This window comes from Mytilus trossulus, chromosome 9 (assembly GCF_036588685.1).
Source record: "Mytilus trossulus isolate FHL-02 chromosome 9, PNRI_Mtr1.1.1.hap1, whole genome shotgun sequence".
Classification (NCBI taxonomy): domain Eukaryota; kingdom Metazoa; phylum Mollusca; class Bivalvia; order Mytilida; family Mytilidae; genus Mytilus; species Mytilus trossulus.
The window spans coordinates 32965953-33038041 of record NC_086381.1 but is presented as its reverse complement, the minus strand read 5'-3'; the positions used below and the strand labels follow the sequence as shown (position 1 = coordinate 33038041).

Sequence of the window (72089 nt, the reverse complement as noted above, 5' to 3'; positions counted from 1 at the left end):
TTATCTCTGCCTTATCAACTAAAGGTTCATTTGTCCTTGAAAATATGTAAACTATACTCGTTTGAATTCATATATAACCACAATATTAACCTACCGACAAATATGTTGACAAGGAATACTAGATACATTTTTATATTTCGAAACAAACACACGTCTGAAATTGAAAAAAAATTAAATTTAAAAATACATTAACAATAACATGTATTTGATGACTAATGCACCCTTAATATTGTGTCATCAAGCTGTCAATCAAACTTTTTATCATGATATTTCTTATAATTTCTTAACCATGTTAATATAATTTCAATTTACCAGGTATATTGTCAATAGGTGTCCAAAGGTGTTATTTCTATAACAACTCCCACAAAAAATGTTTGTTTAGCAGGAAAAATGAATATTCAAAACAGTCAAACTCATAAATCGAAAAAAAGAAGACAACGTCACGGCAAAAAATGAAAAAGACAAACAGACAAACAATAGAACACACGACACAACATAGAAAACTAATGAATAATCATTATGAACCCCAACAAAATCTCGGGGTGATATCAGGTGCTCCGGAAGGGAAAGCATATCCTGCTCCACTTGTTGCATCTGCGTATTGCTCATGTTATAACAAATCCGGAAAATAGTCTAACTCGGTATGTTACATTTTAGAAAAGGTAGTGGATTGCAGTTACAACGGTAGGAACATATCCGATATTATTTGTAAAACGATAATTCCATAACGGTAAACAAACTCGTGATGGCGTTCGTAAAATTTACGATTGACTTCAACTTCAACATTTGGGACTCTTGATCCAAAAGCTTCCTTGCGCTGAGAAGTAACCCTCTATAAATGAATTCCAACTGTTCAACAGCGAGATTTCAAATCTTCAAAATGCACGGAAAAGACATTTTGAAAGATGCATACTTATGGTTGCTGTTTTATCATTTTATCATATTTTTTTATAATTCTGAAAATCACGTTTGACTTAAAATTTTGCATATTCTCACACAGAGCATAAAATCACAATCCCTGTTCTTTTTTGAACCAAACTACAGTGAGATGGAATTGTTATTTGTCAGATTTGAAAGCTATCTAATTTTATACAAGTTACAATTTTAATTTATGCTATTATCTATTTTCATCTATTTATTGTCTATCAAACGGCGAAGTAGGTTATTGGCTTCGGGAATCTGTTAGCTAGTAGTTACTACGGTCAGATTCTTGTTATTACACAATATAACAATCAGAGTTATCTGTTATATCGACTCTCAATGTATGGTACTGGTTGGCGGTAACAAGTTCCAAAACATTCTTTGTGAAATGAGTGTTTTTGAACTTGTTTAGTGGCGGACTTTATAGGCTGCACCAGTACCGATGAACTTGATTTATCACTGTATTATTATTTCATTTAGAACATTAATCCATGTTATCTTTATTTTCACCTCAAACGAAATTTCTCATGTTGATTTTGGACATCTGTTGCCAGGGTTCAATTCAGCACCCCATTATTTCAAAATGTTCATTTCATTTTAGTTTTTATTTGAATTTTAAATTTTATTTATCTATTTTATTTGCATTTTATTTACGGTTGCCCAAAGACCCTTTGTTTGTGGGTTGGTAACCGACAGAAGCCATGATCTTACTTCGCCAATAAAATATATTTTGACTTTAATAACGTCTTCTCTCTTATAACTAAGAAATGAATTTATATTCTAGTTTAATTTGGAACACATATGTTATATGTTACATATGTTTTTGAATTATGAAAGCTTAAAATTTTACATAAAACTTAACACGGCTTTTAATTTGTTTCAGAAAATGCATATTTTAAGGTTTTCCTTGTCGTTTAACACACCGTGGGGCGCAAGGATTGATTTAATGAAAGGCCGATCATACAAAATACTTCTATGGATACTTCTGAAACCCCCTGGTGTGTAATACGACAAGACAAACCTTTTGATATACATTGTCTGACTGATATATGGCCAAAAACATTCATTCATCGCAGGATTTCTATACTGTTTCACCGATCATTCCGAAGGCGGATATTATTTCTGACTAAATATGCTCTATAGCTTATTTGTAATATGAAATAAAACTCATCAATTAATCTAGATTTATCAATTAGTGTTCAGTTCAGTATGACTGTAATAACAAGATAGCAAGACACACACAAATTATTCCGGTGTATATAAAGTACAAGCCACGTTGTCTCATCTTAGCAACTTAGTTTATGAAAGGGGGATGCTATGTGTTTTCTTCGTTTATATTTTCTTGACAATTTTAGCGCAGAAAAGCACTTCGGAACGGCAATACATTTACATAAACAGAGAACTTAGATAGCATTAAATAGTATATCAGCCCCCACTCCCTTATCATTAAGAACGTGGCTGTAAATATTTAATCAATTCATCATTGTATCAAATAAAAAGTATCTGTATTTATAGACGTAATGAATTAAGAACTGACACGATCAGAGCACAACATTGTGATACATGAACATGAGATGATTGATTGTTTCTCATCCACATCAGTGCATGCAATATATCAAACGAATTAAATGTTTTAACTTAATTTGAGTTTGTATATAATTACACAGTCAGGTCATTATGTTATGCCTTGAAGCAAATTTAACTGAAACTTGGTATCCTCCGGGTTAATTCTTCAAAAGAAAGACCAGTTGTTTTAAAAGGAAAATAACCCCACATAGGAACTAGTATATATTAGTTGCCTATATTTGTTGCAGTCTTCTGTGTAATCTGTAGGAAAATTTGTTTATAAAATATTAAATCCAACAACTAAAATTAGATAAATCTTAAATGTTCTTGTTAATCAAAGCAGTCAAAACATCTGTCTTTATATAATATAATTGTAAAATAGAAAAACAACAACGTTTAAGACGACTTTTTTTTTTGAATAAAAGAATACAATAATTATAAATCAACAAACCTGAATTGAAATGGTCGTCGTTATATCACCCTCTTCTGTTATGATGAAATGATCTGAACAGCCAGGTTTATAAACATCTATACACATGATACATCTACGTAGTGCGTGGTATGTTGTTGAAGCTGTTACATCTTGTTTTGAACATAAAATGTCAGCACGTCGATAACAATTTACCAATTGACATTGGTTACGAAAACTAGAATAAATATATCTTTAAGGTAACACTTATGTGAGTTAATGAAGCAGCAATACAAAAAGGAACAATCCACCAGTTAAAGGAAAACAAACAGACCAATACCAATAAACAAAACGAAAAGGTTTCCGCATTAAATCAGTATATAACAAAAACATGAGTTAGCAGAAACCAACCATATAACAGGGATAAACTCTGGTACTCCGACATGGTGGGGTGTTCCTGTTTCACTGCTTGCATCAACCATGATATTATAAACTAAACTGAGGTAGCATTCGGTGATATCAACAGCAAAGAAACAAAAAAGATATTATAGCAACGGGAAGTGTAATATTGGGTTTGCTTAATACCCATATTTGTTAACAAACCGACATACTTGAAACTAGTTTACATAACATTATGTTGTATAACAATCCAAATTGAAAACAGTCATTTGAAAGAAAGAAAATATAGAAAAAATCTAATATGGATTCAAATAATATATCTATTCTTTACAAATATCATAAACTATGTAGACTTTAGTAATAATGTTTAGGATAACGAGAAGTGCCAAATGCCGAACAAAGATTTAGGGAGAAGACGTTCTTGTTCTAGACGTTCAATATATTATCGATAAACATATATGTGAATTAAAACGAAAAAGTCAATATTGAAAATAACTACTGGTCTAAACATGCATCGGGACAAGAATTCTGAAAAATTTATCGTGCGAGAAACAAATGAACTTACTGTTAATAACAGGTATCATTACGAATACATATATAAACGTTAGGGTATGCAAGTAATAATTCAACTTCTAATGAATAGATAAAGTACAGAGCATTTGAATTTGTTTTATGGCAACACAAAAAAGTCGGCTAACTGGGATAGTGATAACCTTTTTGACAAATAATTGAACCGAACCAGGGGTTGTAAAATCTATGTCAAAATACCAGAAATATATTATTAAAAAATCAAGTTTTGCATGCACATGATATTGCAGTCTCGGGCTAACTATTTCTTTTTCCATTGGAAACTAAAATCAATAATGGATATATGGTAGTAGGAGCGTTTTCACTTAAAAAAATATATAACATGACAGCCAGAAAATAAGCCTAGATTTGATATGGTCCTTATTAAACCCCACTTGAAGCTTTGCATCAGTATGCTTAAATGCATTCTTTTTATTATGCTTTCTATGAATCGCACTGACATTTTAATCGTGATTACTATACATGAGCCACGATTAAATAGATTGTCCATCTTTTACAATATTAAGGCATCAAAAATGCTCAATTGTTTGGTCGATTATTACTTAACAATGAAGTAGTTTTTATTTTATAATAATTTAGATAATTATTTATTATCTGCTGCAAAAGTCACGTTTGCAATAACATGTATATTAAAACACTTTTTAGAATTTGAACATGTATATTTTTGAAATATTTGTATATGAAATATTATAAACTAAATGCGACATCTTGTATGTCAAGAAAAATACAATAGGTAAGCATTTTCGCAGTTAATTATATATTTACATAAGGATACATAAATTAACTTATGCATTCAAAATAATATAATCTTACTCTTAAAAATACAATAATTTCATCTTTAAGTTGAAATATATAAAAATGTTCAAGACATACTGCTATATCAATATAGTTTTAGCTTTAAAAAAAAACATCCGTGTCTATATTTTTTGGCGCTTGTTTTTGTTGCAGTTCAGTGTTTCTAATGTTCAGATGCTTTCCTGTAATAGTTGATATGTGTCCCCTCGGGTTTAGATTTAATGTCGCTGAATCGATTTATTACGACAAATGAACAACGGTATTCTACTGTTGCCTTTATTTACCTTATATGCAGGTTTGAGAACAGAAACCCAGAATAGTAAATTTCTACTGCTACTCATTATTATTTTTAAAGTTTTTCAACATATATATATAATCAAAATGATTAATTTATAGGCCCCTTTGTTTATTTTTTAAAGTAAAATTAGTTTGTATTCGACCTTGGTAAGATATCACTCGAAAAAATCACAAAGACAGATATCAGTAGCTAATGAATGGTTTTGATGGCTTTTCTATAAAGGATTCAAAACAAACGAAATCCATCAAACGCTATTATTATTTGTGTTTATATCAAATTCCGTTTATATTGTTTGATTAAAGTAGTGTTAATGTTGTGATATTCACGTATTATACAACATCACATAACTTTTCAAAACTGTTACCTATAAAAAAAGAAACTCCTATACACTTTAATAACAAATGTAATTGCTTAAATAGCTGTTATATTGATGTTGATAACTGTCATGGTACAGTATATGACCTAAAGTGAAATTGTTAATTATTTCTAAATTGTGAAATACTGGATTTCCAAATGAGAAAAACAATAAAGTTTTAAAATTATGTATAATCAATTGTCTTGCATTTATTTTATTTATAGCTCCAGGTGTTTTGTTTCCCATCACTAGGCGTCCGTCGTCGTCGTCGTAAACTTGTACAAAAATCTTCTCCTCTGAAACTACTGGGCCAAATTGAACCAAACTTCGACACACTCATCATTAAGGTATCACGATTAAAAAATGTGTGGCGTGACCCGGGCAACCAACTAAGATGGTCACAAGGGCTAAAAATAGAACATAGGGGTAAAATGCAGTTTTTGGCGTATTACTCAAAAACCGAAGCATTCAGAGCAAATCTGACATGTGTACAATTGTTTATCAGATCTATCTGCCCTGAAATTTTCAGATGAATCGGACAACCAGTTGTTAGGTTGCTGCTCCTGAATCGGTAATTTTAAGGAAATTTTGCTGTTTTTGGTTATTATCTTGAATATTATTATAGATAAAGATAAACTGTACACAGCAATAATGTTCAGCAATGTAAGATTTACAAATAGGTCAACATGACCGAAATGGTCAATTTACCTACTAAGGATTATTGTCCTTTATAGTCAATTTTTAACAATTTTTTGATTTCGAAAATTGTTATTTCCACATTTCCACTGAAACTACTTGGCCAAGTTCATTAAAGATAGAGATAATTGTAAGCAGCAAGACTGTTTAGTAAAGTAAGATGTACAAACACATCACCATCACCAAAACACAGTTGTGTCATGAATCCAACTGCTTCCTTTGTTCACTATTCACATAGACCAATGTGAGCGACACAGGCTCTGTACAGCCTCTAGTTTTTAATATCTTGGTATCGGGTCTTGCATCTGACGTAATTCGCTTGATTTTGTGTTTTCCCTTTATTGCTATTCTTTCTTCAAAAATGTTATCAATTGGTAGTTTATTATAAAGATGAAATAAAAATACTTTATATGACGGGAAAGCATTTGTCAAGACCGGTAACGACCTTTAGTTTTGTAACCTTCGGTATAACAAAGTTAATCCCTAAAGCCTAGTCGACACACACGTGTGCTTGTAAACAACAACATTGAAATACTTTAACAATGCTGAAAACACATGTGGGGTTCATTTGCAGATTATTTGATGAGTATTAATTTATAGAAAAGTAACACTCAGCGGCCTAAAGTTTTATCAAATAATTATATGGTCATATTCCAATTTCTCTTTTACGCTTTTCAAATCCGTTAATATATCATATATAAATTGTTTATCTTAACAACCGTTGATATTGCATGTTCAATTGCTTAGTGTATATAACATTGTCAAGATCAGTTTAGATCAGAAGTTAGATGGTACTAAAAATGTGAATTCTGAAAAAATTGAAAAATAGTAATATGAATGAAAGGTTTGGAAACTTTTATTTACATAGTGCAAATCACAAATCTCAAAATATGTTAATGATGACTCGTAGTAAAGGTCAACTTATTGTTGTCGATCTATCGTTACGAAAGTACATTCGGATACACTCTTCGGGAATACTTGTTATATATTACCAAAGAAATGACCAACTTTGTTTTTTTTAACAGTTATCTTACTAAACTGCATCTACGGTTAAATTTTCTTGCAATTAAACAAATATTCATCATTGTACACGTTCGTTAACCCGTGAATTACATGTTTGTACTCTAATGTTTCAGTTAATGTAAATTTATAGTTTTTAACTGTTAATTATAACTGTTTTTCCTGGTGTAATTTCCTACACACAAGATGTCACACAGAATATTATTATAGAAATATTATGTAAAATAATGATGTAAATTTACTGGCAAAATGCATTTAGTTAATTTGTCTGTATTTTTGTGTCCAAAGAGAAAAGATTTTATGTATATTGAGTCTTTAATCACAAGAGGCATAGCTCCATTTTTTGCATGAAACAAATAATGTATTATGGATTGCGTCGGTGAGATTTTAAAACTCTAGAACCTTGGAAAGAAGGACAATGTTCCAATTTTTGTACTTATACAATGTTTTTACTTTCGGCGTAATTAAATTATGAATATCTCAAAATTATACTTGGATACAAATTCAAAATATTAACCTGTCAAGGTCGTTGTTCCTATCTTTAAACTTTATAACATGTTCTTGTAACTGTAATAGAATACGGTATTCAAATTGTATTTAGACTATAAAAAAAGAACAATCATTCCATGTCATTATTCAATCTGCTGGGCTTCATAAATTGCAATTATCTGTTATTCTGTTATTGCGAAATAACTTATTTTTTTGTTGTTGTCATATCTCATTTCACTTTATTCCAAACTTTTGAAACTTGATATTTTGCTATTTCGTTATACTTTAAACTACTCAGGCCACCGAATTCTTTCATACACTTACATGCAAATGACTCAACTATGACTGATAAATCTAAGTTAGAATACATTTTAAGGATGCTAGTTTTTTTTTACCGTATTTCAAATAAGAACACAGATTTGATTTTCGCTTTTTGTTTGCTATCTGGTTTCACTTTATTAAATACTGAGCCGTCTACTCGTTTTAAAACTTATTGCCTACATGGTTTAAATTATTTTCCTCCCGTGACTTCAGTCTATTGATAATGTTAGCCATTTAAAAGTTGCCTGTTAATTTATATTCCAATTTTTGTTTTGGTTATCAGTTTATTGTACAATGTAATAAACGTATTTTGATATCCAATTACTGATTAAAATAGTTCAGAGATAATTTATAAATGCATGTATGTCAAAATTTGTATTGCCTTGCTTGTTGTGTTTGTATATATTTCCCCTACAAAATTGCAATTATTGCCTCTTCATTAAGACATGTTTATAAATATGAAAAAGAAATAATACATATGATGTTAATAAAGATATGTGGAAAGTCACCTCATTGTAGTCGTACCACATCTCCAAATGTATTTATGATTAGCATGCCACTAAAATTTTATGTTTTTCTAAAGATTTAGAAATGGGGAATATGTCAAAGCGACAACAACCCGACCAAAGAGCATATAACAGCCGAAAGCCACCAATGGTATTCAACGCAGCGAAAAAATCTCACAACCGGATGTGGGTCTAAGCTGACCCCGAAATTAAAATGTGTAAATGATCAGTGAAAATGAACGTCACACTAAACTCCAAAACATATAAATGAACTAAAATAAGAAAACAAACAAGACTAACAAAAGCCAGAGTCACATGATCATGGACAGGCGCAAACATGCGACGGGGATAAACATTTTTTTGTGACATATCATTCCTCCCCCTATAAATCTAGTCTATGCAGAATAAAGAAACACACAACAATACACACAGTAAATCTAAGCTTTAAAGATATCCGACTCTGATGGCAAAATTTGTAACAAAATAAACTTACCAAAATGACAATGATACATTCACAAATAAAGGACTACAAGCAGTTACTGACATATCAGCTCCAGACCCGAATTAAACTGATTGAGAGATAATCTCCATATGATAATCAAGCACAACCTTGTCCGTAAGGATTTTACTGTTAACTATCATACCGCCATAAAATATAGGAGGAGAGCACACTAGTTTTAGTATGAAAGAGTTTATTTCCGATGTTTAGTGTACTTTTATTTAATTTCGTAAATACATTGTTAGACAGAATATAACAATCAGAAAATACCCATGGTGTGTTGACTTTGTCAGTTTATTTTAGATCTATAGATTGACTATACCACTGGTATCTTCCGCGAATCTTTTACAGTTGGTTATTCCCCATTGCAACCTCAAGTATAAAGTTCAATAACAATGCAGGTTTATATACAGAGATTTTCCTACGCTTTCAAAAGAATAGAAAGTTGACTTGTAATAATTGCTATTATTACTCAGTGACGATTGGAATCGATTGAAACACAATAAGATCTATAGACAAGTTTGATAATATGAATTAGCAATACGATCCTATCAGAAGTTACTTCTCTTCGGCAACGTACATTTTTGTTATTCATCATCAGTTTTGAAATTCTTTCTTAAAAGAAGCAGGTAGTGGAGAATTGTAATAACACGAGCAGATCTTCAAATTAGTCATTTTAACCAAAAACGTAAGTCGACATCCTATAAGAGTTATTGTCCTTTTTTAACACCTCCCCAAATTTAGCATTTTGACTTTCACATTAGTTGTAATATACAGAGAGAAACTGTATGACTGTGAAAACATGGAATACAAATAAGTAGCATTGCTGAAACTGTCAATCATCTTCATTGACGATGAATACTATTTTAATTTTCTTTTGGGGGAAAACAATTGAAGATAGAGAGAAACAGCAAAAACTTCCGTAAAATAAGATACTGATACAGGTAATACAGTAAAATCGTCAGTTGATGACTAATCTTAAATTTTGCTTATAAATGAAAAAGGTAACTATCGTTGCATTTATGAAAACGATAATAGATAAAGATAATTTTGAAGCGACAAATATTTCTAATAAAAACGTGTGGTACTTCGAAATTTATTTAGCAGTGAAAAATGGTTTAGCTGTTTACGTCATCTATCAAATGTTTCGGTTCAAATATAAGGTTGACACACTGAGTAAAAAGCTAGTAGAAATAAATAAGACGAATGAGTAGTGAAAGGCTTAAGTTAACATTTTAGGGGGTACAGACCACGATCGCACCATGCTCACCGCGATCTAAAATGAATTCAGATCGTGGTGAGATCGCAGTATGAGCGGCATTAAAATATTAATCTTTGTTTCTTTTACCTCGCTACTACGTCCTAATTATGCCCCTAGCGACCCCTCTAAGATTAAACCAAGTTCTAACCACGCTTATTCTGCGACCTCACTTCGATTATCCCGATCTTTCTACGCTCATCCATCCTCACTACGACAATATCACAAGTTATCCGATTGCAACACGATCCTACCTCGCTTCTACTGCGATTATGGCACGCTCTTACCACGACCATACTACGATCATACCACGTTCATACTGAGATATTACTGCGCTTCAAGCAATAACGTCAACATCGTGCTCTATATGAATACTGTATCATTCCTTCTATTTCTCATTGTTTCTTGAAAACAACGCAGTCATGCAACCAAAACTACCAGAATTTGTGGGCGTGGTGGTAGGGTTAGAGTAAGAGGCAGAGTGAGATATGATAGTAACGATGCATGATCCAGTAGATATATTTCGGACCGACCAATCCAACCTGAATCACACTTTATTGCTGGTTCATCAAGAGCAAATGACGATGCTTAAGTGAACGATAGTAGAGATGACACAGATGTGTCTAGCATAGTTGAGCCTTTGGAGATTAAGGACAAGAGGTCCAAAAACAGACAAAGAAAAGCTATATATATTTTGGCCTTTGTTAGTCTTGTATTATTTTTATATTAGTTTCTTGTGTACAATTTGGAAATTAGTATGGCGTTCATTATCACTGAACTAGTATATATTTGTTTAGGGGCCAGCTGAAGGACGCCTCCGGGTGCGGGATTTCTCGCTACATTGAAGACCTGTTGGTGACCTTCTGCTGTTATTTTTTATTTGGTCGGGTTGTTGTCTCTTTGACACATTCCCCATTTCCATTCTCAATTTTATTTATATTTCATTGACGGTGAGCATGATGGTCGAAGTATGAACGAAGTCAGGTCGTAAAAACAGTGTGATGAGGACGGCATGGGTGTACTAAAATCGTACTTTGGTCTTGAACAGCGTGGTATAAACGTAATATAGTCGTAGTGGAAGCATGATTCAGTCGCGGTAATAGCTTGATGGTCGTAGTGAGATCGTAGCACAGTCTCTCGAATATAATCGCGCTTTCGCAACGCAGTCGCTACGATCGTACAGCGACCTTTGTGATCTTACCATGAACTTACTGCGCTCCCACTACGCTACTACTACGACCTGATTTTGACAGGACCACACCACGACTGTTTTGAACATGTTCAAAGTTGACCACGCTCATCGTGATAATTAAGACTTCAACATGACCATACTAAGACTATACTGCGATCCGCACGATCGTCAAAATTTTATTTTTTTGTGTAGATGAAACACACGTCTGGTGTACTAAATTATTATACTGTTACTTTTGAAAAATATTTACACTACTGGGTTGATGCCACAGCTAGTTGACATTTCGTTCCAAAGGACACCTTCAGTCCAGTAGCAAGCACTTCGATGTTCACATGAATATCAATTATATGGTCTTCTTATAGGAGATTTTCGAAATACTAATGATTTTCTCATCCTAGGCATAGAGAACCATAGCCGTATTTGGCACAACTTTTGAAAATTTTCGGTTCTCAATGCTCTTCATTTTTGTACTTGTTTGGCGTTATAACTATTTTGATCTGAGAGTCACTGATGAGGCAAATGAAGTCGAAACGCGCACGTTGTGTACCGGGTTGGCATTAACATGAGCAACACGACGGGTGCCACATGTGGAGCAGGATCTTATTACCCTTCCGGAGGACCTGAGAACACCCAACGTTTTTGGTTGGGTATGTGTTGGACAGTCATTAGTTCTCTATGTTATTACTTGTGTACTATTACTTGTATGTGTGTCTTTTTTCATTTGTAGCCATGGCATTGTCAGTTTATTTTCAATTTATGAGTTGGAATGTTCCTCTGGTATCTTTCGTCCCTCTTTTCGGATGATGAATTTAGTATGACGTCCATTATAATTGAACAAGTACAAAATTTTGTTAAGAGGCCAGTTGATGCACGCCTACGGGTGCTATATTTTATCGGTGTGTTGAAGACCTATTGGTGGCTGTTTTCTGCTCTTTTGTCGGGTTATTGTCTCTTTGAAACCTTTCCAGTTTCCATTTTAAATCATATATCATAATCGTCCTCTAAATGTGAACTAGATATAAATTATTCTGTTGATTTATGACTTTTTTTTACTCTTACAAATCATTTAGGCAGTGGCTAACAAAACAGAAATAATCATAGACATGAAAAATAAAATTTTAATCATATATATAAAGTTGAATAGTGTTAATAAATACGTTCAAAACTAAGTAGAGACTTCTCCACAGTATTGTGTGATCGTATTTTTAATTTAAATGATGCCACCTCATTCTTTAATTTACTTCTTGAAACAAGTCAACAGCAACATAATGAATTACTTATATTCTTTATTTAACTTTATTGTTATTTGTTTTGGTTTTTCTTTCCCTTTCTCTTTCCCTCTGACTTTCCCTTCCTCTTTCCCTCTGAATTTCCCTTATTATTATTATTCTTTTTCTTGTCCTTTTGATTCTTGTTATTTTTTGTATTAATTTTGTCTTTAATCCAGTCTAAGTAAGGAGAAATTTTGGTATGCACACTTGGTAATTTTCCATTGCAGGGGTAAGCACCAACTGATAGTGCGCCTACAAGTTTATTACTGCATACCACGGGTCCACCACTATCACCCTAAATGAATAAATATATTAACATTAAAAATAATAGAAAACATAGACACAATCTTAAATGATTGTGCATTAAACCAGTCGCGACTGAAACGTGACAAGAACTTCATCGATATCTATTTTGATTGAAAAGTTATTTGCCAAAATAAAAATCATTTTAATGATTGATCTTATTAGGCTTAAGCTTTAGGTTTCAGACTTTTGATAGAGCATGACACGGTATATCAACTTTTGTTTCAAAACATTCTGATCTAGTAATGAATCTGGTTTTGTTATTGTTACTGTTGCACAAACGTAACACAGACATCAGGCTTTGCATCTTTTGTGTATTTTCATCTAGAATAAAATTGAAGACAACCATTTATTATTGACTACTGTTAGTTGTCTTTGATTTTTTACGGATTGTTTTATAAACACACCATTCATGTACGGTTATAAGAAAAGATAAGTGTTGGCATTTTATATCTATAACGTTTTTGATAGATATATATATGTAAATAAAAAAAATGTCCAAAAGTGCATATACTATTTAATAGTCATAAGTACTTTCATATTTTATAACAATCTTCAGGTGGAAGGCAAATAATTGTACCTATGAGACGGTAGTTAAGTACGTAACGTCATAAATCGATTACAAAATGGAAATAAAAATGAAAACGTTCTACAGTAAAATATCGAAAGCCAATCGTAACGCTATTGAACACCTAATGCACATTTAGTTCTGGGTTGAATTTGTTTATAAATATTTTTTCTTTATGGATCTTCTAATGTCACATTCTACATTAATTTTGTAAAACGGGAAAATTTTAAAAAGCCCTCTACCGCAACGATCTAAATGTTCGCTAAGAGGGATTTTCCTATTTTGCGGCTGTCGGATGTGTTGTCGATGAATGCATGTTCTTACCAATAAACTATTACCGGTTTGTCGGATGTAAGTTTTTTGCAGCCGCAGCATTTAATGCAGTAAATCCAATTTTCACTTTTACACGTCATGTTGGTATTGGCATATATCGTTTGTTTGCATTTTATCTTAAGGTCGCTTCCGATATATATGTATGCATATGTACCACAACGAGAATCTGTGCATTTCGACACCTTGAATTGTTTCTCTTTCCTTTCGGTTGGGTCGAACTTGGCACGGGTCAATATACGTTTTAAGTTGTTAGGTTGCCGTTTGCCACGTTTCACGGTTTATAAGGATACTTAATTTTGAATCTTGTTCAAGTATTTCTCCTCGCTACAGAAATATAGTCTGGTTATGAGTATTATGTGTGACAACAAACGGTATCTTATCGTATTTGTAGATTTGTCAATTATTGCCAATCGGGATTTGTTTAGCTATTGCAATACCGTTTTCTTTGTGCAATCGTTCATCCCTTAATACTTCATTCTCAACTACTGTGCATATTTTCTTGGCTAGACAGTAGGGTATGTTTCTTTTTTTATGCGCTTGATAGCAGGAATGGAAGTTAAATATTGGTGTGGGTCAGTGTCTTTATAATAAATATCCGTTTTAAGATCAGTGCCTTCTTTAATTAGCATAATATCCAGGAATGATAGTTTGTGAGAGTTTACTTCCATGTGAAATTTATAAATTTATGAAGACTGCTTAGAATATCAGAAAACATTTCAAGCTCTTCATCGGATTGTGTCCAAATGATAAAGCAGTCGTCAAGATATCTTTATCAGAAGGTTTCAAATTGCTTGGCCATTTCTATACCAAATGTACTTCAATCTCCTCAAAAAGCAACAATTATAAGACCAAATCATAATAGTTTTAAAAAAAATGGCCGAATATTTTATTCTTTCCATTATTTGAGTCTATATACTTTCATCTAGATGTATTTTTGTTATATTTGGTTTTTTGTTGTTGGTTGTCTCATTGTTGTACAATGTATTACCATATTGATGTGTGTGGATGAACTAGTAAGGAAAACGAAAACAAATGTCGAGAACATGAAAGTCTTTAACAAAATATCAAAATATGTATATTCATGTAACAGTAATATGAAGTCGGTGATTGTCTTATAATCTTATTAATACCAATATAACAACACAGTTATTATAGTTTCAGTAAGCTACTTTACATTTAAAAAACGATACAGATAAGATAATTCAAAATCACTTTAGAAATAACTAGTTCAGTGACATCGCGATTAGAGGAGTCATACATGCGTCAAATGAAATGTACCTACCTTACAAGAATCCTTATCCTTGTCTTGAAGACAAATAAAGTTGGAATAGGCCCCTTCAAACAACGGACGCTTATCCACCAAAAAGTAACTACTATTACAGTATGCATTAGTAACAGCAGGCATATTTAGTACTTGTAGACGATCAGTGGAATTCCATCCTGCAATCAGATAAAGTTGTAAAATCAAAATATATAATAAATAACAAAATAAATGGTTGCAAAATTCACTTATTGTATGTACGAATTTTCCACAGTATGTATTAAAATACCACTATCCGCGATTTTCCATATTCTGTCAGTTAATTACATTGTTGAAAAATTAAGAGATTACTTTTTTGTATAAACTGTTTCACAATTTTTATGTCAGGGCCTTTTACTTCTGACCATATGGAATTGCTTTTTTTCCATTCTTCAAGATTATATGGTGGCCTATCTTTGCTAACTGTTAGCCGTTTAACATTGGTAGATAGTTTGAAGTTTGGCACAAACACGGGTTTGATGAACAGTGTCCTGTCCAATGGTAATTACTTGGAAAACACCGGTTTAATTAGTTTTATCCGGAAAAACTAGGTTAAATGAAATACTTGCCGAAATTTAAAAAAAAGAATTCGGTAATCAATAGCAAATGCAATACATTAACGCTACCTTTGAAGAATAAGACATAGTAATTTGATCAATTAAAAATTGACCGTTTTGAAAGTCTTATAATACAAGTGAATGAATCTCAGAAAGAATCTTCTTGCAACTATGAGATAAGTGTTCATGAAGACACATTAGATACATATAAATAGCTTTTCTTAATATTCTTTCAAAACTTTATCATAAAGCCTACGAATTTATTTGTTTGTCTGCCAAATATATATATATATATATATACAACTCGTCTAAACATCAACCCAACAATATTAGATCTGTAAATTTGCTTTCGCAAATTTTGTATGCTTCCCTCGCCGGGATTCGAACCCATGCTACTGAGATATCGTGACACCAAATTGCCTGCACTGTAGACATCCCGCTAGACCACACGACCACCTGGGCTTCATAAGAAATGAAGCTTTCGGTGGCCCAGTGTCCTTTCCACGTCAGTTTCAATCTAGCCTCGTACTACAGTACATGATATATAAGGCATGGAGATTTAATTTTTACAGATCAGCTAAATTATCTATAGTAAAGGATCCTACAAATTAATCTGTTGTTGAGTTGTTACTGGCTCAGATGTACTTATATATATATATATATATATAAGAAAATTATAAAAAGATAATAACGGTTTCAATGCATCACTTTTTTACTAGTACTTTCACTGCTCTCGCAGATCTTCAGGTAATGTGACTTGTATATATATAAAATGATTGATTGACGTTAACAATGGTATGACGTTAACAAATACAAGAGAGACTACTAATGTCATTTTAAGTCTTTCAAATGTTACGTAAAAATTAGAATATCATTTATCATTGAATCCCGAGTTGAGAATGTTCATGAATAATTCTTCTTTCTTCCTCCGGAGAAAATCATTTTGACGATTGACCATATACAATGGAAATATTTTGAACCGTCCATTAGAACAACGATGGAAATGGTAGTTTGCCCTGATGAGTGTTAATCTTCATGGTTGTTTTGCTGTCTATGTAAAGGTATATATATATATATATTTAAACGAGTCTAAATTGAAAACTACGTTCAAACCTATGATTGCGTTGGATAAAAACCGCAATTTTTATACGTGTGCATGTCAAACAAATTTCGTTGTAGAAGGGTCTAAAAACAGCACAAACAACATTTTCCAAAAGACCAAAAATGTGACAAAGTATTTTTAAACAAAACGCTTTTGACTAACAGGTCGAACAACTGATGTTCTTAAACCCTGCTGACTGCCATTGACGATTGCCAAATAAAATTGATCACAAGATGTAACAAAATGGATCTGATTATAAATTTAATACGTCACAGAAAAAAAAAAATATTAACTTGTGGCTACGATGTAGCGCCACAAACATTCGGTGTCAATATTTCTTTAGTACACCAGATCTAGATTTCGACAATAAAAAATTGTTAACTTGTGGCTACGATGTTGCGCCACAAACATTCGGTGTCAATATTTCTTTAGTACACCAGATCTAGATTTCGACAATAAAAAATTGTTAACTTGTGGCTACGATGTTGCGCCACAAACATTCGGTGTCAATATTTCTTTAGTTAACTTGTGGCTACGATGTTGCGCCACAAACATTCGGTGTCAATATTTCTTTAGTTAACTTGTGGCTACGATGTTGCGCCACAAACATTCGGTGTCAATATTTCTTTAGTTGACTTGTGGCTACGATGTTGCGCCACAAACATTCGGTGTCAATATTTCTTGAGTTGACTTGTGGCTACGATGTTGCGCCACAAACATTCGGTGTCAATATTTCTTTAGTTAACTTGTGGCTACGATGTTGCGCCACAAACATTCGGTGTCAATATTTCTTGAGTTGACTTGTGGCTACGATGTTGCGCCACAAACATTCGGTGTCAATATTTCTTTAGTTAACTTGTGGCTACGATGTTGCGCCACAAACATTCGGTGTCAATATTTCTTTAGTTAACTTGTGGCTACGATGTTGCGCCACAAACATTCGGTGTCAATATTTCTTTAGTTATATATATAAATATATATATTTAACTAATAAAATGAATATATTAAATTACCAGTCTATGTACATTTACGAAAATATTATTTAAGCAAAAAAATGTCCGTTGCTTAAAATGTTAAGTTATACTAAGTTTTTTTGTAAATTTGTTTGTACATTTTCTGTAATTTGATAAATAATCATTCAGATTAGAACGCAGATTTGTTTATTTAACTTATACAAATACAGAGTCAAAAGAGTTGGCGTATATCGACCTGCTCTGTATTTTTTCTACAGTTCTTTGTCTTTTAATCGTTTATATTTTCTTACTATGGCATTGTCAGTTTGTTTTAATTAAATAAATCCATTTTGGTGCAATTTTGTACAAGATATATAAATATGAGTTTTAATGTTCATTTCTTATTTTTCGCCTTTTCCTTTTCAAGGTTCAAGCTTTGAGAAAACATACCCTTTGTATCTGTCTTTCCCCATCCCGTTATTGTGCACACCTGTCCTGTATAATTGTGGCCTACATTGCTATCCAGGTCGATTTATTTTATGGTAGACCCAAATTTAAGCGGTTTCTGAAGCTGCAGTAGCATAAGGTCATTTTGAAGACCAGTGACCAAAGTTGGTTTAAATTTGTCGTGCTTAAAAAAAAATATTGAATAAAAATCAGTTAATCAGTATATGCAAACAGGGTAATACACATGTTTACAATTAAAAAAAAACTATTTTGTCCATTTCGTCTACCGGTAAACCTTGTTTAAACTGCACAGTGTTGAGTCGTATTTCAAATTTACATGCATTAAGATGTTTCTTGTTAATCATGCAAAACGTTTTATCATTATACTTGAAAGCTGATTTTCTCATACAAAATATTCTGGAATTCTTTCACGTAGAAAAAAAGATTCTAGGTATACTCAATCTTGTGCAAAATTGAACCAAATAGATTTATTAAAATTGCCCTGTAACTATTATCAAATCATATCTGTAAATAATAGAACCTGCTGTATGGTCACCGCGAAAACATCGTCACATATACACGTTGATGAACCAACGTACATCAAAGTAAAAAAATTTGAATACTAATGTAAATTATAAACGCTAACCGATAACATCTTATTTGAATTAATGACTTAAAGTTCAAATGTTGAAATCATCCACCTTCAAAGTACAGGAAATGCTTAAATATTGAAACTTGAAGAATGTCCAAAAAGTAAAAACACAAAAATACTAAACTCAGAGGAAAATTCAAAAAGGAAAATCAAAAATCAAAAGGCAAAATCAAAAGTCCAAACACATAAAACGAATGGATAACAACTGTCATATTTCTGACATCCAAGATAGAACTACAGTCTTGAATACGAAAATAAGTTCTGTTCGTTTTAGGTGTTACATAACACTACAGGGAAATCAATCTGAAAAAATATGTTAGACGTTTGTCTCACGTTCTATTAGGTAGGTAATATTATGCATTTTCAATGATAAAACTTTTTTGTTTGTCAAACTGCTATAAAAACAATTTATTTTTTCGGATGAAGAGTGTCTTTTAAGTTTGTTTTTTTAGAAATTTTGATATTATTGTATAAGTGTCACAATTAATATTTTATTAATATTCTATAAAAATTAAAAGAGTCAATTTATTTTTAGTCAGGGAATTTGGTACAACCATTAAAGGGCATAAAAGGGCAAAAAAAGTATAAAGGAATAATAAGAATTTGTAAGTCTATTTGAAACAGACAATAAGATGGCAGAAACAAATTCGATGATTTCAACGTTACCGCATGGAACTCTTTGTTTGTTAGATTCTTTGTAAGCAAAAAGTAAAATCATAAAAATTTCTATATAAAGTGGGATATGATATATACTACTAAAAACTTAAACAACAAAACTACTAGTGGAAAATTCAAAACGGAAAGTCCCTAATCAATTTGCAAAATCAAAGCTAAAACATAAAAGTGCATACCATATGGAACTTTTTCACTGGTATAAATTCTGTCATCTGACTTAAGAACGAGCTTCCAGCAGCAATTCGCATATCCTTTGCCCTAATATGAAAAAAAGAGATATATAAAAAACAGCTTCTTTACAAGCGGCATTATAAGGTTATAATTTTTATACATGTTTTGATATATTTCAATCATTTTAATTTCCATATTGCAAAAACAAACTTGGCATCAAATGACTAAACTAAAACAATTCCAGTATAGCGATAGTACAATTTTTATAATAAAAGTTCTTTAAAGATAGTTATTCATTTGCAACAATACAACTGTCATCATCATTTCATCTAGTTTATAAGTTTAATTACATCTTCAATTCAGAAAGGTCAAAATAGATCCTTAAAAATTAAACTACAATTGGAATCGCGAAACTACCAAGTAAATAACATTGAAGATAATGTTGACCTACACATAACTAGGACTGATCCATATGTGGTACCCGTAGTATTTGAATGCAAGATAATATATCAACATTAAATAAGAAAGCTCACTCATATTCGAACAGATTACAATGTGCGGCTGTAAGAACCCAGCTCTTGTCAATTATTGCGCCTCCACATTCATGGGTATAATTTACTCCACCTTTTCTTATCTGAAAAGTGACCATCCATGGATGATCTTCAATGTCGGCATCATCACCATTTACAATCTTCACACTTGCAGCCGTAGAAACCTAAATAATTATATCAAATTAATTTAAAAAAAACTTTCGATATATTATTTATCGAACTCGAAAAAAAAAGACATTTGTACGTTAGAAGTGTGGTATAAAATTGAAGATGATTTCTACCTTTACATAACTAAATCATTTTATATTTTTTGTCTGTTCGATTCGATTTTTTGTGATAAAATTTGTATAATTAAGGCTGACGGTTTGAATTACTTTGTGGGCGGTCCGACTTTCTTGATCAATATAAACGGACCGGCACGAAATATCTAATAGTGCCGGAAGTGGCTTGAACAAACATCTATGTATAAAACAATTAATCATATCGAATACATTGATGTTCATTGATAAGGAACCATGGTAATAACCGTTGGAATTATTTTTTATTATCATCAAATATTGGAAAAATATTCATATACTCACTGTGGCCATGCATAACACTACAAACACATCATAATGTTGAGTATACGTTATTATTATGATTATTACAATTTATTAGTGTACATGTAAACAATAATTTCAGAATGCGTTTAAATAATATTAGTATTGTTAATTATTCCTTCATTATACTGACTGCTTGTGAATGGTGTGAACATAATTGAATTTACGCATTGGATATGTCTCAACATTAACAAAAATTAAACATACCTTTTATCGTGTTGTTTTCTATGTTGTGATGTTATGCTTTTGTTTCAGAAAAAGGGAGAATGTTTAGTATCATTTAAACGTTTAATTCCGCTGCAAATGTTTGCACCTGTCCTAAGTCAGGAATCTGATGTTTAGTAGTTGTCGTTTGTTTATGTAATTTATACGTGTTTCTCGTTTCTCGTTTTTTATATGGATTAGACCGTTGATTTTCCCGTTTGAATGGTTTCACACTAGTAATTTGGGGGCCTTTTATAGCTTTTTTTTCGGTGTGAGCTAAAGCTCCGTGTTGAAGGCCGTACATTGATCTATAATGGTTTACTTTTATCAATTATTATTTGGATGGAGAGTTGTCTCATTTGCACTATCACCTCATCTTCCTATATCTACTTAATACTTTTCGATTAATATGTTAAGATCAGAATTATTTTAAGATTAAAAAACATCATTTTATGATTCATGCTTACTATTTGACGCTAACTCTATCGATGGTTCGGTTTCTTTTGAATTCATTTGATTGCCTCGGTTAATTTGTTACCTTGACTTATCTTTTCTTAATCAATTAACGATACATTTGTCTTTGGAAATATGTAAACTATTGTCGTTTGAATTCACGAATAATCACATCATTAACTTACCGACAAATATTCCTACAAGGAACACTAGATACATCTTAATGAGCCTTAAAAACCACACGTCTGAAATTGAAAAGAAACGAAAACTTACAGTTAATTACCTTATCTGATGACAAATGGACCTAAACACGATGTCTTCAAGCCGTCAGTCAATCAATCAATCAGTAACTTTTACAACCTATCACACCCTTATTGTGATATTGCTCACAATAATTTCAATTAACCTGTTTTATTACATTGGTTGCAATAAATAACATTGATTTCCCGGTTAGATAAAAACCGATAATTTCACATGTGAAATAAACGTGGTTATTTCACTCTATGACGTCAAACAACAAAAGGCGTTGTCACGACGTTGATAACGTCGGATCAAAACAAATTGTGTATGCGTTGGAAAAACATATAGTTCCTAACATTTTCTACATTAATTTCATAAAAAGAAGCCATTAGCCAATGTAATAAAAAGTATAACAAATCGCCGTATTTGAATATAATATATGCGCACTCGTTTAATCCATGCGTCGTTCGGTCACGCATTGTCTTATTTTTCATATTCAAATACGGCGATTAGTTATACTATAAATATTGCCAATAGATGTAAGAAGGTTTTATGTCTATAATAACACTCCATATAAATGTTTGCATAACAGGGGGGAAAATTTTCAAAACAATAATATAATTCCTACTGTATAACAGCAGATTAAAAAGACATTTTGAAAGGTGCATCTCTGATGGTTACTGCTTTTTCATTTTCTTTATTTTTCTATTCCAGCAATCACTTTTGACTTACACACTTGCATATTTCCACACAGGAAATAAAATCACAATCCACTGTTAATGGAGATAACCACTAATTGTTAATTGAAGTTGACATTTTGATAACCTCAGACGATGCTATAAATTTGTTCATCTTTTGGTTTTATTGACACAATAAAAAATACAATGTACATATACCACGAACAATAGATAGTTATAGGTCAATGTATGATTTTAAAATAAATATTAAGAGTTTTGTATTTTCAAATTTATCTCAAATATTGTCCCTCCATTGGAGCGATACATTTCCAAAATTTTACATTATTTGTTTCGAAAGTTACAATGCACATCCACGACTTTTATTTCGTGATTCATTCTGAAAAAAGATGACACGATTATTTATCCCTTATCGATAGCAGCACATGATAACTATTAAGCGAATCAAATACCTTAAATAAGTAAATTAGAGTAGCATTTAATTACACAGCCAGGTCATTATGTTATGCCTTAAAGCAAATTTAATTAAAACTGGGTATCGTCCGGGTTCATTCTTCAAAAGAGAGACCTTTTGTTCGTAAAGGAAAAAAACCTACATAGGTACTAGTATGTATTAGTTGCATATATCTGTTGCAATCTATAGGAAAATTAGTTTATAAAATATTAAAGCTAACAGCTAACATTAAATAAATCTTAAATTTTCTCGTTCATAAAAGCAGTCAAAACCCCATTCTTTATATAATATAATTGTAAAATAGAAAAATACATTGTTTGAGGCGATTTTTTTAAGAATACAAAATATAATAATTATGAATTAACAAACCTGAATTGATATTTCAAAGTTGTATCTACTTCTCCTATTTTGAAATAATGATCTGAACATCCACGTAATGCGTGGTATGTAGTTAAAGCTGTTACATCTTGTTTTGAACATAAAATTTCACACGTCGATAACAATTTACCAATTGACATTGGTAACGAAAATTAAAATAAATAAATCTTTAAGGTACTACCTAATATGTGATTTAATGAAGCAGCAATACAAAAAAGAAAAGGTTTCCGCATTAAATCAGCAGACAACAAACACTGAATTAAAAGAAACCAAACATATACCAGGGATAAACTCTTGTACTCCGAAAGGGTGGGGTGTTCCTGTTTCACTGCTTGCATCAACCATAGCATTTGAAATTAAAGTAAGGCCGCATTCGGAGATCTCAGCAGCAATGAAACAAGAAAGATATTATGGCAACGGGACGTGTAATATTGGTATTTAAGAAATAATTCTATCCTGCCATGCTCTATGCTCATTTTAACATGGGTAGGCATTATATTTGTTAATATCTTAATACCGAGCGTTAGCGAGGTATTAAATGTTTACAAATATAATGCCTACCCATGTTAAAATGAGCATAGAGCATGGCAGGATAGAATTATTTCGATTCTAATAGGAATATTTGAACTTTTTCACTTCGAAGCGGACCTATAGTAGACGCTCGGAATGTCGCCATTTTGATTTTATGAACCAAAAACGTTATAGAAAATCAGCAGTTTATCAATAAAAAAAGAACAGAAGCATTTAAACTTACTTTTAGAATGTTTTTATTTAATTTCCTAGCGAGCAACACCAACAAAAATGTCCATTTTGATCTCTGGCGTTGTTCAAAATTCATCTGATGTTCCAATTTCAATTGTGACGTCAATCACGTGCAGCCCATGTTCTATTTGAATTAGAACATGGCTTTGTACCCAAAGCTTAAGAAGAACGTCATATTAGAATGCCTAATATTCCATGTTTGCCAACAAACAGACATACTTGAAACTTATTTACATAACATTACGTTGTATAATACTCCAAATAGAAATACATCATCATCTAAAGAAACAAAAATATTGGTAAAATCTAAAATGGATTGAAATCATAGATCTATTTTTCACAAATATCATAAACTATGTGGATTTCAGTAATATTGTTCAGGATAACGAGGAGTGCTACATGTCGAACAAAAATTTTGGAAGAAGACGTTCCTAGAAGTTCAATCTTATATTAATAAACATATACGTAAATCAAAACGGAATAGTCAATATTAAAAAAAATAATTATTGGTCTAAAAAGGCATCCGGACAAGAACTCTGAAAAATATATCGTGCGAGAAACAAATGAGCTAACTGTTCAGGTACCATTACATATACATATAGAAACGTTAGGGTATGCAGGTATTATTTCAACATCTGACGAATAGCTAAAGTACAGAATAAGAGCATTAGGTTTTTTTATGGCAACTCCAAAAAGTCGGCTAACTGGGCTAGTGATAACCTTTTCGACAAATACTGGCATTGAACCAGGGTTTGTAAAAACTACGTAAAAATACCGGAAATATATTATTAAAAAATCAAGTTGTGCATCCACGTGATATTGCAGTCTCGGGGCTAACTATTTCTGCAAAGTAATGTTATCAAAAATATAGATATACTAACCTTTCAAAACGCATTGAAGCTTTCCATTTACCATGTATATCTTAGTACGACGCAGAGTTTAAATGAAATTTATAAAGGAAGCTTCTGATCAAAATATCTCATTATCATTATGTCTTTTATATTTCATTCTCTTTTCTTAGCACATTTCGATTGCCATTTATTTAGTGACTTTGAATAGACATTATACAAATGTTGAAGGGATAATACTGTTAGGTTGCAGACTCATTGACGAATACTCAAATAATTTTAGGCTAATATTAACGGCCCGAAGTTTCATCAAGTTGAACCTTGTTATAACTAGCATAGCATCTCAATGTTTTGGCAGTTGAATTCTGCTATGTTGAAAACATAATGTGAGCAGAATAACTTAATATGTCTGTTTGATGTGACAATTATTGGGTTTCATCAGCAAAAACTGTAAACATTATAGTTATCATATTCCGGTCTGTGTTTAGGCACTTTACAACTAGAATGATACGTTATGTCACCATTCATATGTCTAAGCCATGTTTAACACCTATTCAATATGATGTTTTCAGTTACGATTTATCGTCACAATGTCAAACTGATATTCAATAGGTACAGACATGTACAATTACAGATAACTATGAATCTATCAACAGATCATTCATGAACAAACAATTTTAAAATCAAGGATGTATTTTTTCTAAAAGCTCACCCTACTTCAAAACAGATTGTATGTCAACATATTAAGATCAATGTAATTCAAGTAATTTAATAATGAAAATGTCAATCCTGCAAAAAATATCTATAATAGCAGACATATGTCTACAACAAAATTAACGTCAGGATTAAAATCAAACAGTTTTATCAAAACCTATATGAATATGTGAATCTAGGTTATTTTCTTTGAGAAATCTTATAGATTTTAATCTTATTCTGTGCAAACAATTGTTTTGTTTTATATAAGTCTATTATGAAATTAAATAATGATGATATTTTCATTGGAAACGTAAATGAATAATGCATATATGGTAGTAGGAGCGTTTTCACTTTGAAAAATAAGACATATGACATGACAACCAGAAAATAAGCCTCGATTTGATCTGGTCCTTATTGAACCTCCACTTTAAGCTTTGTTTAAGTTTGCCTAAATGCATTCTTTTTATTATGGTTTTCTATGAATCGCACTTTAGTTTAATCGTCGTTAATTTAAATTAGCCGATATTAGATAGATTGTTTTTCTTTTACAATAGTGTGGCATTAAAAATGTTCAGTTGTTTAGTCAATTTGTGTAATTAACAATGTAGTAGATTGTTTCTTATAACAATTTAGATGATGATGTATTCCCTGCTTGATAAATCACGTTTGCAATATAACATGTATCTATAATACTAAAAAGACGAGGTCCAATTTGTCAGCCGTCATCACGTAAAATCGACGAATCAAAGAATTCAACTTTATATACAACTAATATAGTACAAAGGTGTAGATTAAAAATTACATCACTCCAGGTCCTTTTGTTTTCCACGTAATTAACATTGCCAATAATTAAGAAGTTCCGGGTCGAGTCCGATACCGATACCAATAGTATATTCACCTGTTACCTTATCTGTACGTTCTGCATCTGACAGGCGCACCACCAAACGGTGTATTCAGGATTAATATGCTATATACACGGGTCATAATCACAGGGTTGACACTACTAAATTGTCAAATTGTTACCTATTGTAGTATTTTAATCAGTAAAACTTTCTAAGAGGTAAACAATACGAATACTAAAAATCTGGACTAAAAATAAGGCGTATAGGTACAGTTTTCAATTTGTCAGCGGGTATGACGTTAAACAACGAATCAAAGAATTCAACTTTATTTATAACTAATATAGGACAAATCTGTTGATTAAAAAATACCCCATTCCAGGACATTTTGTCACGTTTCCAAATAATCAATATTACCAATAATTGATAAGTTCCAGTTCGACGGGTTCAAACAGAAAGATTTGAAAGCAGAGAAAACTGTGTATCTTAAAATCGGCATGACTTTATCAGATGACAATACTAATACTAAAATAAGGCTTGCGAATAGTTATATACTTTAATTCAGTCGCGGACCGGCTATATCACGGGTGTGCTCTAGTATTAATAAAACTTGTACATTTATATTTTTTAAATATTTGTATACGAAATATAACTAAATACGACATCTTGCATGTCAAGAAAATATAAAAGGTATGCATTTTCGCATTTAATTATATATTTACCTAATGATACATAAATTAACGTATATATGCAAAATGATGTAATCTCATTCTTGAAAATACAATAATTCGTCTTTCAGCTAAAATGTTTACATGATTGTTTGAGACATACTGCTATATCAATATAGTTTTAGGTTTCACAACTGCCGTTCCTATATTTGTTGGCGTTTGTATTTGTTGCAGTTTAGTGTTTCTTTACTTCCGATTGTTTTTCTCTAAAGTTGATGTGTTTTCCTCGGTTTAAGATTTGCTACCGCTTAATCGACATATGACGACAAGTGAACAGCGGTATTCTACTGTTGCTTTTACATACCTTTTATGCATGTTTGAGATCAGAAACCCGTTATAGTAAATTTCTACTGCTTCTCATAATTTGTTTCAAACTTTTGTCATCATATGGTTAAATCAATCATTTCATATGGCCACTATGGTTTTTTTTTCTAAACTAATTTTTTTTTCTATACGAATTTGGTTATATATCACTTAATGAAATCACAAAAACAAATATCCATAGTTGACGAATGGATTTAAATGCTATTCTATAAAGAATTGAGTAAAAAAGAAATCCACCAAATGCTATTTGTGTTCAAATCGAAGTCTGTTTATATTGTTTATTTCAAGTAGTGCCTTTGTTGTGATATTTATATATTATATAAAAAGTAAAATCACAAAAATAACGAACTAACAGAAAAACAAATTCGGAAAGTCCATTATCACATGGCAAAATCATATATCATAACGCATGCAAAACGAATGGACAAGAACTGTCATATTCCTGACTTAACTGGTACAGGCATTTTCAAATTTGCAAAACCTAAATTACATCATTTGTCCAAAATGTTTCCTATATACGAATTTACCCGTACAAATATGTAATTGGTTAAATAGTTGTTATATTGAGGTTGCTAACTATCATTGTATATGACCTTAAGTGAAGTTGTTAATTGTTTATAAATGTTGAAATTCTTGAATCTTTAGTGAGAAAAAAATGGTTTTAAAATCTGACAAAAATTGATAGTCCAATGATGAAATCCACATTTTGAGCATTCAAATTGTTGCTGTCAACACATTATCACATTGTATTCTACTCTTCAGTGTACAACCTTTAGAAAGATAAAAACACGTCTTGAAATTATGTATAATCAATCGTTTTGCAACCCAAATTTATGATTCATAGCCCAAGTTGTTTTTTTTTATCTTGCATCTGACGCAGTTAGCTGTTTTCCCTTTATTTCTATTATTTCTTCTAAAATGATATTAATTGTTAGGTCAATATAAATATGAAAAAAAAATACTAAAAATGACGGGAATGCATAAGGTGATATATTTGTCAAGACCGGAAACGACCTCACATTTTGTAACCTCCAGTATAAAAAAAAGTTAATTCCAAAAGCCTTATCGACATACGCGTGTTCTTGTAAAAAAAAACTATTGAAATACCATTATAATGCTGATAACACATGTGGGGTTCATTTGCAGAATCTTTGATGAATAATTTATATGAAAGTAACAATCAGGCGCCAAACGTTTTATCAAATGGGCTGCGTCGGATAGAAATTGACCATGTACAAATCAACATCAATACAATTGTAAACCTATTTCTGTTTTGAAAATGAATTCAACTGATGGTCTGGGAGTGTTTACAAGATTTTTTTTAAAATTATTCAGAGTCTCATAAAGATAAATGTTTACCTACATTTGCATAAGGTCAATTTCTATCCGATGCAGCTAGTTTAATTATTAAGATGGTCATATTTCAGTTTCTCTTCAAGTGATTTGTGATTTGTGATTTAGGATAGACAGTATGATCATGTAAAAGACAATTTTTGTTTACTTGCAACTTCTTTCGAATATTGATCTATATATAAGCAACACTTAGGAGTCAAATTCTCTTCAAATTATTATGTTATGTTATGATCTGTGTAAACACTTTACAAATGGAACAATACTATATAGCACCATACACCTTATCGCTATTCCCGGCCGATCCAATAATCTCTCCTGCTTGAACTATTGGCGTTATACAACAATTCCTTTTTCATTCTGGCGTCAGATATTTTGTATTATGATATAAACATTTTACGGGAACCTGTGTGATGTCCAGTAATGGCGGAAAAAATAAAGGATAAGGTGTATTTATAAGCCAAACCAAATATGCAAACAATATGACATTCACTTAATTTAAGTCATAATTGTTTTTCAAATCGTTGACAATAGGCCCATACAATAAAAAAAAATTGTTTAAATCCATAAACATATCATATGTAAACTGTTTATCTTGAAAACCGTTGACATTGCATTTTCTATTGCTCAGCTTAGTGTATTCAATAATGTCAAGATCAGTGTAAAAACGAAGTTAGATGGTAAGGAAAATGTAAAAAAAAAGTCAAGGTTGAAATAGTAATATAAATGCAAGGTTTGAAAACTTTTATTTACGTAGTGCTGATCGAAAATCTCAAAATCTTTTAATGAGGACTCGTTTTAAAGGTCAACTAATTTTTGTTGATCTATCGTGACAAAAGTACATTCGGAAACCACTTTTCAGGTTTTACCAAAGAAATTACAAACTTTGTTTTTTTTAACATTTATCTTACAAAACTGTACGTACTGTTAAAATATTAAATGCGTGTCCGTAATATTTTATTAACTATGCATTTGCATTCAGATATTGCAGATCAAATCTATTTGTTTATAGTGTATTAATTTACGTTTTTGGATTTAGTTAAGCCTGTCAATTCATTTTTGCTCGTGTGTTTTTCTATGTAGTGATGTTATGCTATTGTTTCAGAAAAAAGGGAGAAGGTTTGGTACCATTTAAATGTTTAATCCCGCTGCAAAAGTTTGCACCTTTCTTAAGTCAGGAATCTGATCTACAATAGTTGTCGTTTGTTTATGTAATTATACGTGTTTCCCGTTTCTCGTTTTTTTTTTAGATTAGATTGTTGGTTTTTCCCGTTGGAATGGGTTTACACTAGTTATTTTGGAGCCGTTTATAGCTTGTCGTCGGTGTGAGCCAATGCTCCGTGTTGAAGGCCGTACATTGACCTATAATGGTTTACTTTTTTTTTTAATTGTTATTTTGATAGAGAGTTGTCTCATTGGCACTTCCTATATTTATGGCGTTGTCAGTTAATTATCGATTTATGAGTTTGACTGTCCCTCTGGTATCTTTCGTCCCTCTTTTAAGGCTGCTAGTTTTGTTTTTTACCATATTTCAAATAAGAACACAGATTTGATTTTCGCTTCTAGTTTGCATGTACCTATCTGATTTCACCTTATTAAATACTGAGCTGTCTACTCGGTTTAAAACTGGTTACGTACATGGTTTGATTTATTTTTCTCCATTGACTTCAGCCTTTTGATTATTTTAGCCATTCCAAATTTGCTTTTAAAGTTATATTCGATTTTGTTTTAGTTATCAGTATATGGTACAATGTAGTTAAGATGTGTTGGATATCAGGTAAATGAAAAGAATATATAAGAAATACGTTAACTTTTTGATGCGTATAGATAAACATTTTGATTTACTTGCTCGTTTTTTGTATAGATTTTCCTAAAAAATTGCAATTTCGATTGACATAGATAAATACAAGATTGGCAGACTTTTATATCGTGAAAAGTTTTTTAAAAAAATGAGACATTTAATATTTACGTAAGTGAGAAACTTCACCTTAAAAAAGGTCCCAATAAAAAATTCTGTGGGGAATAAATGCGGGGAAACAATTTCCACTACATGTGAACATGATTATAACTATAAAAACAATGATACAAATGATGGAAATAAACATATGCAGTACGGCACAGAATAGGAAAAGTCCATTATTAAAACAGTTTAAGTTCACTTCATGGTACACGGCTAAAAATAAGCACCGTCCTAGAAAAATGATTTTACCTGAATTTGTGATTGATCGGCAAAACGTCGTATGGAGCTCTCCTTTTTTAATTTGAGCTTTTAGTAAGCATAGGAGTAGGTCCGGTAAGGACCGATTTTGGCCACAAATTTCAGGTTCATCTGACGAAAGATTTTTACCACTTTTTAAATACTTAGGTGTCTATTTTATTTGAATCAATTAGTTTATGTGAAAGATTTTAACTGATTTAGTCATCAAAAACGATCCGATTCAAGCTCAAATGTGAGAAATCTACAAAGCATACCAAAAAATGTCAATTTTCAGATGCTTTTTTTTCAAAAATGAATGTGGCCGCATCCGTGTTCATCCTCAACCTTTGTGTATGTTATGTATTACCATAAAATACAACTTTAATTTTAATATTAAGGATGAACACGAATGCGACCACTTTCGTACGTTTTACACGAAAACTGTATAAAATTTAACTAAAATGGTAGAATTGTGAAGATTTCAGTAATTCAAGCATGACTTAATGGCGCTTGTACCCGATATATGTGCATTGTATTGTCAAAACCAGCCCATAATTATGTAGAGGAAGCATTCTACTATCCAATAAAGAACTAAATGTTTACATTTTAACAATTTTGTAAAACTGCTATATTTTGGAATCAAAAAGAGGTCTTACTGTATCTACTTCTTTGACTTCAAATGCTGATCATACGGGTATGCAGTGAGTGTTCTTTTTTAATATACAACATGTATAAAGCTTCCATCGAATATTCTTCTTTTTGTTTAATTCAAACATCAGACATAATGATTTACGCATTTGGCGAAAAAGATGAAAAAATGATGAAAAATTATTAAGGAAAAACTACTAATAACTTGAACATTTTGTATTTTCTTTCTGATTCCGAAATCATACAATAAAGCGCTGATGAATAGAATATATCGTTTCTTTGATAACTATGTACCCAACTGGGTCGATGCCACTGCTGGTGGATGTTTCGTCCCCGAGGGTATCACCAGCCCAGTAGTCAACACTTCGATGTTGACATGAATACCAAAAATGTGGTTGTTTTATAAATTTCCTGTTGACAAAACTTTAGCTTTTTCGGAAAACTAAGGTTTTTCTTATCCCAGGCATAGATTAAAATAGCTGTATTTAGCACTACTTTTTGGAATTTTAGATCTTCAATGCTCTTCAACTTTATACTTGTCTGGCTTTATAAATATTTTGATTTGAGCATCACTGACGAGTCTTATGTAGACAGTAGACAAAACGCGCGTCTGGTGTACTTAATTATAATACTGGTACCTTTGATAACTATTTACACCCCTGGTTCGATACCACTGCTGGTGGACGTTTCGTCCTCGAGGGTATCACCAGCCCAGTAGTTAACACTTCGGTGGTGACATGAATATCAATAATGTGGTCATTTTATAAATTTCCTGTTTACAAAACTTTTAAATTTTCGAAACACTAAGCATTTTCTTACCCAAGACATAGATTACCTTAGCCGTATTTGGCACTACTGTTTGGATATTTGGATCCTCAATGCCCTTCAACTTTGTACTTGTTTGGCTTTAAAAATGTTTTGATTTGAGCGTCACTGATGAGTCTCATATAGACGAAACGCGCGCCTGGCGTACTATATTATAATCCTGGTACCCTTGACAACTATTTAAAACACTGGGTCGATGCCACTGCTGGTGGACGTTTTGTCCCCGAGGGTACCACCAGCCTAGTAGTCAACACTTCGGTGGTGATATGAATATCAATAATGTGGTCATTTTTATAAATTTCCTGTTTACAAAAAATGATATATGATATAGCCGTGCACCTTTTTTGACGATTAAAATTTCATAATTTCGACTATGGTCACCGGCCTAATGTGGATATTTACCTCATTGTAGTCATTAGATCTAAAGATTGATTTTTTAATGAAAGTTTGAAATATTTAAGATTTTCTTATCCGAGGCATAACGCACCTCAGCGTATTTTGGCATAACTTTTAAGAACTTTGAGTCCTCAATGCTCTTCATTTTATACTTGTTTGGCTGTATTTATCTTGAGTTTTGGGTTAAAAAATTTCTAGTTGTTTTGTTATAGAACTATTTGAGATGAGTGTCATTTGTAGATGAAACGCACGTCTGGTGTATTGAATAATAATCCTGGTACTTTTGACAAACATTTATTCCACTGGGTCGATGTCATTGCTGGTGGACTTTCCGTTCCCGACGGTATCATCAGTCCATTAGCCAGCAATTGGATGAAAGTTTCGAAATACTAATGACTTTCTTATTCTAGGCCTGGAGAACCATAGCCGTATTTGGCACAACTTTTTACAATTCTGGACCCTCAATGCTCTTCATGTTTGTACTTGTTTGGCTTTATAAATATTTTGATTTGAGCGTCACTGATGAGTCTAATGGAGTCGAAACGCGTATCTGGTGTTCTAAACTATAAGCATGATCCTTTGATAACTTACTATTGAGTTTTAGTAACCAAGTTGCCATTTTTATGATGTTAATCTGGAGATGATCAATCGAATATTCGTTTAAATAATAGATAATGGTATTTTTGATGCTTTTCGGTACTTTTCTACCGCGATTTTAATGTGAGAATATGATTTAAAACATATTCACACCTACACCTTGGTAATAGGTAAGAGGTAAGAGGTACAATAAGTACAGAAAAACTCCTCTTTATGAAATTATATCATTCCATGTATCTTTTCGTTGAATTACAATAAAAACTGCACAAACATTTTTTTTAATTATAGCACATTCATTAATTATCTATTTGTAGTGGCTTTAGTTGAAGGGATAATACAAGTAATACATGTTAGTGGTCTAGCTTGTATTTAAATGGAGAGAAAAATCTGAGTCATATTCGTTTGGTGTTTTTCAGGCGACATTGTTACAGAAAAAAAGGGGTGAATTTCTTTACTTCCAGTGATGGTTAATATAAAACAAGCGATGCAATAAATGTATGTTTAATTTTCACTGAAGTGTAAAACAGGATAATGTTTTACTCAAACGAAGTATTTATCTCTTTGACCAGAAGATGAATCTGGCATATTTGGTTTTCAAAAGTGACAATTTACCAAAGACTTATAGTTGAAAATCAATAGTGGTATTACTCCTTAATGCAGTCGCTTACAAAACATATTTATCAAATTCAATTTCCCTTATTGCATACTATCACATAAGGATCTTAATGCCAAACCACTTATGAAAACACAAAAGCGTACCTTCTTAGCATTGGTCTGTCTTATGTTTGTTATGTTTTTTTTTAAACTTTTATAGTTTGTGTCCTTATCCTTTAATTCACCTTTTGATATAAATTCAAAAGAATAAACCAGGTGGGAAACAAAAACATACTGAATTTCTAAAATTCTTTATTTAACTCATTCAAGTGTCAAATTCAATTTTTGTTATTTTTGTTATTTTTGTTATTTTTCTTTTCTTTTCTTTTATTCTTTCTTTTCTTTTCTCTTTTATTCTTCTTATTTTTCGTATTCATTTTTTCTTTAATCCAATCTAAGTAAGAAGAAACTCTCGAATGAACACTTGGTCTACTTCCATCGCAATAGGGAGCACCAAACGATAAAACTCCTACTAGCTTTTTATTGCAAACCATTGGTCCACCACTATCCCTCTGAAATAAAACAACACAACTTGAAATAAATACATATAATAGAATGTAAAGCCACAATAGTCGGTAAATCAATGAAACCAGCTTCAACCCTAAATTTTATCGCTGACAGGTAGAAAACAATTTGCCATATTATTTGTACAACTCTTGTGATCCATTTAATTATAACTTAGCGTACTATCTTTATCATATTGTAACGTAATTTGAACCACACGAACCTCGAAAGGAAGTTAGATTTGTTTTTGGTTACCTTGGCACAGGCATATGTTAGTCCATTATGTTATTGTTTCTATTTCGATTAGCTAGGTACTTGTTAAGAGGCACTTCATTTCAATATCCTTTAAACAGATGAAATAAATAAAAAAATATCATAACACTAGAGGCTCTTAAGACCATATCTCGCTCACTTTGGTCTATGTGCATATTAAACAATTGACAAACATTGATTCCTTACAACATTATTGTGTTTTGGTGATGTGTTTGTAGATCGTATTTTACTGAATATTCTTACTACTTACAATTATATGTATCTCAAGGATGTACTTAAGTGAGGTTTTAGAATTTGTGTCAAATGTTCGGACTCCTTGGTTTTTTTCCATACAATACGATGTTAAATATTTTGCCCCATAACACCCATTTATTTTTTCATATAAGACTAAATAGCTCATGAAAGGTCATTTACCAAAACAATTTTGAAAGATTCTTAATTTTCTTTCTATGTTTTGAGACCCAATAATACCAATGCAAATATAAGGTAAAAGTCCCGATACAGCCTTTTCCCGCAATTTTTTAATTCTCAAATATCTGGAAATGGAGGTCCATGACCTATCAACATTTTTAGCTTATTTTTATCATTAATTGATGCTCTACCAGCTTATATTATCAATTTTTACTTCTCAATTTATTAATTTTCACCTAACCTCACCCAAGTACATCCTTAAATGAATTTTACCCAATCGTTTCAGAGGACTATTACTTACTATAAAGTGCAATAACTCCCAAAGGCGTCAATTGACCACGTTGGTCATATTGGTCATTTTTTTTTAATTTGTATTATAAGAAATAATTTTTTGATTTCACCATTAATTTAAATATGAGAAATGGAAATAGTTTATTGATGGTCATTCAAATAATTTTAATTGTTCAATGATATTGTTTTGCTCTGATCAAGTATGTTCATATAGATCACGACTTCAGATAAACTTATCATTTAAATTTATTCCCGTGATTGCCTTTTATATCATAACTGTCTTGGTAGAGGGAAAGTGTTCATAAAAAAATCCAAGAAATCGAAGTGTTAAAGAAATTTAAATTTTCCCCTCGATTTTTTCGGACACTGCAACGAGTTGGATGCCAATAACGGAAAATATGTTTAAAAAATAACGACTGATATGTCTCAAACGTCTTCAGCGTAATGCGGAACTTCCGCATACCGAGTAAGACTTATCTTCATTTTAATATTTCCATGAGCAACACGACTAGTGCAACATTTGGAGCAGGATCTGAATACCTTTCTTAAGCAGCTGAAATCATCCCAGATTTATTTTTGGTGGGTTTATGTTGCTCTGTCTTAAGTTATCTAAAATGTGTTTTCTAATCATTTAGTTTTATTTTTGGTCTTTGTTTTCATTTTTGCCATGGTGCTCTCTGTCTAATTTCGACTGATGATTTTGGAAATATCTTTGATTTATTTCGTCCCTCTGTTATCTTAATAAAACAAAAATTAAAATGAAAATAGCATGGTCGACATGCTACGATGTAATGAGTCATTGAAATTGCGTTAACAAACACGAGTTTATAATTTGAGTAAATGTAAATATAGTTACAGTACAAGAATCCTTTTCTCCCTCTTGAAGACATATCATGTTTTTCAGACCAGCATACCAAGAAGCTCGACAGTATTCATTAGTGACAACTGGCATTGACACTACTTGCAGACGATCAGGAAAATTCGCCACTATAGGTTGCATTTCTGTAAATATTGACAATGCAATTTCCCATAGGAACTCCTTTTACGGATAAAACTGTACCACTTTAACTATGAAATTTTGAAAAGAATCTAATCCTAGAATTGAAAGTTCATTTGCAACACAATTTTTTTCAAAGGTCAAATTATAGGGCTGTGCGGCATATTTTAAACGTTTATATGCCCTGAACTTCTCAGAGTTTAAACTTACACTAAATTTCTTAACTACCCCTACCTCGAATGAGAGGTTACCACAGATTTCAATGTAAACAATATGCACGTGCTTATTTACTGGTAACATTCCAAAGTTCTGTCATTGCGATATGGAACACAGAGAGTATAACTGGGAACCAGTACGTAAACAAAATTAATTTTCTATGAATATCCAATTTCTCCCCAAAAGAGGCGTGTTTTCAGAAACAGCTGTATTTACAAAGTTCAACCTATACAGACATTTATTCAAATAGAAAACTCTCTAAAATTTGTTTTTCTCACATTTATACTCATTTATCAGAATTAAAGAAATCACTGTGTATACTCTACGTTTTTCTTTACTATACATTTTATACCGCCACCTCTGTTTCAATTATTTATAGAATTTGAAAACAAGACTTTAATTATTGCCAGCTTACTCTGTTTGCATATTTTCTTGATAAAAAAAAATGCCTAGAACCTGTTAAATACTGTTTTGATAGCATATTGAAAGCATATTCAGAATATTATAAATGTAATGTTTAGCAGTCAATCATTACAACATTCAAGATTATATAAAGTATCCAATCCAGTCTCTGTCTCCAGTCCACATCTTACTGTATGCTTATTTGTCAATTAAAGAACACAATTTCTGCCTCGAATGGTCAATTTAGAATTTTTGTCATAACAGTATCTGTAACCATATGTCTGACACAATTTAGCTACTATATATACTAGAAGTGTTTAAACAAAGCCATATTTGCAATAGTTGTATGTATGCAGATACCAGTCTGAGATATATTTTCATTTAGAATGTTGTAGAGAGGACTGCTAACATTTCATTTTTGCATTACTTTCAAGCATCGTTATTGTTTTCTAAATCAAGAACTTCAAATTAAAAAATCATAGCATTTACAAGTTAAATTATTTGTTTTATGACACAGGGGGTAGGCAATTTTCTATGTTTATGCCCCTGGGGCCTGAAATTTCCTTAATCATTCTGCTGTTTCTAGCAATTTGGAATAATAAGTACATATTCAGGAAAAAACACACTATTGTAAGTTTTCTTGCAATCTTTTTGTTTTTCTGGCTTGTATCTATTATGCCGTGGTGTCAAAAAAGCAGATTTAGGTGTTGCGGCTTAATTTTTTTGGCTATCGAAAGGAAACAAATACTTCATAAATGATATTCAGGAAGGATCTATGAGTTTCAATAACTGCGAAGAGTAAATATAAGCACTTCTTAACAATTTAACTTACAAATATGCAAATATTATAAATTAATTTTGTATCCAGGACTTTAAGTAAACTATGCATACTATAAACTGTGAATTTGTGCTGAGTCATCATATCTAAGGCCCATGATTCTGTCAATCTTCATTAAATATTTATAAAACTTCATATTTGAGTTAATTTCTTTAAAATCTGTGAAATAAAGCAAATTTGGTTAAATTCTGAATGTTCCCCTTTTTCACCCTATATAGGTTGAGTTTCTGTAAATATTAACAATGCAATTTCCCATAGAAACTCCTTTTACGGATAAAACTGTACCACTTTTACTATGAAGTTTTGAAAAAAATCTCATCCTTGAATTGAAAGTTCATTTGCAACACAATTTTTTTCAAAGGTCAAAATATAGTGCTGAACGGCATATTTTCAACGTTTATATGCCCTGAACTTCTCAGAGTTTAAACTTACACCAATTGTTTTAACTACCCCTACCTTGAATGAAAGGTTACCACCGATTTCAATGTAAACAATATGCACGTGTTTATTTACTGGTAACATTCCCAAGTTCTGTCTCTGCGATATGGAACACAGATAGTATAACTGGGAACCAGTACGTAAACAAAATTAATTTTATATGAATATTCAATTTCTCCCCAAAAGAGGCGTGTTTTCAGAAACAGCTGTATTTACAAAGTGCAACCTATAATCAAAAAGTGTCCTTTACCAAGTCAGAAAGATGGTCATTGTTATAGTATTGTTCGTTTCTGTGTGTGTTGCATTTTAACGTTGAGTCATTTGTGTTTTCTCTTATTTTTGAGATATTGAGATAAGACGTGGCACGGTACTTGTCTATCCCAAATTCATGTATTTGGTTTTGATGTTATATTTGTTATTATCGTGGTGTTTTGTCTGCTGCTTGGTCCGTTTCTGTTTGTAATGCGTTTCGGTGTTGTGTCGTTGTTCTCCTCTTATATTTAACGCGTTTCCCTCGGTTTTAGTTTGTTACCCCGATTTTGTGTTTTGTCCATGGATCTATGAGTTTTGAACAGCGGTATACTACTGTTGCCTTTATTAAATGGTCCAAAGGTTATAAAAAATAATTATATCCTGTATAATTATGTATCGTAACATGAATTTCTATGTTACGTGAAAGTTAAACGCTAATAGAGACGTTTAAGCACGCCTCATCATTGGTATATTATCGTTCGTGAAAATCGGACTACGATCTATACATATGTATCTGTTTACATCCACGCAATTGATGTATTTTGCAGTTGGAAGGGTAAACCTAATCATATGGCTCTATTTCTTGTATACAATACATCATATTTTTCATCATTAGAACTTTTTTCAGATTTAGAAAACACTTAAACAGATATGATATTGGTTAATGACAAAGTGTTCGACTGTATACAAATACACTATAATAGAAATATGATCTGCGTGTCACACAATATGCCAGGTCCAGGAAACGGACGAATCTATCATGTGACTTCCATCACCACGTGACAAAAATGTATGAATTGTCATTCTCAACACGTGTTGAGAAAACGGGTGGCGAAAAAGTTTGATTTCATCCTGCAGAAAATATTTGGAAAATTAAAATCTAATAAGATGATCACCCTCTCTCAGTCAAACGGCAATCAAGATTTCGTACTTACGGAGCATTTATACTTCCATACTACCCTACAGAATGACGATTATGAAATTACTGGACACTTTTAATAAAGCAAGGATGCAGACGCGCCTTCTTTCTGGCAAATAACGTCATACCGGCGTGCGAACTTGACGATCTTTTTCGGAGAAAGACATGATTCCAGAACTTAGGTACGTACTAGTATTGTTTGAACACTTAAAAAGGTTATTGTCGCAGGTCAGTTTCCAAAGAAATTATATGAACTTGGGATTTAAGTTTTGAATAGTGCCGTTGTATGTGTTTTGTAACCTTTACAATTTAGAATTTATGTTTTTATTTGTATTTTCGATCCCTATTTTCACTTCTAAATCAAAACTGTGCAAATCGTTTCTAAAAATCGTATAAATGAACTACCATTTGTTTTCCATTCAGAAATATATATATTTTTTTCTCATAAAATTCTTTAAAACAAAAAGTCTGCATTTCACAATAAAAGAACGTATTCAACAGGTAATCTAACTGAATGAGTTAAAGTTCAATCAACGAAATGTGACGAAACCAATTGAGGAATTTATTGAAAATAAAGATGATACTACATGTTATAAGAAATTACAACATAAAACGATGCATAAGGTATGTGTCGATTCAAAGCTCTGGATATCCGACAAGTGGACTCTCTTTTCTCAGGTTTCCAATCTTGATAAAACATACCAAAAAGGGTATTTGTATCAAATTATCCTGTTGTTATATAAGTTGAAATGTCCCTTTTGGTACATTTAGCTTAACGTCAATTTATAATAAAACATACCACTTGTATTTGTATATCCCCATCCAGATATTGTACACAACTCTCCAGTATAATTTTTCCCTATATCAGTGTCCAGGTCGATTTTTTTAATGGTAGACCCGAATTTAAGCGGCCTTCTTAATTGTAATAACATGAGGTCACTATTGTATTCTGAAATCAGTGGTTTGTAGTTTTCGTGCTGAAAGATAATATTTTTATAATCAGTGTACGCTAAAGGTATAACTAACAGGTGTTCAAATTTAAAACTTTTAAAAATATCGTGATTATTTTCTTTTTTGTAATGACGGAATTATTCTGTTAGTGCTTTTTGAATTGATTTTCACCCGACAATTTTCCTATATATGTAGCGAATAGTATTCATGAACTAATGTCAAATTGTGCACATGTCTAGAAAAAATCGAAACGTTAGTTGATAGATTTTTAAGAATGTGAACTTATGCATGGACGCAGTTTACGAACTTTTCATTACATAATCTTGGGTAATTTTAAAAGACCTATTGCAACGCATATTTCTATTATGCAGTAAGGATCAATATAGTGGTTAAGGAGACATCTACAAAATAAACACAGAATAGAAAAAGGTTGAATTACTACCAAACTACGGGGAAAATTCAAAACAGAAAGTCTGTAATCAAATGGTAAAATAAAAATCAAACGCAATAATAACATCTGTCATAATCCTAACATATAGTACTTAAAGATTATACCCTATAGAAATGTTTCAAAGGTATAATTGTTTTCATCTGACTCAAAAGAGAACTTCCAGCTGCTACTCTTATATTCTTTACTCTAAAAATGAAAAAAATTCAACTGTAGCGTTATATAGAAAAAAAAATTGATATATGAGTATTTGGACCATACGCGTATGGTCATGACCTTATAGGTATATACTAATATGGTCGGGGTAATTAACAGGTTTACTTTTAATACTTAACTCTTCATATAACCCTTCTGTCACGTTATTTAAAAAAAGAAACTACCAAAGACCATTTAATTATAGATCAATTTAAAAAAATTAATAATAACAAGATTAACCAAATAAAATAAGCAGTTTAACACAGTAAATTTCAGCAATAGTTATAACTATAACAGACCCATTTTTATACTACTGGTCATTTCTGATATGTGGTCACGGGTGAATGGCCCATTGTGGCCTTAGAAAGAAAACGTCCAAAAATGTCTGTTAAATAATAAGTCAACCATTTTACTATAGACTGACATAAAAGTACAAGATAGAAGTCTAATTATTTGCTTACGTTTGGTACGTTTGAAACTTTAAAATTATCATTAGCAGTTCAGAACTTTGTTACTTATACGTGTTTTTGTTTTAAAAATGATTGACGTTACCGGAATGTACCCTTGTTTATTTAGGGTTATCTGTGATGTGATGTTATTCAATCATGTTATAATTTAGAAATCTAGAGCTTCTCATAAACATCGCAGACACATCAGAACGACCCAGGACTTAAAAAAGCGATGACACCTTGTTAAAGTACATCTCACCCTGCGTTTAAATGCAAAAAAACAATTAGCGATAAAAAAAATTGAATCGTAAATAATACATGTTTTTGTTTTCTAATGCATATTATTGCAAAAAATACCTATTAGGTCCAAATACTCATATGGTCCGGCTCGTTAATAACCAAACGAGTATATACTCATTTGGGCGGATCATACGTGTGCGTTCTTACGATACGCGTATAGTCGAACCATATGAGTATTCGCATATAGTCATGACCATACGCGTATTATCCAAATACTCTTATGGTCCGGAGCATATATATTAAACACATGAGGTAATATGGACAATGAGACAACTATCCATAACTCACTGACATAAAAATACACAAACAAAGTTAACCCCGCCACATTAATTATGTATGTGCCTGTCCCAAGTCAGGAGCCTATAATTCAGTGGTTGTCGTTTGTTTATGTGTTACATACTTGTTTTTCGTTCATTTTTTTACTTAAATAAGGCTGTTAGTTTTCTCGTTTGAATTGATTTACATTGTCCTATCGGGGCCTTTTACAGTTGACTATATGCGGTATGGGCTTTGCTCATTGTTGAAGGCCGTACGGTGACCTATAATTGTTAATGTTTGTGTCATTTTGGTCTTTTGTTGATAGTTGTCTCATTGGCAATCATACCACATCTTCTTTTTTATATTAACCACACCGCATGTTTGCGCTTGTCCCAAGTCAGGAGCCTCTGGCCTTTGTTGGTCTTGTATTATTTTAATTTTAGTTTCTTGTGTACAATTTGGAAATTAGTATGGCGGTCATTATCACTGAACTAGTATATATTTATTTAGTGGCCAGCTGAAGAACGCCTCGTGGTGCGGGAATTCCATGCTACGTTCAAGACCTATTGGTGACCTTCTGCTGTTGTTTTTTTCTATGGTCGGGTTGTTGTCTCCTTGACACATTCCCTATTTCCATTCTCAATTTTATTAATTATAGGTCATCGTACGGTCTTCAATAATGAACAAAGCACATTTGAGAGATTTTTGGACAACGATTTATATCACTTAAATTTACCCGTCCAGTAACCCCTACTTGAATTCTGTTTTGAATAAAAAAAAAAAAATATTCTTTAAAAAAGAAAATATTTTATAATCTATAGAAAGTGACACATAACAGCTTTTAGTTTTTGAAAAGTTTTGTTAATGAAAATGTGAATAACTGTTGTTGAGATCGTTTTTGATGAGTAATGAAAAGAAGCAAAGATAATAATTAAGAATTTATATATGACAACTGAAGTCTACTTAAAAATACCTAACAGTTTTCTGCACTGTGAAAACACGTTGCTGAGGTTTGGTCAGTGACGAGACGCATTTATTCTTAAACTGTATGAAGAACTAAACATCATATACACGTTAGGGTTTGAGCGTTCCTCTCCTACCATTTTAAAGCAAATGAAATATTGGTAGGTTGAACCCTCATGTCAGCACTATCCAAAACCACATATTAATTTAGTGGCGGGATCTGAGGGTTGGAAATCTCAATTTTAAACGATCAATAAATGAGGACAAATGGTTGATTTTCACTCGTTTATTATGATTTGAAACCCCCATTTGAAAACCAAATGGCTATATACTTTATTAAATGACAAACTTAAGGAGAAATAATCCCAATAATATGCCAGTTGACCGGTTTTATTCGATTATCCAGTACTTATTTTAAAATTTAAACCGCATCTATAAACATCTTTAAACTACAAAGACAATATTTTTAAGGGCATCTAAAGTTTTGTCTATGTTCTAAAATACAAAAGAAGGGGGCAGTAATGCACACCAATAATTCTTAGAAGCGTCTTGTAAAAATATAGTATGAAGACAAAGAAGTTTTTTCTTGAAAAGTTCTTCATAAGGATATGTCTTCTGACTTTTTTATTTGATAGTTTTTTACTCTTTTTTTATTTTCATGTCCATTGTTAATTAGCCTCCATTTTTGATTTACAGTATTTTGCCATTGAAAATTTAATCTGTATAATACCGTTATTATGGAAAAGTATCGGATTCTTTGATTTGAGAAATGACAAAAAAACAAAAAATTCCCCCAAGAAAATCAACAATATGATACGAATGAACGTAAGGAAACATTAAGTATCAGTGAGTAGTGAAATGATTCCAATCACAGAGTTTAAATGATTTCAGACGTCCCGGCAGGGTAATCATAATTAATTCAGATGCGCATTGTATTATATTTTCAACTGTAAATAAAGTAGCTTACGGTAATTCAGGATAAATATTACAATGTGCAGCTGTAAGAACCCAACTTTTGTCAATAATTGATCCACCGCATATATGGGTGAAATTGTCGTTTTCGGTTGTTCTGATCTGAACAGAGACCTGCCATGGATGATCTTCAATGTTTGCATTGTCACCATTAACTATCTTTACACTTGTATCAGCAGAAACAGCCTAAATTATGATAGAAAGATATATTCATGGCAAACCCCAAGTAAATACATTAAGAGTACAGAAATACTACATTTTTATCAAAAGATCTCCAAGTTAAAACATTTTATTCATAGTGATAATAAGATAACATTTAAGAAGTCTTTCTTTAAAGAAAAAATACAATTATCATAATGAATTTAAAATCACTAGAAAAAGAGAGTGTGTACCGATTATACAATTGCCATAATCAATTCACGGAGAAAGCTGTGACAATTATAGAAAGGCTATGCATATTCCTTTGAAACCGGAAATACTACCGTTCCTCTAATTTGTTTCGTCAACATTGATTCTAATTTACATTTGATTTCCGTCAAATTGTTGCTACATTGTGGTACACAACATCAATTGTCCTTATATAATTATCGAGAACGTTTCCTATGTATGTGAAAACATATTGATATTCATAAATACGGAGCAGTGTGAAAACTATTAAAATTGAACTAATTTTATCATTTATTAAAATAATGTTCATATACGTACTGTAGACATGAAGAACACTACAAAAACATAAGAAAGTATTTTTTACTATTATCAAAATCATTACCATATATTGTTTTCATGACTATAATAACAATACAGTAGTTCGAGTGTGACTTATCTTTGGGTTTGTACTTTCATGAGTAACTCGATAGGTACAACATGCGGCAAAGAAACTGGTTAAACATAAGGAGCAACTTAGATAAGCCCTTTTTATTGCTCAGTGTCTGATCTTTTTTTTGTATACTCATAATAATGTAGTTTGTCTTTTTTTTCATTTTTTTAGCATTGCGTTGTTCTTAAATGTATGAATTTTCGAACGGTATTTTGTGTCCCTTTTTTTGAAAAAAAACCCATAATTATTTGTTCAATCATGATTGATATTCAATATAATTGACCAACAGCCAATATTCAAAGGAGACCAGAATTTATGGCAGTGGATGTCCTGACAATTATTCAAAAGATTCAACATAACTGAAAAAATTATTATTCAGAAACCATTTTTACATGAAACAAAAAAAAACAAATTGCCGTTTAAGACTATTTCGTTTGTTTGTTTTATGCGTGTATAGCATAAGACGCACTTGGTCTCGCTCTTCTGTGTGTACATGTGATAACTTCATTTTTTGATTTTTATCATGATTTGTCTGTTTCTAATCGATTTGAGATATTTAAACATAGGTACACTACTGTCGACTTTATATATAAGTTGCTACATTTAATTATTAACTTACCGACAAACACACTGACACTGAGCACTCGATACATCTTTATGTTTCCAAACAACACCACGTCTGAAATTGAAAATAGAATTAACAATATCAGTTACGTGCATCTGATGACTCTCTGATCCTATGTATGAGGGCATTAATTCATCCATCAATTAACCTTTGATTTCTACAAAATATCGTACCCATAAAGTTATATATCAGAATAATGCCACATGCAATAAAGGAATAAAGGACAGATATATCAACATTTACTTTTGAGTTCAACACGAAATTAAAATTGGTGTTGCAAATTTAGATATGCCATGTACAAGGTAAATATTTAGTCATTATATGATAAATTTCATCTCAGTACATTCACCTATGTAAAGGTGTTATATTCATCAATGAACTTATTTAAGCGATGGTCGGTATCGCTTTTTTGTTGTTGCCTGTGTCTAATGATAATATTAAGTGACACATACATGTTCCAAATAAGTTAATTAAGTGAAAACACGCCATTAACTTGCATGAAAAGCATTCTTATCATTCGAGATATCCCATGAAATATCATGATTGAAGATCTATCTGAAAGGGAAACTATTTTTTTCAGTTTTAGTAATAATGACTCTATGTAGTGGTATTTACGTATATACTTAATTTAGTCCTGGTATCTATGATGAGTTTATTGACCTTTGCAGTCATTTAATTTTACCATTTTATAAAAAAAAAATGTTTGCATGATTATATGTTTCTTGTCTGATATTATTTCCATAAAGATAAAATGTCGGAGGGTAGATACAATGTATATTTAATCACTACCTTAACGAAAATTAGTATTTTTTAAATAAAGGCAACAGTAGTAAACCGCTGTTCAAATAACAAAAATACCAAACTCCGTGAAGAATTCAAAACAGAAAGTCAATTTTAAAATTGCAAATGAAAGTCTTAAACTTATTAAACGAATGCAAAATAACAGTCGTATTTCTTACATGATACATGCATTATTCTTTTTATATGTAGAAATGGTAGATTAAACGTGTTTTAATCGTTACAAAATCCTCGCACTTAAATGACAGTCGCATACTTTCCCATTATATTGACAACAATAAGTGTACAATACAAATGTTTATACATTGACAAACCTTAATTCGAATTTCCGTCGTTTTACCTACCTCTTCTGTAATGATATGAAGATATGAATATCCAGGTATTTATATACATACATCTACGTAGTGCGTGGTATGTTGTTGAAGCTGTTACATGTTGTTTTGAACATAGAATTTGTCAGCATATCGATTATAATTTACTAATTGACACTGGTTAAGGAAACTATAATATATAAATTTGTATGCTAATATTCATTAAGCTCTATTGTTTATAGAAAAAAATAGAAACGGTAATTAAAATTCATCAGTCACAGGAAAATAAACTATCCATTAGCAATACGAAAACAGACAAGGTTTAAACAACGTTTAACATAATACTAACGAGAAAACAAATACAATTTACTACAACGAACCAAACAAACATAAAATGAACCTTGGTTCTGCATAAAGTGGATTATTTCTGTATCGTAAGTTGCACTCTGCTATGATATGTGATCACATTCGGTTATTTCATAAACAAAACAAGGAGGAAGAAATAATGCCGAAAGGCTTGTTTTAACAATGTTTTGTTCCAATTTGCAAACTTGAGGAAGAAATTGTATTCTTTTTCCGGAGTTATGAAGTGAAAACTATGTTAAATGGTATAGTCGATATTAAAAAGAAACTGTGTCCCCACATAAAGCATTGCAACAAGATAAGGAAACTCACAGAAAGTTGAAAATCAGTTGAAAATCTGCATTCAGAAAGTAGAATTATATTTACGAATATTTTTGTAAAAATGCAACTATCTATCTATCTTTATGATTGTCAATTATATTGTTGAAAGTAATACAGCCAATGGTATGTAGGCATGTAGCTTTTTAATAAATTTTGTTAAGCATTGAGTTTAAACATTGACATGTATAAACTAGTAAAATCATTAACACACACATTATCTCTTTATAAACAAACCAAACGGAAAATTGGATTAATAATCCCAGATGGGTCCTTGATGACCTAGTCTTCAAATTTTGCGTAACTAACATCTATTAAACTTCTCGTTTATGTCCAATCCATTTTACTTCGAGTATATAAAATATGTGTAAGCTCACGTCAATTAAATAAAGATTCTGTCTGAAACATATTAAGCAAAAATAAGCTGTTAAAATCAAACTAGGTTTTCAAAATATGATTTTTCCTTTCCCATAACATACATATGTGTTTGTCTTTTATATCCACGATTAATGGTCGGTATCTGTAAGTTATTTATTCAAGAAGAGTCAATAGACGGACTGTTCGAACCATTAAATCGTAAATTGGTTTAACAGCCAAACTTGTCTCCCTCTTTTTCTTTCTGCTGTCAATCGCATTATTCATATTTCCCCAAACACAAGTTTTTGATTTCATGCTCAATGATTTTGACGTCATTCAATAAAAATCCTTAAAGTAGAAAGCATGTTTGAAAGTATCATAACATTTTTCAAACTTTTGTTTTATTTCGGACTACATTTTGCGAATGTTAATCAGTTTATTTGACCAAACAAATATTTTGAGCAACAAGTCATTAGGATGTCAGAATATACAATAAACCACTAAAACATACAATGCTTTATATTGTAAAAATAAAATGGTCTATTTTTAAAAACATAATCAGGGACAATTGGCCTTTTCGCAAGAATGTGTCTAGTTATAAGTGTGCTAGGTTTTATTAATAACTGATAAAATAAAATTCTGCCATTAAATAGTATTTTTGTAGACCAGATCTAAGGAGTTTCTTAGTTTTTATTGCAATCTCCTTATGTTCTAATTTCTTCAAAAAGTAAATTCTTGTGTATTATTATTTATCTATGGTTTTTGAGTATGTAAATTTTTAATTTTTAACAAATTACTTACACCAAACAAATACAAAAGGATTCTATTTACAATTCAAACGGGACATTCAAATTTGATCTAGATCTACTTGGAGAGACATTCTAGTAGCTATAATGTCAGATACCAGAATGACAGTCAAACTCATATATTGAAAATAAACTGACAACGCCATGGCTGACGCACGTATCTTCTAGGACACACAATTGAAAGCTTGAAATCAAAGAAAATACTTTAAAAAAACTGATCCGCTATTTTCGCATGTGACAACTTTATGACAATCATTCTCCATCGGGTAATACATCGTTATACAGAGCTAACACCAGAATATATACTATAATAAACATACCTTCCATTTGTCAATATAAATATTGTGCTTGTTGCAACCATAGAGAAAGCTGACGAAGAAAGGTATGTCCTTTTAAATTTTTGTAACAATTCAGCAAATTTTCTTTATTGCAAATGTTATTTACCCCAAGACCTACACGTTTGTACTTTAAGACTTAAATTATGTTTTGATATATTTTTATATGTTAAACATGACTATTTCCTTTTGATTGTTTTCTACATGTACATTCAGGATGTGACATTTAAAACAATTATTAAAATATTATGTAAAATAATCATGTAAAATAATTGGCAAAATGCATTAAATCAATCTGTCTGTGTTTTTGTGTCGAACAAGAAAAGACTAAATGACTTTTGATTTGGCTTTAACAACAAGAGGCATAGCTTCAAGTATTTGTTCAAAACATAAAAGATGGGCGAAAAATACCAGAAGGACAGTCAAACTCACAGACAGAAAACAAACTGACAATGCCATGGCAACAACAAAGACAATCAGAACAACCCATAGTACATAAGACTAACAATTTAATTGTCGATTAATTTTAAGACTATGTTTTTTTGTTTGTTTTTTTTCTGCTGCTTTTCATTTCTCTCTTTTGACTTTAGCTTGTTGATTCTTTTAGTCTTTTGATACAAAAGCTTGGCTGTGACGTTATATCTGTTTTAATAGTTTTAGTCACCAGTACAGTGTAATAAAGATGTTTTAAATGTCATATTACCTGAATGTTGAAATTTCTGTTGTCTATATGATGTATCATTAACTTGTTCTATTTTAAATTTCAAAGATTAGGGGCATAATCCATTCTGATGAAATTTAAGAACAAAAATTTGTTTTGATTCATTTATTCAAAAAACCAAACAGTTTTCAATGCTAAAAATGTATTGCCGTTACGATACATCTAAACTTTATACTAATGTGCTTGCATCTGGTGTAGTCTTACATATTTAAAATTTTACCGATCATTCAATTTCTTAAGTCTAAATATCATTTTGATCGGGTCGATATTATTGGGATTGATTGAGATTTTTACTCATTAATTTTGAAGCTTAATCAGCTTCTTTATTGTGTCTGAAATTGACTAATTGTTGAAAGTGAAATAGACATGATTTGTACTTTCAGAAACCATATGAATCGAATTTTATAGGAGACACACAAGTTTCCCTCCTTTTGGAGTACACAAATAATCCACCAGATTTGGTGTTGTTATCTGATTTTGTACTTAGTCAAAGGGTTTATAAATTCAAACATCGGTTAACAAAGTTTGCCTCTTCCATGTCTATATGCCCATGCAGATTCCCTAACCAAAACAACGTAATACAAATTGAGATAAGACGCTTATCTAATACAGAAAACGGTCCTTGGCTAATTGAATCATGAAAGTCATGTTAATCGTTTTGCACGAAACATGTTACTCGAGTATATTTAGTTACATCCTGACGTAGTCATTATAATTGAACATTTCAAGAGTGCGCATGCTGAAATATCTTGAATGCTTTACTTTCGAATGGGCTTCTGTTGAGACCTGAAGGTAAAAGGGTTTACTACAAGTATCAAATAACGTAAACAGTGATGATCAATAAAATTACGACAAGTTATGATGAACCATTTCAGACTAATCTATTCCCTTGAAAATAACCCATTCGTTGAATATAGAGACATTCTTCTTATATTTAAGAAATGACTGGAATATTTTTTTCTGTATATGAAGAAATAACATCAAAAATAAGGTGCACACACTTACGCGGGTTATTTTAAAGTGTCCACTACATTTTGTATGCTATTTCGAATACACAGAAAACATTATTAAAACCGTTTCTTATAAAAATGCCATTTTAAACCGGAGTTTACCATGAAAAAAAGTTGATAACTTCAGGGTCACATGACAAAATGATGTCTATGAGCTGATAAACATACCAACGTCAGCCAATCAGAAGAAGCATTTACTCCATTATTAAATTATACATGTATAGTACGTAACAAACTGACAAAACCACGAAAGCTGAACATTACCCAATCTATCCTGGAAATGATGTCAAGGTTATGTGAACCCTGCAAGCATGTATAGATGACAACAAAATCACACACTACATAATATTGAACTATACGTTTCTTATGTATTGACTGATAACCTAACAGAAGCATACCAACTTGAAATTGATCAATGTTCCTTGAAAATTAAAGAAGGTCATAGGAAAACCTGCTCGTCAGAAATGTACACCTTACCTGCTGACTTTGCTAATTGCTTCTATCAAAATGAACTACAAATACAGAATATACGAATACGGCTAATATCTTTACTAACATTTAGAAATTAACAACGAATGTTTGGATTAGACATATACAGATGGTTCAGCTACCCAATCGTGTGCTTTTCATTTCTTAACTTAAACTTGAGGTTAGTTACAAGTTAACCCTATCTGACCTGTATGCATAACTAACGAAAAACAAACCACGTTAAATATAGGTACCTATCATTAATAATAAGTGAGAATTTACGTAACGCCTTGCAGTTATTCATATGTCCTGCATTATATCACTTTCGTCGCAAGTGACACAACATTTTCACAAATATAGTAGATGCTAATTATTAATGAGATAACTATTCATTATAGCTTAAGCGAAAACAAATTGTCAAATGCTACAGTGCGGCCTTCAGCAATATGTCGGCTTTAAATATCGATCCCGACATGCAAAATATGAGACATCACAAACGCAACGGTTTAATTTATAACATAAACATTTACGAAAATATGACCGATATACACCAACGATCAAAACTCTACATAAACAGTACATTGACTTTTGACAGGCACGTATATGATATGGTGGTGATAAATATATTTGTGAGGGCGCAACCCGTTCCATATCTATGATACCGGTGTAACAGCTATATATAGTTCTTTTTTTTCATTTTATAGACAACTTTCGATTTCTCGTTTGAATTATTTTACATTGTCTTATCGGGGCCTGTTATAGCTGACTATGCGGTATGGGCTTTGCTCATTGTTGGAGGACGTACGAAGAACTGTAGTTGTTAAAATGTCTGTGTCGTTTTGTTGTCTTTTGTAGACAATTGTTTCATAGGCAATCATACCACATCTTCTTTTTTAAATTAGTTTCGATGCATTTCCGTCAAAAACTCTGATTTAAGAGAACATCGTTCGTGCGTTAAAGGGACATCGACACTTCCATTCCAATGTTGAGCGAGTGGTTGGAAAACTATAATACAATATTGCACAAATGATTTGGCAAATTAAATTTTCCCAATTGACAATCAGCACGGCTGTCATAGGGAATAGAGAATAAGTACTTACAAAACAAACATTATTACTAGTTTATCCTGCACAATGACGATCACTAATATAAAATAGAAGATGTGGTATGATTACCAATGAGACAACTATCTACAAAAGACCGAAATGACACAGACATTAACAACTATTGTTTTTTCTTGTGAATTTGCAGCAATTCCATCCGTTTTCAGCATTACACGACAAATGATTCTATGAAATGTCTAGTAAGGGTCCATCTAACAAACGCATGCAGACTTTTGATTTGTTATGCCTACAGTAGCACATAACCCCTTTGAGGCTTTTATAACGGTCTTTTTTGTTGCAATGTCATAGTACTGTTAAAATGTCTGAAAAGCAAAGTAGCCATATACAAAAGGTGATCGAATGTTCTCAGAAAATTTAAGCATATCGAGTATCCACCTTCGTGTGTTACGGTTGGTTACAAAAATATACTGTTACATTTGAGATGACGATCTCAAGGAAGAGACTAATTTCCCTCTCATTCTGCTCCAACATTTGACGGCTAAATGTCTACTGCTTCAAGGAACATATCCCAGTATGTAAATGTTAGTAATACATCACATCCCAATTGCGTATATGAATCTATAAGAGGCTATATATGAGCTTCAAATAGCTCCTTCATATGAGCGTTATGAATTTTGTCTGGCTTGAATTGCTGTTTTAATGCATCTGAGACAAATGTATGATATTTTTGATTAATAAAGGTAAAAATGTATGAAATATCATATAAAGGTTAATTATTTTACATTTTGCGTTAAAAAAAAAATATGAAATTAAATTTGAATGTACTCTATTAAATGCAAAGTATTCGTAGCGTTAAACTTTTACAAAACCCCTCAAATAACGATTTAATTTTGCTAAACGTTATTTGAAATCGTTAAAATAACATGAATAAGGTTTAACAACAATGTATATAATAACAGAAATTATTTTACGGATGTTATTTTACTTCGGTACTGGCATGAAAATACGGATTTTTGTGTTATTAAAATTTGCTGTTACAAATATTAGAAATTATTATAAATTAAGGAATGTATCTCCCTCGTGCAAAGCTCTGATTCCTTTCACGGATTTGGCTATACTTTTTGGACCTTTTGGATTATTGCTCCTCATCTTTTATATAAGCTTTGGGTTTTTAATATTTTGGCCACGAGCATCACTGAAGAGACATGTATTGTCGAAATGCGCATCTGGTGCAAGAAAATTGGTACCGTTTATTTATTACTATGTTGACCTAAAAAGTGATCTTCGTCGATATTTTGTTCAAGTAAACTAACGTACTTAAAAGCCCATTTTACGAAAATTGCACCGTACGATTTTTTGACGACAAGTAAAGATGTTAAGTTTAACATTTGAACTAACAATACTGTGATTTACAGCCGTATAGTCCGAATGACAATTAAACTCCTTAAATAAGCGATTTGTCGTTACTCGGTCACCGTACTATAATTGTAAGAGGTACAATAAGTACAGAAAATCTTCTCTTTATGAAATTAAATCATTCAATGTATCTTTTCGTTGAATTACAATGAAAACTGGACCAAAAGGGTTTCTAATTATAGCATATTCATTAATTATCTATTTTAGTGGCTTTAGTTGAAGGAGTAATAGAAGTAATACATGTTGGCGATCTAGCTTGTATTTAAATTCAAAAAAAATCTGAGTCATATATCTTTGGTGTTAAAAAGCACCAGTTTTTCAGGTGACATTATTACAGGAAAAAAGGGGTGAATTTCTTTACTGCAAGTGATGGTTAATATAAAACAATCAATGTAATAATGTTATTTTTAATTTTCACAGTGACAATATACCAAAGGTTTATAGTGGAAACTCGATAGTGGTATTAATCCTGAATGCGGTGGCTAACAAAAAAATGTAAATAGTTAAGGGACCTTTTTCAATTTTCCTTATAGCACACTATCACTTCAGGATCTTTATGTCCAACCCAATTATGAAATCACAAAAGCGTACCTTCGTAGCATTGATGTGTCTCATGTTTGTTATGTTTTTAATATTTTTTTGTTTGGGACCTTATCCTTTAATTCACCTTTTGAATAAAATTCAAGGAATAAACTAGGAGAGAAACAAAAACCTTATAAATTTCTACAATTCTTTATTTACCTCATTCAAGTGTCAAACTCAATTTTTGTTATTTTTGTTATTTTTCTTTTCTTTCTTATTATTCTTTTTCTCCTTTTCTCTTTTATTCTTCTTATTTTTCTTATCTTTCTTATTCACTTTTTCTTTAATCCAATCTTAGTAAGCAGACACTCTGGAATAAACGCTAGGTCTATTTCCATCGCAAAAGAGAACACCACCAGATAGTACTCCTACTAGTTTTTTACTGCAAACCATTGGTCCACCACTATCACTCTGAAAATACAAAATAACATGAAATAAATACATACGATAGTATGTAAAGCCACAATCTTTGGTAAATCAATGAAACCAGCATCAACTCTAATTTTTTATCGCTGACAGGTTGAAAAAAATTTGTCATAACATTTTTACAACTCATGTTATTATATTGAAACGTGATTTGAACGACACAAACCTCGAAAAATGAAGTTCGATTTGTTTGCCACAGGCGTTTCCCGGACAACGTGTATTTGTTGTATTTCCCCTCTTATGTTATTTTTTCTATTTCGATTAGCTAGGCAAAAAAAACAACATCCTATTAAAACTAGAGGCTCTAAAGAGCCTGTGTCGCTCACTTTGGTATATGTGAATATCAAAAAAATAAACTCATCATAAATACATGGATTCAAATTTGATATATTCGCCAGACGCGCCTTTCTTCTACAAAAGACTCATCAGTGACGCTCAAATCGAAAACGGTGAAACGCCCAAATAAGACGAAGTTGGAGAGCATTGAGGACAGAAAATTCCTTACAGTTTTGCCAAATACAGCTAAGGTAATCTATCAATGATAACTCAAGTCTCCACAGAAGTGCTAACTACTGGGCTGGTGATACCTTCGGTGAAATAAATCTCCACTTGCAGTCGCATCGAACAAGGACACACATTGATTCATGATAACATTGTGTTTTGGTGATGGTGATGTGTTTGTATATCTTATTTTACTGAATATTCTTGCTACTAAAAATTATCTCTATCTTTAATGAATTTGGTCCAATATTTTGAGAGGAAAATATTTTGTGAAACACTTCAAAATTTAACCATTTTTTAAAAACTGTTCAAAATTGACTATAAAGGGCAATAACTCCTAAAGAAGTAAATCGACCACTTTGGTCATATTGACTTATTTTAATATTTGTTTCCAATTATAAGATATTTCTGAATTCACCTTTAATTTTGTTATGATAATATACAATAGTTTATTGATGGTCAATTAAACAATTTTAATTGTGCAATGATATTGTTTTGCTTCGTTCATGTATGTTCATATATAATGTATATATCACGACTTCAAATAAACATATTTAAAGTTATTTCAGTTATTGCGTTTTATATCATGACTGTTTTGGTAGAGGGTAAATTTTACCAGAAAATTATGTTACAAAAGAGTTCGAAGTTTTCGAATTGAAATTACCCCCTCGATATTTTTACGGACACTGCTTCTCGATGATTGTCAATGACGGAAAATCAGTTTCACAAATAACGGCTGATATGTTTAAAACGTCTTCAGCGTAATCCCGAACTTCTGCATACCGAAGTAGACTAATCTTCATTCAAGTATTTCCATGATCAACACGACAGATGCAACATGTGGAGCAGGATCTGCATACCTTTCTTGAGCAGCTGAGATAATTCCCGATTTATTTTTGGTAAAGTTCCTGTTGCTCAGTCTTGAGTTATCAATATGGTGTTTTATAATCATATGTTTGTCATTTTGTTTGGTCTTTTTATTTTTGCCATGATGCTGTTTGCCTCATTTCGACTAATGAATTTGGATGTCTCTGATTTATTTTGTCCCTCTGTTATCTTAATTGAAAAACAAAAATAAAACGAAAATAGCAGGGTCGACATGTTACAATGTTTATTAATCTCTTGAAAAATTGCGTTATAATTTGAGTAAATGAAATATAGTTACAGTGCAAGAATCCTTTTCTCCATCTTGAAGACATATCATATTCTTCAAAGCAAGACCAGGCCAAGAAGTTCGGCAGTATTCATGGGTGACAACTGGCATTGACACTACTTGCAGACGATCAGGATAATTCTCCCCTATAATCAAATTTGTTAAATACCACAAAGGTTGTGAAATTAATTAAATCCTGTATAAATATGTATCGTAACATCAATTTTCAAAGTTACGTGAAATTTTTAAAACGTTAATAGAGACGTTAAATCACGCCTCATCATTTGTATTTTCTCGTTAGTCAAAATCGGACTTTGATCTATATATGTAGATATAGGAAGATGTGGTGTGAGTGCCAATGAGACAACTCTCCATCCAAATATTATTTTTTAAAAACAGTAAACCATTATAGGTCAAAGTACGGCCTTCAACACGGAGCCTTGGCTCACACCGAACAACACGCTATAAAGGGCCCCAAAATTTCAAGTGTAAAACCCTTTCAAACGGGAAAATCAACGGTCTAATCTAAATAAAACTAGAGGCTCTCAAGAGCCTGTATCGCTCACCTTATTCAACTTGGGTTTTGTTTACATCCACGCCATTGATGTTTTTGCATTTGGAAGGGTAAACCTAATTATATAACTATACTTCCTGTATACAATCCATCCTATTTTTCTTTTTTTTCAATTTTGCAATCATTAGATCTTTTTCAGATTAAGAATTCAAATAGACAGATGTGAAGTTGGTTAATGAAACAATAAAAGAAATATAATCTGCGTGTCACAAAATAGGCCAGTTCTAAGACACGAACGAATATATCAAGTGACTTCCATCACCACGTGACAAAAATGTTTATATTGTCATTACCAACATGTGATGAGAAAACTGGTGAACATTTTGATTTTATCATGCAGAATTTTGTTTTGAAATTAAATCTAATAAGATGATTTTAAAAAAAAAATATGATATTGTCCTTTCGTGTTCGACATATAAGTTTGAATATCCCTTTGGTATATTTAGCTATTGTTTCTCAATTTATGATAAAAACATACCTCTTCCAACTGTCTTTCCCCATCCTGATATTGTACATAACTCTCCGGTATAATTTTTCCCTATATCAGTGTCCAGGTCGATTTTATTAATGGTAGACCCGAATTTAAGCGGCCTTCTAAGTTGTAGTAGCATAAGGTCCCTTTTGAATTCTATACCAGTAAATATGAAGTTGTTGTGCTAAAAGATTTTAGTTTTATAATTAGGAAACACTAATGGTATAACTAATAGGTGTTCAAATATATAATCGTGAATATTTTCTTTTTGTGTACTTAAGGAATTACTCTGTTAGTGTTTTATAAAATGATTTTCGTTCGCCAATATTCCTATATATCCAGAGAATATTATTCATGGCTTTATGACAAATTGTTCTAAATATCTAGAAATAATCGAAATCTCAGTTCATAGATTTTTAAGAATATGAATCTATTGATGGAAGCAGTTTACAAACGTATCATTACATAATCTTGGGTAAGTTAAGCCCTATTTAAACGCATATGTCTATGATGCAATATTGATAAATAGAGTGGGTAAGGAGGAACCTACAAAATAAACACAGAATAGAAAGAGGTAAAATTACCATCGAACTACGGGGAAAAAGCTAAATGGAAAGTTTGTAAATAAATGGCAAAATCAAAAGCTTAAACAAATCTGTAATAATCCTGACTTGGTTCAGACATTTTCTGATGTAGAAAATGCTGGATTACACTTGATTTTGAAGCTAGTTGAAACCCTAATTTGTATGCAAGTCGCATTAAATTCAATTATATTGACAACGATGCGTAAAAATAAACCACACACATGATAGATAAAAATATCAAAAATAAGTGTACATCAGTCAACACTGTGTTGTAATCATAATCAAGAACGGAGATACGGGAAATCAGGGTAGGCGCATTATTGCCCAAATATATAGTTGGGTATAAAATATGCCACTTAAATCTAATACCTTATAGAAATTTTTCAAAGGTATAATTGTTTTCATCTGACTCAAAAGAGAACTTCCAGCTGCTACTCTTATATTCTTTACCCTAAAATGAAAATAATCAAATTGTAGCGTGATGTAAGAAATTGATTTGGATATATACATATATATAAGATATGTGGTAATATTGTCAACGAGACAACTCTCCATAATTGACCGACACAGAAATTAACAATTATATGCCACCGTAAGGTCTTCAATGCACATTTTTGAGTGTTTTGCACAACGAACTATATAACTTTATTTAACCCGTCAAGTAACCCCTAATTGTTTTTTGTTTTGAATACATATTTTGTTTATTCTTTGAAAACAAATATATCATAATCTATGTCCAGTTGAAAGTTTTATCAAATCTCAACTTGTTTAAAAAAAAATGTGAACAACTTTTACTGAGATCGTTTTTGATGTGTAGTGAAAAGAAGCGAAGGTGATACTTAAGAATTTGACAATGACAACTGAACTTGACTGGAATATTCTTAATAGGTTTCGTCACTTTGCAAAACCGTTGATGAATTTTGGTCAGTGACGAGACATAATCATACTTCAACTATGTGTAGGCTGAAACTGCTTATACACGTAAAGGTATGAGCATTCCTGTCTTGCTATCTTAAAACAAAGAAAATATTGAGAGGTTGAACCCTCCTGTCAGCACTATCCTTCAACTACATATTAATTTAGTGGCGGGATCTGAGGGTTGTTACTCCCATTTTTTAACGATCAAGGAATGGGGACATATTGTTGAACCACACTCCTATATCATGACTTGACACCCCCATTTAAAAAAAAATGGCTGTAGACTTTATTAATTGTCAATAAAAAATAATTTCAATTACTAGTATTTGCCAATTAACCTTTTTTTTCAGTTATGCAGTTTTGATTTTAAAACTTAAACCGCACCTATAACCATCTTAAAACTATAGAGAATATATATTGTCTAAGGGCATATGAAGTTTTGTCTATGTTCTAAAATACAAAAGAATGGGGCACTAATGCACATCAATAATTCTTAGAAGCTTCTTGTACAAATAACAGAATGACCAACGAAGTTTTTCTTCAAAAGGTCTTAATTAGGATGTCTTCTGACTTTTGTATTTGAGAGTTTTTAACTCTTTTATTTTTACTCTTAAAAACACTCAATTGTAAATTAGCCTCTTTATTTGTTCTACAGTATTTTGATATTGAAAACTTAATCTTTAGAATACCTTAATCTTGGAAAAATCTTTGATTTGAGAAAGGACAAAAAACAATCAATGCCAAAACAAATCAATGATATCATGAATATGATAAGAATGAAAGGAAGGAAACAATTAACGAAGCACTTCATAGAGTGTAACGACAGAATAGTGAATTGATTGCAATCACAGAGTTTGATTTCAGACGCCCCGGTAGGGTAATCATAATTAATACAGATGCGCATTGTATTATATTTTCAACTGTAAATAAAGTAGCTTACGGTAATTCAGGATAAATATTACAATGTGCAGCTGTAAGAACCCAACTTTTGTCAATAATTGATCCACCGCATATATGGGTGAAATTGTCGTTTTCAGTTCTTTTGATCTGAACAGAGACCTGCCATGGATGATCTTCAATGTTGGCATTTTCACCATTAACTATCTTTACAATTGTATCAGCAGAAAAAGCCTAAATTTTGATAGAAAGATATATTCATAGCAAGCCCCAAGTAAATACATTTAGGGTACAGAAATGCTACATTATTTATCAATAGATCCCCAAGTTAAAACATTTTATTCATAGTGATAATAAGATAACATTTAAGAAGTTTTTCTTTAAAGCTAAAATACAATCATCATAATGAATTTGAAATCACTAGGATCAGAGAGTGTGTACCGGTTGTACAATTCAATAATCAACTCACGGAGAAAGCTGTGACAATTATAGCAAGGCTATGACTATTCCTTTGAAACCGGAAACACTTCCGTTACTCTAATTTGTTGCGTCAACATTGATTCTAATTTACATTTGATTTCCGTGAAATTGTTGCTATATTGTAGTACACAACATCAATTGTCCTTATATAATTATCGAGAACGTTTCCTTTGTATGTGAACATATATTGATGTTCATTATTAAGAAGTAGTGTGAAAACTCTTAAAATTGAACTATATTGATCATATATTAAATTAATATTCATATACATACTGTAGACATGAAGAACACTACAAAAAATAAGAAAATATCTTTGCTATTATCAAAATCATTACCATATATTTTTTTCATGATTTTTCATGACTATAATTACAATACATTAGTTCGAGTGTGACTAATCTTTGGGTTTGTATTTTCATGAGTAACTCGACAGGTACAACATACGGTAAAGAAACTTGTTACACATCAGCAACAACTAAAATAAGCCTTTTTTTGGTATGGAACGTGTTGCTCGGGTGTTTAAGTTTTGTTGGTATTTTGTATACTCATAATACTGTAGTTTGTCTTCTTTTTTTAATTTTTCTTGCATTGCGATGTTCTTAAATGTATGAATTTTTGAACGGTATGTTGTGTCCCTCCTTAATTATTTGTACAATCATGATTGATATACCATATAATTGACTAATAGCCAATATTCCTAGGAGACTGGAATTTATGGCATTGGATGTCCTGACAATTATTAGAAAGACTCAGCATAACTGAACAAATGATTATTTAGAACCTGAAAATCATTTTTAGAAGACACAAATTGCCGTTTAAACTACTTCGTTTGTTTGTTTGATGCGTGTATAGCATAAAACGCTTTTCATGCACTTGGTCTCGCACTTCTGTGTGTTCAACTTTTTATTTTTTATTTTATCATGATTTGTCTGTTTCTAATCGATTTGAGATATAAATATACAGGTAACTACATTATTAACTTACCGACAAATAAACTGACACTGAGCACTCGATACATCTTTATGTTTCCAAAAAACACCACCTCTGAAATTGAAACTAGAATTAACAATCTGAGTAACGTGCATCTGATGACTCTCTGATCGTATTTATGAGGGCATTAACCCATTCCTCAATTAACCTTTGATTTCTACAAAATATCGTACCCATAAAAGGTAAAATCACAAAAATACTGAACTTAGAGGAAAATCGATTCGGAAAGGCCATAATCACATGGCAAAATGAAATAACAAAACACATAAAAAACGAATGGACAAGAACTGTCATATTCCTGACTTGGTATAGGCATGTTCAAAGTAGAAAATGGTGGATTAACCTGGTTCTATAGAGCTAACCCTCTCACTTAAATGACAGTCTCATCAAATTATATCTTAGAAAAAAAGAATAAATGACAGATATATCAAAATTTACTTTTGAGTTCAACACGAAATTAAAATTGATGTTGAAAATTTAGACAGCCTTGTACATGGTACATATTTAGATATTCTATATTAAATTTCATCTCAGTACATTCACCTATGTAAAGGTGTTATATTCATCAAGGAACTTATTTAAGCGATAGTCGGTATCGCTTATATTGCTGTTGCTTGTGTCTAATGATAATATTAAATGACAGCGACATGTTTAGAAAAAATGATTTAGTGAAAACACGCCATTAACTTGCATGAAAAGCATTCTTATCATTCGAGATATCCTATGAATTATCATGACTGAAAAAAGGCATGGAATTATAAATAATTAGAAAAAAGAATAATCATAAAACAAAACAAAACAAACGAATCTTGAAGAACTATCTGAAAGGGGAACTATTTGTCATTTAATTTTACCCCTTTAGAAAGAGAAATGTTTGCATGGTTATTTTTTTTCTTGTCTGATATTACATCTATAAAGATGAAATGTCGGAGAGTAGATATATTTGGCAAATATTTAATCACTAACTTAACGAAATTAGTATTTTACAAATAAATGCAATAGTAGTATACCGGTGTTCAAAACTCGTAAATCGATGGACAAAAACAAAATCGGGGTAACAAACTAAAACAAGTTTGATTAGTATATAACCTTTACTTTTCTTGTATAGAAATAGAAAAAAAGAAATTCTATACGAAATGCTCATACCTTAATACATTCTTCTAATTCATCTATATCAAAATTTATCATATAAGCCAAAATAACATTTGAAAAAATCTGTTATATTCCAGTGTAGCCATAAACAAATCTGTCTTTATGTAATATAACTGTAAGACCACCGAAGACGGCATATGCCTGTTCAGTAATGATTGGGGGAACATATTCACTTAAAATAAATTTATATTAATAACACATATGATGTTAAATGTAAAATGATAAAAACACCAAACTCCGTAGAGAATTAAAAAAAGAGAATCAATTTTAGAATTGTTAATGAAAGACTCTAACTTATTAGATAAACCCAGTAAAGATACCAGGACTAAAGGAGTAGGTCAAGTAAGAGCCCTTTTGGTCCCAAAATATAGCAGTTTTACAAAATTGTTAAAATGTAAACTTTTAGTTATTTTTTGGATAGTAGAATGGTTCTGCAACATAAATATGGGTTGTTTTTTGACAATACAATGCACATATATTGGGTAATAGCACCTTTAAGTCATGCTAAATTACTGAAATCTTCACAATTCCATCATTTTAGTTAAATTTTAGACGGTTTCCGTGTAAAACGAAAGTGGCCGCATTCGTGTTCATCCCAAAAATTGCAATTGAAGTTGTATTTGATGATAATACATAACATATATAAAGATTGAGGATGAATACGGATGCGGCCACTTAAATTTTTGACAAAAACCATCTGAAAAGTGACATTCGATTTGAAAATTAATTCACATTAAAGTAAATTTATAATACAATATATTTCAAGTTTATCAGAATTTATAAAAAGTTTTTTAGTTGGAATTGAATAACGAATAATGCGAATTTAAAATATTTTCTACTTCTAATTTATGAGAATTTAATCTGTTATGTTTTTTTGCAATTAAAAGTTTAGTTAAATTTCATTTGACCCCATCTTTAATGAGAGTTATTTTTATAGTATACATATAGTTAGGAGTGGTTTGAAGCAAATTAGCCAAATAAAGCATTAATTGTATATTCAAGTTATTCTATTCTTTTTTCTTCTTTGCATTTGTTCACTGAATTATCGGATAACGAGGAAAGTTACTATACATTACTTTTGAGAAGACATTTGAGACAACAGTTATTTAATCTGAGGTTGGATTTATCGGCTAATAAATCATTTATTAAAAAAAAACTATGTTTGGGGAGTCAAATTTCAAGAAGTTGATACTAATTCTTTTCTCCCCTTGCCATTATCATAAATATAACTTCTTTTACATTGCAAATTCCTATTTTCCTCGTACTTAATTTAACAATTTTGGGGTTATTAAGAAATATGTCTTTTAGTTTTCTCAATTTAATTGTTTCATAGTTTTTATGTCGGGGCTTATAGCAGCCGACTATACGGTATAGGGTTTTTTCTCATCGTTGAAGAACGTTCTGTACGGTAACGGGTTGCCTATAACTTAAATCCACTTTTGTTTTCATCTGAATTTTGGTGACACATCTCTTATTTTTATAAACATCAAATATGGTGTATTATGCTACTAAACTGTTTAATCATTCGTATATTATTCGGCATTATTTATATTCCTTTGCATTATCGGTATAGTCAGGGTCTTTAAATTTTGCAATACATTAGCATAGATTGTAATTGTTTAGCATACATCTTGTTTTGCTTAGTATGAATCCAAAATTGTTTCCTTGTGTTCGTAGAGTTTACCTCCCTTTGATTACAAAAGATGCATCCAGGGGAACTAACTGCGCTGCATTTACAACAACGTTTTATTTGGTTATTCTTAAATATTAGATACATGCTAATTGGTTAATTTACCGTTTATATCTTTCTATTTACTACAACAACAATGCCTGCACATAAACGAATTTGTAATATGCAATCAAGGTTAAAAAATAGAAAAGGTAAAATACTGTAAAATTTTAAGGACATGGCGTTTTTCCTAAACACGTTACAGATCATGATTATGTCTAGTATCTGTTCATGTAAACAAAACAATTGAAAGAGTCTGGCCAATCTTTGAGATTAAGAAACCAAAGAAAAATAAAAATATGAACCAACTGTAAGATATAATAGTGTCCTGTGAAAATTATTTTTAAAATAATGTCCATTGCCATGAAATATTGTCGCTTAAGTGGACATATTTTTACTGCAAAAACCATGAAATAGTGTTAACCACAGGACAACTTTCATAGAATCTGCTATTAAATTGTGTCCTCCAAGGGAAGCAATACAAAGGTCATTAAAAAGTTTTGATATACTTGAATTTTAATAAAATCTGAACAATTGAAAAGACTGATTAATATACAAATGTTAACAAACATATTATGGTTGGAAATGAATATAGAGACATTAATTTCTTGGAAATGCCCAGTTAATGCTAATGACAATGAAAGAAGGACGTTTGTAAAGTATAAAAATCAAATTTGAGCAACTTTACTATACTAATTATGAGAAGAATACAAAATAAAATATTGAATTTTGATATAAATAATGTCCATTGTAATAAAATGGTGCCCTGTAAGTGTTCAGCAGTTAACAATAAAAGTTACAAGAATGAAATATGGTCCAACCCCATGATAATATTTATTAGTGGTTAGTGTTATTAAAATATGTCTATGTCCTTGGAAAATAATACTGAAAAGCGTTTTGAACTGAAATCATTATACATGTACCTGTACAAAAATATAAATAAGAAGATAAGGATGGTATACACGTGCACTGATGAAACAGCTCCTTTTTCAAAGTAACACTGTATTCAAGTTCGCAATCATACATGTAGGTTACATTACGTTTAGTTGACAAGGCGATAAATATCATTTAATACTTTATCATATCAAAAAATTGTCTGTGTGGACACATTATAAAAAATCCCCGTGGATAAAAATATAGAATTAGATAATGTCCACATCCATGGACAGATCCCAACAGATACGAGTTCATCGCATGACCGTCACCAATGAGCTAATCTCATACACTGTATTGAAATTAAGCCATCAATTACAAGTAATTAAATATAAAACAATAACAATTAAGCGAAATTGAAAAAGCATGGTCAGAATATACTTAAATAATAAACTAAATGAATACAATAACACCCAAGGACTTGATGTTGACTTTGGACAGGAACATCCAAGAGCCGGTTGAAACATATCAACAACCCGCTTATATATCTTGGACCGTGTTGGAACAATCGCCGATGTCGGATTTAGGACAATGACTGTTCATTACTTATCTGAACATACGTCAAGTGCTTGTTTCTAATTGTTCTTACTATAAATATTATCTGAATCAATGTTCGTGATTAATGCTTGTAATCATATATGTAACATAAAATGTGTTTACGTTATAATATTTGGAGTGTCCATATAAAGAAGCCGATATGTTCGATAAAAGTTTCTGCTTTAAAAAGCCTCAATCTGAAAAGTCACATACTTTTGATAAAACGGTTCTAAAGCGTGAAAATGTGCTATGTTCAATCTATTTAGAAGTAGAATCAGAATAATTTCACTGATCCGACTTCTGACTTCACCATGCGTGATTGCGTTTTTAGTACTATTTACACATTGCCTAGATTTGCATCATACTCTAATAAAATTGAGAATGGAAATGGGGAATGTGTCCAAGAGACAACAACCCGACTATAGAAGAAAAGACAACAACAGAAGGTCACCAACAGGTCTTCAATGAAGCGAAAAATTCCCGCACCGGAGCCGTCCTTCAGCTGGCCCCTAAATATTATACAAACACGAAAGCAGTGCTAGGTTCATCCTAGTACTATAACCTAGCCTTATAGTACTGAAATGTTAACTGCTTCGACAGTTTACCGTACCCTTTTGGGGGTTTAAAATATTTAGAACTAAATCCCGTAGCGTATATCTACTCAATTGAACTGAAATCTAAGGCAAGTATGTTCTCTGCAAATGTGAAAAATCGTATTTATATTCGATTCCCGACTGTATCAAACCAAACTCTTGAAAATATTGTTGCAGACGAATCACAAAGCAGTATACTATATTGTGTATACTGATCAGAATATGACTTCATTTTACATCGTAATTGAAAAATGTGTAGATCCTGTCTGAACGTATAAAACGCGTAGATTAAAATACAAATATATGCATAGATATATATCTCAGGAGCATGGGTTCGAATCCCGGCGAGGGAAGAACAAAAAGTTTGCGAACGCAAATTTACAGATCTTACATTGTTGGGTTGATGTTTAGACGAGTTGTATATACAGAATTTACACAGCAATGTATCACCATGAATTCTGATGATCCGATGGATAAATCTGTTGTAGAGTTGTCACTGGTTCAGACGTACTTATATATCATGTACTGTAGTACGCCGCTAGATTAAAACTGACGTGGAAAGGTGACACATGGCCAGCGAAAGCTCTTTTATTTGAGAGCCCAGGTGGTCGTGTTGTCTAGATCTGTAAATTTGCTTTCGCAAATTTTTTGGTTCTTCCCTCGCCGGGATTCGAACCCATGCTACTGTGATATCTTGACACCAAATCGCCTGCACTGCAGCCGTCCCGCTAGACCACACGACCACCTGGGCTCTAAAAAAAGAGCTTTCGGTGGCCATATGTTACCTTTCCACGTCAGTTTTAATCTAGCGGCGTACTACAGTAAATGATATATAAGGCATGAATTATTTAAAATCTTTCACAAAATATAATGAATCAACTGAAATAGACACTTAAGTGTTTAAAAAGTGGTCAAAATCTGTCGAAATTTGAGGCCAAAATCGGTCCTTACCGGACCTACTCGTTTATATACGCCGGACACGCGTTTCGTCTACAAAAGACTCATCAGTGACGTTCGAATCCAAAACAGTTAAAAATGCCAAATAAAGTACGAATGAAAAATGGTACATGCATTCTTTTTATATGTAGAAATGGTGGATTTAACGTGCTTTGATCGTTGCAAAAACCTAGCACTTATATGACAGTCACATACATTCCCATTAGATTGACAACAATAAGTATACAAAACAAATTTTTATACATTAACAAACCTTACTTCGAATTTTCGTCGTTGTACCAACCTCTTCTGTAGATATGAATATCCAGGTATTTTATATACATACATCTACGTAGTGCGTGGTATGTTGTTGAAGCTGTTACATGTTGTTTTGAACATAAAATTTGTCAGCATGTCGATTAAAATTTACTAACTGACACTGGTTAACGAAATTGTAATATATACATTTTTATGCTAACATTCATTAAGCTCTATTGTTTATAGAAGAAGTAGAAAATGGAAACGGTAATTAAAATCCATCAGTCAAAGGAAAATAAACATTCCATTAGCAAAACGAAAAAAAGGTCTAAACAATGTTTAACATAATACTAACTAGATTACAAATACAATAAAACTACAACAACCCAAACAAACACCAACATGAACCCTGTAACTTCATAAAGATCGATAATTACTGTATCATAAGTTGCACCCACCATGACATGTGATCACATTCGGTTATTTTATAAACAAATCAAGGAGGAAGATATAATGCCGAAGGCTTGATTTAACAATGTTTTGGTTTAATTTGCAAACTTGATGAAGAAATTGTATTCTTTTTCCGGAGTTATGAAGTAAAAGCTATGTTAAATAATATAGTCGATATCAAAAAGAAACTGTTCCTCTACATAAAGCATTGCAACAAGATAAGGAAACCCACAGAACGTTGAAAATCTGCATTTAGAAAGTAGAAGTATATTTACGAATATTTTTGTAATAATGCAACTATCTATCTTTTTTTAAGATTGCCAATTATATTGTTGAAAGTTATACAGCAGATGGTATGTAGGCAAGTCTTTTTAATAAATTTTGTTAAGCATTGATTTTAAACATGTACATGTATAAACTAGTAATATAATTAACACACAAATTATCTCTTTATATACAAACCAGACGGAAAATTAGATTAATAATCTTAGATGGGTCCTTGATGACCTAGTCTTCAAATTTCTCGTTACAAACGTCTAGTAAACTTCTTGTTTATGTCCAATCCATTTTACTTCGAGTATATACGATATGTGTAAGCTCACGTCAATTGAATACAGATTCCGTCTGTAACATATAAAGCAAAAACTAGCTATTAAAATCAAACTGGGTTTTCAAATGTGATTTGGCCTTACCAATAACATACATATTTGTTTGTCTTTTATTTCCACGATTAATGGTCGGTATATGTAAGTTATTTATTTAAGAAGAGCCAATAGACAGACTGGTCTAACTATTAAATCGTAAATTGGTTTAACAGCTAAACTGGTCTTTCTCTTTTTCTTTCTGCTGTCAATCGCATTATTCATATTTACCCAAACACAAATTTTTGACTTTATGCTCAATGATTTTGACGTCATTAAAAAAAAATCCTTATAGTAGAAAGCATGTTTGAAAGTATCATAATATTTTTCAAACTTCTGTTTTATTTCCGACTTAAATTTGCGACTGTTAATTAGTTTATTTTTTATCCATTTGTCAATATACACATTGTGCTTGTTGCAACCCTAGAGAAAGCTGACGAAGAAAGGTATGTACTTTTAAATTTTTGTAACAATTCAGCAAGTTTTCTTTATTGCAAATGTTCTTTACCCCAAGACCTACACGTTTGTACTTTTAGACTGTAATTTATGTTTTGATATATTTTTATATGTTAAACATGATTATTTTCTTGTGATCGTTTCCTACATGTACATTCAGGATGTGACATTTAAAACAATTATTAAAATATTATGTAAAATAATCATGTAAAAGTATTGGCAAAATGCATTAAATCAATATGTCTGTGTTTTTGTGTCTAACAAAAGACTAAATGACTTTTGTATGGTCTTTTACCACAAGAGGCATATCTTCAAGTATTTGTTCAAAACATAAAAACTGGGCGAAAAATACCAGAAGGACAGTCAAACTCACAGATAGAAAACAAACTGACAATGCCATGGCATCAAAAAGACAATCAGAACAACCTATAGTACATAAGATTAGCAATTTGATTGTCGATCAATTTTAAGACTATGTTTTTTTTCTTGTTTTTTTTCTGCTGCTTACATGGCTTTTTCATTCTCTCTTTTGACTTTAGCTTGTTGATTCTTTTAGTCTTTCAATACAAAAGCTTGGCTGTGATGTTATATCTGCTTTATAGTTTTAGTCACCAGTACAGTGTAAAATGTGTAATAAAGATGTTTTAAATATCATATTACCTAAATGTTGAAATTTCTGTTGTCTATCTGCTGTATCATTAACTTGTTTTATTTCAAATTTCTAAGATTTGGGGCATAATCCAATCTGATGAAATTTAAGAACAAAAATTGCTTTGGATTCATTTATTCAATTACAATTATAAGAACACATCTCCTGGTCATGTACATGTTCTCATGGGTACTATCAGACACAATATATTATTTAAAATACTCAATGGTATGGTCCCTTCGTAAAACATCTCAACAATTTTAAATCGAAAAAAAAACACAGACCACTAAAGCCAATATGAATGCTTTCAATATCAAGAGTTATTCTTAAAAATAATAGGCAATTCCATTTCCATACACATTGTCATTGAACATAGAAAGACGATCCGAAAAACTGATGTAATCACAAGAAGGACATTAAACTAGATATGAATTATAGTGAGTGTGATTGGTCATTATCTGCTTGATTTAAAGTTGAGAATTATTTTATATATTACTAGGAATCATAGTTATCAACACCGAACAAATCTGACACATCTAGCATGTTTGTATCAAAGTCAGTTTTTCATAAGTTTCGAAATTGGGAAAATCTTCATCGCTTCGACGGCAAATCGGATATGTTCAGTCTTGTTCATTTGTATATTTAAATCATAATAATATAATTATTCTAAAACATAAGTTGAAAGATATGTACAAGTTTGCAGTTCCTTGATATTGCAAAGAACTTTGGTTTATGTTTTTATATACCTTAATATGTTAAATCTAACTATATACCTGTTTTCGTTTCCTACATCATGTACATACATGATGTCACATTTAAACAATTATAAGAATATTATGTTAAATTATGATGTAAAGTTATTGGCAAAAAATCGATCTGTCTGTGTTTTTGTTTGTAGCAAGAACATTTATGTTCTTTTACCACAAGAGGCAAACCTTCGGGTATTTGGTAAAAAAAAATCCCATGGGCTTCTTCTGATGAGATTTGAAGATACAAGAACGTTAAGATCTCTTAAATTTATAGAAAAAATTATAAAAATGTCTACTCATATATTTTATTTGACATCCGACGTGACACGATTTTGTATACCTACACACTTGGTATTAATACAATAACAACTGTCGGAGTTTCTCTTCCTCGTTTATCGGTACGACATAATCATGGGATTGTTGCTTCAGGGCATACGATACAATTACAGGGGAGGTAATGACGTTGCTAACGTAAAATGTTATTTTCGCGACGTCAAACTATGAAATTTCGGGAAATGATGCATTTTCCGACTGTTTTTTATCATCCGCATTGATTTAATTTGAAAACGAGTTCATGGACTCCTATTTTGTAAAACGGTAATTTGTTTCATTTTGCAAGGAGATTATGTGACCCAAATTTTATAAAACTGTAAAGAGCGCAATTGTTTTAATTTTGATAAACATGCAGCAAAAAAAAATGACGTTTTTCCTCTATTCATGAACATTTTATAAATATTAGTTGTTTCTGAGTTTTTAATGTTACTTATAAAAAAACTGAAATTTCCGATTATTTAACAAAAAACAATTCGTGCATGTTTATCTTATAAAACAAAAAAGTTATGTCTTTATTTCGAAAAAGAAAAATACGAACACAAATCTGAATTTTGATCAAATATACAAAATTTCGACCTCATTTTACTCAAAAAGTAGCACATGAAGGTAAAGTCTTTATTACATGTTTGATTTAATCAGGTAAAAAAAAGCCTATATGCAAATTTCCATCAACTTGTAAATACAGGTTCAAAACTGTATCGTATGCCCTTAACACGAGATTTAAAGGGTGTATATAATAGGAATAGAAAATAGTCTTCCGTGTCATGATCATTTGGAAGCAGCTTCGTAAAACTTAATGATCTTTGATATTGTATAAATCAAAGAACTTAAAAATACTTTGCTGGCTCATGAAATCTTTGAATACTAGAAGGGAACTAAGTTTTAGGGTACATTTGTAATTCTCTCTTACACCTGGATGCAGATTGTCACCAACAAATGACGTTTTGGTTATTTTGAAGCCTGTTATGTTTTTCTTTTAATATTTCTTGCTGCTTACATGGTTTGGTGAGTTTCCTCTTTTGACTTCAGCTAGTTAATTATTTTAACTTTCAATACGAAAGTATGTTTGTGTTGTTATAAATGTTTTGTTTAAGTTTTATTCATCAGTTCAGTATAGTAAAGATGTTTTTGTGGTTATCATATTACCTGAATATTGAAAATCCTGTTGTCTATATGTATGTACTATTAGTTACATAGTGTGGTAGTGACCTAATATGGTATATATGGGGTCAGTAAATTTCATAATGAATGAAAGTGAATCCGTATTGCGTCACTAGCACACTATGTAACGAATTACTCTTACCAACTATCTTAACGTGGGATATTTGGACCAATGACCTATCAAAATGAGCAAGTCTTCAATACCGTTAGCATTAAGACACTACTTCCATTGAGCATGCAATAACAGATGCCACCAATAACAACTGGTTAGCTTTAAATGTGTTTAATGGATTTAGTTCAATCTTTATCATCAATTTCGTCGTCTGTTAAAACCTTAAAGATTTTTTCTCAGGACCGTTTTGTTTTA

The 72089-nt window shown here is 31.5% G+C and overlaps 3 protein-coding genes across 3 annotated transcripts; all 3 read right to left on the bottom strand.

The window, feature by feature from the left end:
• Nucleotides 1-12545: 12545 nt before the first annotated feature.
• Nucleotides 12546-15587, bottom strand: LOC134683827 (putative trypsin-6). Its single transcript, XM_063543135.1, has 2 exons — nucleotides 15070-15587; nucleotides 12546-12878 (listed from the first exon to the last, which is right to left on the bottom strand). The coding sequence occupies exons 1-2, from the start codon at nucleotides 15190-15192 to the stop codon at nucleotides 12615-12617; spliced, it is 387 nt and encodes a 128-aa protein (XP_063399205.1). The 5' UTR covers nucleotides 15193-15587; the 3' UTR covers nucleotides 12546-12614.
• Nucleotides 15588-18159: 2572 nt separating this feature from the next.
• On the bottom strand, nucleotides 18160-45654 carry LOC134684561 (plasma kallikrein-like). Its single transcript, XM_063543856.1, has 9 exons — nucleotides 45596-45654; nucleotides 44865-44881; nucleotides 44155-44345; nucleotides 41130-41211; nucleotides 40423-40600; nucleotides 20777-20793; nucleotides 20178-20359; nucleotides 19650-19731; nucleotides 18160-18330 (listed from the first exon to the last, which is right to left on the bottom strand). Exons 1-9 carry the CDS (start codon nucleotides 45627-45629, stop codon nucleotides 18232-18234), a joined length of 882 nt encoding a protein of 293 aa, XP_063399926.1. The 5' UTR covers nucleotides 45630-45654; the 3' UTR covers nucleotides 18160-18231.
• An 8790-nt stretch (nucleotides 45655-54444) lies between these two features.
• LOC134684560 (trypsin-like) lies at nucleotides 54445-67329 on the bottom strand. The gene is made up of 8 exons (XM_063543855.1): nucleotides 67305-67329; nucleotides 61140-61199; nucleotides 60429-60445; nucleotides 59719-59909; nucleotides 58230-58311; nucleotides 57283-57460; nucleotides 56243-56376; nucleotides 54445-54561 (listed from the first exon to the last, which is right to left on the bottom strand). Exons 2-8 carry the CDS (start codon nucleotides 61171-61173, stop codon nucleotides 54445-54447), a joined length of 753 nt encoding a protein of 250 aa, XP_063399925.1. The 5' UTR covers nucleotides 61174-61199; nucleotides 67305-67329.
• Nucleotides 67330-72089: the final 4760 nt, after the last annotated feature.

What these genes read in the sequence shown, in the direction of transcription:
- LOC134683827 (XM_063543135.1), bottom strand. Translation starts at nt 15,192, where the DNA reads ATGCCTGCTGTTACTAATGCATACTGTAATAGTAGTTACTTTTTGGTG. An exon ending in AGGATAAGGATTCTTGTAAG is followed by an intron (nt 12,879 to 15,069) that starts GTAGGTACATTT and finishes TTATTCATTTAG; the next exon opens with GGTGATAGTGGTGGACCCGT.
- LOC134684561 (XM_063543856.1), bottom strand. Translation starts at nt 45,629, where the DNA reads ATGTATCGAGTGCTCAGTGTCAGTGTGTTTGTCG. An exon ending in AATATTTATCCTGAATTACC is followed by an intron (nt 41,212 to 44,154) that starts GTAAGCTACTTT and finishes TTTCATTTTTAG; the next exon opens with AGTAAAGAATATAAGAGTAG. An exon ending in TGTAATCTGTTCGAATATGA is followed by an intron (nt 19,732 to 20,177) that starts GTGAGCTTTCTT and finishes TTTTCATATTAG; the next exon opens with GGCAAAGGATATGCGAATTG.
- LOC134684560 (XM_063543855.1), bottom strand. Translation starts at nt 61,173, where the DNA reads ATGTATCGAGTGCTCAGTGTCAGTTTATTTGTCG. An exon ending in AATATTTATCCTGAATTACC is followed by an intron (nt 58,312 to 59,718) that starts GTAAGCTACTTT and finishes TTTTCATTTTAG; the next exon opens with GGTAAAGAATATAAGAGTAG. An exon ending in GAGAAAAGGATTCTTGCACT is followed by an intron (nt 54,562 to 56,242) that starts GTAACTATATTT and finishes TTGTATTTTCAG; the next exon opens with AGTGATAGTGGTGGACCAAT.